Here is a 72,089-nt window from a genome sequence, read left to right on the forward strand (position 1 = left end):
GTGGGGGGTGGAGGAAGGAATGACTTATGTTTTAGGTTAATTCAGGGAAGCTCTTAGTGGGCCCCTTAAACACAATACCCACTAGCAGACTAGTACGCATTTGCTGCTGCAGTGGCTTTCATAGTGTGAAAGGAGACAGTCCGAGCGACAAGCTTATAGAGAATTTACTCTTTACAAAAGAGTGTAAAATATTGCTTTTTAAGAGGTGCTATTTCTGTGCCCCCCCAAAATACTAAAATCTAAAAAGAAGATATTCTATAGACATGTTTTTGTAAATTCTTTCCCCCGCCCTTTTCTTTTGACTGTTACAATAGAAAACATTGCTTTGAGTGATTAGAAATGTGGATGTCAAATTTAGAAGACAGTATGATCCTTTATATATTTTTTCTTGGCAAAGCAATTTAATTAGAAAATAATCTTCCTCTTTAACATCCGATACTATAAAATACCCCGTTTTGTTGGCAGTTCATAGCAAAATTTTGAGCTATCACGTTACCATGAAAGATTTTATATGAGAAAGATGACTTTTTTAAAAATCAAAAATGCAAAGCACTTTTTTAAAAAGCAATCTTCAATTTTAAAAAGTACTTTTTCAGTGGGCAGGGAATGGAGAACATGCTAAATCGTTCAGGGAAGAAGGAATTACACGGGAAGTGTGTTGGGCTGATCACACCAGTCTCAGCTCTTGCGAGAGTGCCCAGGGTGTATGCATACGTGTGTGCCCCTGTGTGCCAGAGTGTGCGCGCGCAGCCACAGGGCCCCTGGGCCCGGCCTCGGGGCAGCCGGGCTTCCCTGCGGGCGGGGGGCACGCATACCGGTGGGACCCACCCGGGGCCGTGCGCAAACGCGTGTGGCCCCGGCTCTGTGTGTCTGTGTGTCCCCATGGGCACCATTTTCTGCTTCGCTCGGGACAGGCTCATAAAGGGAAGGCGGCTGCCGCCCGTCGCCGTCCCCTTTCCCTCAGATGCCCTCTGCCGCAGGTTTATTATTACAGTACCGGCCGCGCCGCCTCCCCGCGGCCCTGGCAGCTCGCCGGGCTGTGCAGCGCCCTGGCCGCCTTCTCGCTTGGCGCGCCCCCAAACCGCCTCCTCCACCTCCTTATTTGTCTGAAAAGCCACCGCACGTCGAGGCGGAGAAGCCCGCCGGGGGCGGGGGAGGCCCGGCCGGGTGTGTGCGCCCGTGCTCGGGGGCGGGGCGGGGCGGCGCGCCCAACGGCGGGCCCCTTTGTCCCCAGGGCGGGGCGGGCGCAGTGGGGGCGGCCGGGCGCGCGGGGGCCGGGGTGCGGGGGCCCGGGGTGCGCGCACGTTGGCCGCCCGCCGACGGGGCCCCGAGCTGCCGATTCCTGCCGAGTAAGCAGTCTGGCTCCGCCGCGGCAGCACAGTGGCTGCAAGGCTGGGGCGCTGGCGCCGCGCCAGCCCCATCAGAATTAGCTCATTGTTCACTAGCACACTAGCAGCGGAGACCGGGAGAGAAAGAGAGAGACTCTTAGAGAGAGACACACACTCTTGAAGACAGAGCACGAGGCAGGGAGACCTTCCCCTCCTTCTTTTTCCAGGGCTGCACTTCTTGGAAGTGAAGCCGGTTTGGGTTTTGTTTCCCCTTCCCCCTCCTCCCTCCTTTTCCTTCATCCCTTCCCCTCCCCTCCCCCTCTCTCCCCCTCCCCTTCCCTCCCCTCCCCTTCCCTCCCCTCCCCTCCCCCCCAGCTGTCTTTCTAGCATGATGCCCTTTTTCATCCACATTTGTGTTTCAGGTGTAGAGAGGACAGAGTGCACAGGGAGCGGGGCTTTTGTCTGTAAGTATATGCCATTCCCATCGCCAGCCGGGAGCGCTGCTTTCTCTTTTGTGTCGATTTCTTGCCTTTACTCTTAGCCGGACCCTTCAACCCTGCAGAGTTCATGCTTCTTCCCTCTAAATTTTAGAGCTGAAGCATGTACCTTGGAGAAATTCTGGTATTTTGGACCTGCTGCATTAAGGCTGGAATTTAAATTGGGCTTAAAAAAAAAAACACAAAAGGGAGAATTCTTTGGGGAAGCGGCGGGCTTTATTTGTTTTAATTTTTTTAATCTTTTGCTTGTTGGTGTGGTTAATTTTTGTTCTTGCTCATAAAGCATTGTTGGGAACTGTTTTGTTTCTTTGCATTGAATGCACTTTGCGGCATGCACCCCCGCCCCCTTTTATTACATGAATTTGTTTCCTTCCACCTTTACACTTTATTACTCTTTCAACGCTGCTGTTGCCGCCAAGGGTCTTTGGAGGCATTCAATCTTCCAACACCTTTTTCCTGCATTTTCTTTTAAAGCAGTTGAACTTTGGGGGAAGAAGGGGTGGCTTAAGAATAGATGACCGCTTTTTGATTGATAATGATAATAATCTGATTTGCATTTATATGTAGGTATGATAACATAGGAAAACTCTAAGAGCTTATGATACCCTTTTGTAGAACTTTTAGTTTCTCCATTCATCTTAATTTTTGTCCTAACTTATGTTAACAAAAGAATTGTATTGTGATGACCTAAAGGTTGAGAGGAAAATCACTGCAGTATGTGCATTAATGTTGATTTGTTTAGGGAGAAGGGCATGAGGTGTATGTTCCTGACTTTTTTCCCCAATGTAGTTTTTTCCCCCCCTAAACACGGAAGGTTATGTAATGCAGTGCCATTTCCAAAAATATCCACTCTGAGGCATTACACTACACGGTGGAAAGCTAATTCCTATTCTGCTGTCTTGATTGCAAATATACTGCCAGTAGTATGTCTGGGAACAAAGAGCAGCCAGAAAACAATCTATTTTTATCACTTGGTTCTACTTTTAAGTTGCTAAACCTTTTGAACTGCAATTTAAAAATGAACCAAACACTAAGAATAGCCCAGGGTTCTGCAAAGCCAGGTACCAAGGATTCCTTTGTCCCCTATTTCAGCCTAGAGACAGCTTGGAAAGCTTTTTCAGAAGCCCCAGCAGTAACAGTAATTTGCATGTAACTTATCTTAACCACAGAAAGTGGTTATTTGTCTGTAACCTCTAAACAGGCATTCTTCATTTGCTGACCTGTGGTGAGGCGATTTGTCTACTGTGTTTAAACATATTTTGCAGGTTGGTCTCCCTGGACTGAAGAGAGGGAGGGTGCAAGTCCAAGGCTGCTATGATTTTCAAAATGGTAAGAACTGGTCATCCAAGGAGATTCTCAGTCTCATTCCATCTTTATTCCATATAAATGTCAGCCACCCACGGTCACCCCGCCTCAACCCTTCATTGTTCCTACCCCATCTGACCTTTACAAGGTTCTATCTCCAGCATGTGGGAGCTTTGCAGTGCAGTAATTTATATGAATTGGATGTGGTGAATTAGATCTTTTGATTTTCAGTCATAGAAAACTGAAATTCCTTTTTCAGAAGTGAAGACTTATTTAAATTGAACAACAGAAACCGTTCTGCTCTTTAAGAAGAGTGATGTGTTGTGACACGCAGGAAAGGCTGACAGCAGGGCTCAAACAAAGCAATGGGTCATATGGTAGAGACAGCCAGAACATACCCAAAAAGTAGGAGTCTGTGTCCAGCTAATCAAATTGCTATAGTATCTGCTGTTCTTACGAGCAATATATATGAAGAACATGGACTTTTATATTAATGCAGTCTGTCTACTGTATCTCAAATATAATTAGCATTGTTTTTTTGTTGATTTATGAGAGACACATGCTCAGTTTTAGAAGTCAAGCATGTTCTCCCCTAAATGAAAGGGAAACTACTTTTAACAAGCATTATGATTTTCAGGGAAGGCAGTTGAGTGTTTGATGGCTGGTTAAAGAATTAGATGAAATACACATTAAATAAGTATATTTATCTTCTATGAAAAATTTCCTCTTTGGAAAAAAGTTGAATTGAAAAAAAAAAAAGAAGAAGAAATGTCATGAAACTTTTCAGATAAGTACAGCATGTCCTCCTGCAGATGTTTTACTCTTTAAAACGCCCCTTTGCCACTTAGAATGTGTGTTTTCCAAATTTAGTTTTAGTTTTTCCTTTTAAACGAGGGCGGAATTTAATGAATCAAAATTGAATCTGATATACTTGATGTTTTCTTTGAGCACAACCCAAGTATAAGCCTCCAAGGAGAAAAATGAATCAGAAGCAATTAAATGAGTTCAGTTTCAATCCTATTATCAAGTAGGCTCTTTATTTTTTGTGTATACCTCACCTGTCATTTCAACAGGTGGATTTCAAAAGCACCAAATAAAATAGTTCTTGCTCGGACTTAGTAATGATCAAATCAAGGGACTTGAGGTAGAGGAACAAAAGGGGTGAGCAGATAATTAAACGTTTAAGGTTTTTTGTGCCGATAGTTCCTAACTTCATATTATATTCCTAATTAGCCATTGTCCCAGAGTACCAGGATGGTAATAAAATAAACTGCTGCAAAGTTTTTTTGTTTATTTAATTATCTTTTACTGGGAGTTGCCACATCACCTTATCCCAGAACCTTACTCTCTGTGTCACCATAGATGGTTATACTATGTCAGGTGACCCGTTTGGTTAAACATAAATTCGACCGCTGACCCTGCCAAAACAACCCTATAGATCAAGCTCAAAACATATCATGTTTCTGTAACAGTGAGTGGAGTGAGCTTTGTGGGAAGCAAGCATGTCAGCCAAAGCTGAGAATGAAAGTTTGAATGATTTGAATGCAGAAGAGCAAATTCGAGTTATTGTTGCATGTTGTTAATTTCTTACAGTTGTCATTTATGTATGATGGCCGAATGAGAAATCACAGTTTGTTGCTCTTGCAAGGATTGTCACTCATGGAAAAATTCTTACAACTTTTTGGTGATTCTTTCATCAAGATGTCAGTTCCTTTTGGCACAAGCCATTGCCTGAAATGAAACCACCGACAGTTATTGTCTGTGGGTGATTCCAAGTAACTTTCTAGCAATTCTCTCATCCCGGAAGGTCAGAGCTCTTAAAAATCTCTACACATATGAATGCAAAAAAAATTTTCAATTTTGTTTCTAAAAAACTGATATTAGATGTGTTTTGTACCCCTACTTTTTCAGTTTTTGGCAAAATGAAGTTATTCTTTCCTTGATTAAAACTGAAATTACTTTGCTGATCTGTAACAAACTTACTTAAAGACTTAGCCCACATGCAATAGAAACTACTGCTAGGGAAGCAGATTTAACACCTGGCTACCTCTAGAAAATATAAAACGTCCATTCTGTTAAACGTGTTATTCCATTTGCATAATTTAAAACACTATAGAGGATCTAAAGCCAGTGTATTTACCCCATTTAGTAAAGGGCTTATTCCAAATACAGATTTTTAATCGGCTCATTTCCATAAAAGAACTCCAGAATTCAAGGTAGCTAGACATTTTACATACCTTAAAATGATGTTTCACAATAATTTGAAGATTCACTCATGAATCCTAGAGTGAGTGCCTTTTGCATTATCAAAAAAATACAACCACTTTGTTAGCTGTAAGAAGCACCAATCACATTGTATGCTGTGCATGGGACCCTATAAGCACAACTCCAGGGGGTGCCACTTACATAGATTACATTGGACCTGGGATTGTGCAACTCAGGAGTACTGTTTTGTATGGGTCCGTGGTATTTACTTAGGTGTTTTATTTTAAAGTTACCTGCTTTTGATCTATCAGTGAGAAGAAAATACTTCAGAATGCATAGATGGTTTTATTGAATAGTTTGAAAAATGTCAAGGTTAAGTTCTGATTTTCAACATGCCTACCCTCTGTGCAGGAAACTGAGTATGTGTGTGCTATGGACTTATAGTGGCATAAAGCGTGGGCTCATCATGTTTTAACAGAGACCTAGGAATTGGAACAATTTAAGCTCTCTTTAAGGCTGTTGCTGAGCTTTTAGAAAAGATGAGTTGACTCCATTGTATGGTTCATAGAGCTCTGCTTTCTTTAGTCTGTGAAGTAGCATTCATGGGTTTATAAGGAGACTCTTTGAATAATCTCTCCACTAACATAAGGTTTTCCTGTTTAAAGAAAAAGACAAAGATTGAGGAGGGATGTGGTTCTATTAGTAGCTTTGCCAGTGGGTTTTAGAATGTAAATTTGCAAGTTGCTCACAGTGATTCTTGATTGTGGGGATGCTGAAGAGTTCCTAGGAGGGTAATTTTATATGGTACTATCTTCTCTTTTACCAGGCCGTTCAGCACACTGTAAGGGGGAGGGAGAATTGGGAATTGTTTGGGGAATTAGGACAGCAGGGATGGTCTATCTGGATTTAACTTCAGTCCAGCTTCCTTTTGAGCTACATAGATAATTCAGGCAGGAGAGGGTGTACATTAGCAGAAATCTTTGAATAAACAGCTATTCAAAGTATCATTCTATTTTAACCCAATACAATTCTTAAAAACTTGTATGTAAATCAGATCATCATAAATACACTGAAGGAATTCACTTTATTTTAAATCCTAAGATGAATACTTTTAAAATAGGGAAAATAGACTTCTAAAATATGAATATGAGTAACCTCCAGATTTCTAGTTTAATACATTAAATATTCATCTACATTGGACTGGCTAAAGATTAGTCTTAGAGTGAAATATTGTAACTTCCTTGGTCTTGCACATATTTTACTTAGTGCTGTTTCTGGCTGGAAAGTCTTTTAAGGCCTTATCCTCACAGGGAAAGTGAAATGGAGGTTTGAGATAATTATCTGAATAATTATGCTTTTTTTAAAAAGCCCCACTTGATTTTGTCTGATTCATTTTGGTTACTTAAAATGTTGCAGGAGTGATATAGAAGTGGGAATGATTTGCCTGAATTATTTGAATAATTCCTTTGTTATATAGGAAGAGACTAGAAGAAAGAAATTTTATCAGCAAATCCAATTAGAATATACCAGAGGAAAATGTATTGAATGCACTTGGACTTGTCATCTTGGTTGATCAAGATATATTAAAAGATTCCAATTTTAAACTTCTCCTTTGAACTGGAAGGCAGGTTAACCATAAATCTCAGCCCATGTCTGTAAAATTATGGCTGTGGAAAATATGATTTATTGGGTCTAAATTTATGTGAAATGGGTAGTTCTAGACATATTTTGCACTTAGGGGTAGCTTCAAGAATATCTCATCTCAGTGGTTTAAAAAATAGCAGTGATTTTGAAATTGATCTTCTAATGCATGGCAAGTGTTAGCAGCTCTGATGATTTAGGATTTAAGCATTAACAAGGATTTAGACTTGCAACCAAATTCTAAATATCAACTCAGTTATTGGTAGCAGTGACTTGGTATTAACCTGGGTATAACATTAGATTATACCTCCCTGCATTATTTGTTGGTTGGATCATATGCAGTTCTTTCATTGACTACCTAAATTATAGGCATCAAGAGGGGTTATAAGGTTCATGTACAATGCTTAATAAAGTATTAAATATATGTTAGAAGATCAATACCTATTTGGTCTATGCATGCTAATATATATTAAGTTGGATATATTTATCATTAATGACTTAATCATGTTTAGTTTGGGCGAGCTAGAAGTCCTGTGTATCTTTACCTTCTTCTAGGAATCTAGGAAGTTGATGTGAATTTATTTTAGTTTTCACAACAAGTTATTTTCCATAATTTATTAACAGGAGTGAAAAAAAAATTGTGGTTAAGCCATAAAAGCACTTGCCAAAAAAGAGTGGCTTGCAATTGCTCACCTTTACCAGCTTTTAATGCCACTCTGAGCAACCTGGTGAGATGCTAGCTCTCTAGGTTTGATCCAGCTGCAGTGCTCAAAGCTCACAGCAACTTTTCCTGCAGCCACAAGTATCCCCTCCGGGATCCAGAAGGACCCCAGTACTGGAAATGTAAAGTCCTCACGTACTAGTATTTCCAATATAATCTGATTCTGTGGTATTTTGAAGATGATACCAAGGACACAAAGATGCCATGTCTGAAAGCACTGAAGAGACAAGAAGAGTTGGCAGTAAGGTTATGCATGTGATCCCATGTCAAGTGAACAAGGTGTGTCTTTTGTTTTGTTTTTCTTTTGAGCATTTTATTTGTGCGTAGTTCTTTGTATTATAGAAAGTGCCCATTTGCTCTGGGCCCTCAGTGGGTTTTCACTTTAGATGTGGAAGGAAGACTAACAGGCATGACAAACTTAACAGTGTAATATAGTATAACCTAGAAGAGTGCTTGAGGATTGGGGAGTGGAGATTGTAGAGCACTTTTTTTTTTTAAGGACGTAGAAATTAAGCAAGACCCAGAGATGGCAAATATATGACTTACATGTCACCATTAACTCCTGCTACACCTGTGGCAGATGTTGCTAATCAATCCTGACAGTCATTATTATTATTATTCAGCCTGAATATGATTTCAAAATCTTCAGTATAGTGTATCACTAGCAACCAGTTGGAGTTGGCACAAAATTTGAAACCTAGAAGTGCGCTATTTGCTCCTTGAGAACATGTGCTATGCCTTCTTAAGTGCCAGTCCTTAATAAATATTGAGTGAATGAAGAACTGAGGATATGTGGGTAGATTTAGATAAGAGAGAAGCATATTCAAGAAAAATGGAACCCATTAGAAAGTACGCTTGCGAGAGTGAGCATAACGCATTTTTACTGCAGTAGGGAATGTCCTTGTCCACTTAGGGCCTATTTGCGATCAGGAACAGAGCTCACATACTAGACTTAGAAGTCAAGGACTTGATGAGGTGAGCCATAGGAAACTGCTGAGCAGGCGTCTTAGACATGGCCAGAGGCTCTCACTCAAGGTTCCAACCTGGGTCAGGTTCTTTGCCTTTTGATTGTGCCCAACAGAAAGGAGAGCACACACACACATATATTTTCAGTTAAATGTAAACTTTATTACTTTGTTGCCTTTGGGCTTGGGTGGAGTGGTGGAGAGAAGGAAGGTCCCCAGGAAGAAGGACTTGTGGGGGAAGAAAGGAGCGCACTTAACCTTTTCCTTTTGTGAAAGTGGCAGCACTTCCATTGGCAAATCCCAGCAATGCAGAGGTGTCTGCTGGGCCAGCACCGTGTTTCCCTTCTGGGAGGCTAGCTGGGTGTAGCCACATGTACCCAGCTGGTTCTCTCTCCCTCCACTTCTTCCTGAGTAGCCAGACATACTTATTCAAGATTCAAACCAACACTTACACCATCATAATAAAATTGTTTACAATTTGAGGCCTACAGGCTGTTAGTAATTTAATCAGTAGTCTGGTGACCATCTAAAGGGAATCCCATCCCATGATATGAAAAATTTGGGGAAAGCCAAGAACAAGAAGGGTTGTGTTTTTTTGTTTTTTTTTTTTTCTGAAATTTCTGGATAGAGTGCAGACTCCTACCTTAGAATGCATCAGCTACAAGATTTTCAACATGAAATGATTTTGCTCGCTCTTTTAGCCCCATCAGATGAGGTTGACTTATCACCGAGTCTCTCAATAAAAGTGACATAGATAAGCATTGCTCCTTGAATTCTTTCTGCCTACTCCCACTTCATACTTTAAAACAATTTTTTTCCCCAACTGCTGTGTTTAGACCTCCAGATATTTAATTTTTTTGGGGGGGGGGGCGGGGGGGGGGGCTGGGCAGCCATGCCAGGAACTATGTGAACTAATACTGTGTTTCTAGCCAGGATGGAATATATTTTCTTAGAGGAAGCAAGCCACTTGTTGTTCTAATATGCCCCAGGAGTCCCTCCTCTGTGCCTCTGCTTACTCAGTCCTAGAAAGAATGCTCCTCTTGACAAAATAAAGCTATTCTTCCAGACCGAATTTAAATGACAACTCCTTTATGAGACTCACCCCAGTACATCCAACGGGAATCATCTCATGCTCCTTCGTATACTCATTACACTTCCAACATTCTACCTATAGCTGCAGGTTTTTTCCACCTTCCAAGATTGGAAACTTTAAATCAGAAAATTGACCCCTAGTAATTGAGCATTCTCTCTTTGGTAGCAATTGAGGCTGTGATGCCTCATTCTCTTCCTTTGCCTCTATCAGCAGGATGGTGAATTTAGGTGTGGAAAAGTGTCATCATTGAGAGGGAAAGCTAGTGAAGTTGATTGGCCTTTTCTTTCTACAAAGTGGTAGGAAACCCTAGCTTTCATTGGCATGGTCTAATAGGACCCTGGAACAGATTCCGTATGGGTGAACCAGTCTGATAGCTGGCTCCAGTACCTATCCAGGATCCCACACATCCTTAGTGGTCAGTAAATGTCTGTGGAGTAACTGTATGAGTTCCTGGTCATGGATACACGGAGATCTGCGTGAAGCAGAACCAGGTGGCTCACCTTGAGATTTATAACTGGTAACTGTCCAACACATTGCAGAGTTGAGACCATTCAGATTATGAAATATATAGATAAACACAGATTTTGCATTTGCTACTAAAAAGTCCCTCTCACTGAACACTTCAGAAGGCTCAATGTTAGGGCGGTAATGGTGGGGGTGGGTGGGAGGGGGACTAAGTGAAATCTAAATACACTACAAAAACAACTTCTAAATTCAGTGCTCCCTTCTTTAACACTTGCTTAGATAGAAGATGTCCTGAGAGAGTCCACACACTTAGCTTCGTCTGGTCTGCTGAAAGAGGAATCTCGTTTTAGAGTAGATTCACACATCCAAAACCTTGGCTGTAGAGCACCATTATGCACGAGGTTATTAATGGTGTTTACCCAGCAGTTCCGCAGTTTGTCTCTCAGTAATCTGATTGAGGTATTCATGACAGTAGAGCAAAATCTACTCCAGTTTCACAAGGTAATGAAATCTTCATAAATAAAATTATTGCCTGTTATTACCTGAGAATGGTTTTCAATCTAAGCTTTTTGCCTTAAAAGCAGAATGATTATCTAGCTGGAGATGGTTTTAAATCCTTGATGTTAGACTGCTTTTTCAGAGTTCATCCTTACTTTCATAGACTAAAATACAAATATAACTCATGGTTAGAAAGGAGAAGGAGATACATAAGAGAATGTCGCCAATGAAAGGAAGGTCTGTTTGCCCCTTTTAAACTGAAATGGGGAACCAGAGCCATTGGTTGGAAAGAAAAGAGAACAGCTGAATAGCCATTGCCAGTCAAACAAACAAACAAAACAACAACAACAACAACAAAAGCCAGAGACTCATACCATTTAATAAGTAATTAAAACAAGGGGGAGATTCATAATGTGCGCGGAAGCTTTGGCATGGTTGCCCAGTTCTAGCTCTTCTCCCTTCTGCACTTTAGCCCTTACTCAGATCACCATCACACACCACTGTCCTTTGATGACTGGGGCAGGTAACAACCTTCCTGTCTGAATTGGGTTTGATACCATTCCAGCAGGGAAAAGTACTGCAGTCCAGTGGCTGAACAAGGAGAAATTGACACAGTTGTGCTTAAAATGGGTCTAGACATTTTGAGGACATATTCATTGGATGAAGTCAGTATTAGACACAGAACCTATTCTTGGACCGGAAAGAGTAGAAATTAGGAGAAGATATTGCATCTTTGGCAGTCAACATTCAGAACTGTCAAGGAAGGTCTATAGTCAGTAGTTAGACGGATAAAAATATATGGAGTAAGATGCTTATAAGCATGAGCCCAAGTAAGGGATTATTACTAAGTATCATATTTTTTGATGTATAAGGTGCTATTTTTTTTCTAAAATAGTTAGACTGAAAATTGAGGGGCTTCTTATACACGGAAGTCAGCTGAGGAGATAGCCATGCCAGTGCATAGCTGCCCATACCTTGTCAAGCAGGCTTCCTCCAATCACGAGCCTTACTGTTACTGATGTCAGCTGATGCCTTAATTGGAGGTGGAGGTAGAGCGTGCACAGACGCAACAGGGATAGGAGTATTCTGAACCCATAAATATGTCAAAAAATAAAAAGATAAATACCAGTAAGCAATTGTCTTACTCTGCAAAATTCAAATTGAATGTAATCAGCTATGCAAAAGAGCATGGAAACAGAGCTGCAGAGAGACAATTTGGACTTCCTCCCACTGAGTGTAGGATCAGACCAGTGGAGAAAACAGGAAGAACAAGTCCTTAAGATGCCAAAAAAGAAGAAGGCCTTAAGAGAAAAACCAGCAAAATGTTTAAAATATTGATTTCTTAATTTGGGGTTGGAAAAGTGAGGGCGTCTTATACATGGAAAAATATGGCACTTTCCCAAGACATACTGTTTCTTTCCCTTCACAGTGTCATGGTAGAGAAAGTTACCCTAAACGCTATTGGGGCCATGACCTCAAAGTCTGTTCTTTGCACATTTGCCAGGCAGTTGCTGAATTTCAGTGTATCTGTGTGTGTGTGTGCATGTGCATGTGGTAGCACATGGTTGAACACTTAGTCTAGTACCTGCTGCATTTTAGGGATATAATACCGGCTGGAAGAATGAATACTGTGCAGGAAATGGACCCACTATTTGAAACGGGCAATATCAGGGACTACAGTTGTATGGGTAAGAGATTTAGAATTTGAAAAGATGCATTAACTAGCCCACTACTTTCCCGAATAGATGTCCCTGGATTTGGTGGCTTAGTTCTAAAAAGTTTTTTTTAAAATGTGTTTTCTTTGCTACTTTAGTACTTCTAGCTCAAACTAATGGGACATATTCTTTAATAAGATGTTCATTCTATAGAATTGAAAACTACCTACCAAATATTCAATATGTTGCAGAAAGTAAGTACTTAGTAAATATTTATTGCTTCATTTATTGGACAAATGAGATTTTATACCCAACCAATTCAGTTAACACAGCATCAGAAATTCTGCCCACATCTTCTCTGATCCCTCCTCCATAATTTTGATCTTTAATTACCAAGATTTGACTGTTTCCGAAGCCTGTGTGCTCTGACCCATAACTGAGTCTCCATTTCATGCTGCCCTGTGGAGCCTTGGGTCTAATGATATATCATGAAATGACCCTGGCCTTGGATATTTTGCTCACTTCTCAATAATAGAATCTTAAATTGTTCTGATCTTGTTACCAAGGTCTGGGAGCCAAGTCTCCACATCTTTTCATTTCATCTTCATTAAGCCTATCCCATTTTTAATGAGGACTGCCTTTTAAACTTTAATTTTATTATATGAAGCTCAACTGTCTATACTGTCATAATCAATTCATTCAGAAATTCAATTAAATTTGTTAATTGGCATCAGAGAAATAATTCACCTGATCATGTGAATTTTTACTAAATTGATCAGGTGTTCTGATGTTGTTTGTACCAAGCCAGAGGAACACCACAATTTAGAACTATCTGTGTTTCTACCGCATTGATTAAAAGTTTCCAAATGGAGTCAGGTTAAATTTGTTTTTCATTCCAAGTCACCATTCTTAGTAGTTTACACGCAGCCTCTCTGGTCTAATAAGTTCTTCCTCTTCAACTTGGAGCACTTTATATTTTTATGTAATGTATAGTTTGTATATCTGCAATCATTGATAAAGATAAGATTTTAATGTCCTCTAAGCAGTTTGTTTTTTAATTGGCTAAAAATTTGAAAAGCAAACTTACAGCCAACATGATTTCAGATGCGTCTGATGAAAGAAAGATATTCTGAATTAGATTGTCCATTGCTAGGCCATCTGAGAGGTTGTTTGAGAGTTCATTTGGGGGTCATATTAAAACAATTTGGTTTCTTAGCAAATGCCCTTTATAATTAGCTGCAGTGATTATCAGATATAAATATTGTGCTACAAACCCTCTGTGTCCTCAAACAGTGCTACATTTTTAAGGTAAGTTATTTTTGAAGGGCAGCTATTTATCAGAAACACGAGTAGTAGAGCAACATACGTTCTTGAAAAAATTACTCTTGACAGTAGGTGTCAGAAATCCACCTAAATTTCATCACAAGGGCACTAAGCGGAGATGCTCAACACCTAAATGGGGGATTGGAAACAGGCCCCAGCACGAGGGGGCCTGTGGCATCACTCCAGGTGGCTTTTGGGGAAATGGCAGAGAAGACGGGTGTTGAGGGACTGCATTCTGTGAGAGGAGAGGCTGTGTTCGCAGCCTGTCTTCCCATTTTCTTGGTTTTGTGACCTTGGGCAGGCTCATCTGCAGAATTGTGAGGATAATAATAGTGATCGCTTACCCAGATCCAGTTGCTCGTGTTGCTAGCATTTTTTATATATTGATGCATTTCATTCTTGAAACAGCACTGTGAGGATTAAATGAGGACACCTGGAAAACATGCCTAAAATTTAGAAATAAACAAAAAAAACATTATGATGAACTCTATATTCATTTCCATAGAAAACTGTGGCTTCCAAATTTACATACTCTGCCTATGTGGGTTTGAACAAGTTCCATGTGTTGCTCATAGTTCTCTTCCTTTGGAGAAATATAGTTTTGATGATTGGTTTACGATGGAAGAGAGATAAAAACATGAGGTAGAATTATTCTGTTGGAGAATGCAGTCAGGACTTGGAATGAAGGTCTGAGTTTCCATTTCTCTTTTTTTCATGTCAATTAGAGGATATGAGTCCCTTTCCAGGGAACTTAGCCCCACAATTTGGCATGCCTTTTGTAGTAATCTTCAAAACTCTTGAGATATTTGTTTCTTCCATGACTTCCAGCCCTGAAACATCTTACTGATTTGGGTTGGTAGCCACCATTTAGGTCTTCTCTGCTTCCCATGGTACTGGCTGGCTGAGCCCTTATTGGAGCGAAAGAAGCCTTCCACTGAATTGGACCATGCTCCACCCAGTGGGGTTGAAAATCCAGATGGTGTACAGGGGTACATCCATCCTAATCTTACTCTGTTCCTCTTGTATTTTTAGTTTTTGCCAGTTTTCTTGGAGAATAGGTTATTGGAAGCCTTCTAGTGGCCACTTTATGACCTGAGTACTTGGAGCATGGGGGTACAGATCTGGAAATATTTCCCTTCTTTTAAAGGCAAACTTCTCAGGAAATAACCAAGACTCTGATTTAAACCCATTTCGAATACACCCTTCCACAATGACCACTTTTCGTCGGAATTCAGTTATCTGTTGGGATTCTGCTTGTTGCTGCAGAGATGAGTCTCTAGGTGACCAGGACAGTGCGAGAGAAGCACTGGACTGTGGAACAACACCTGATGAATGCGGAGGGGTCGCCGCTGCCAGCAGAGAGAGAGAGTGCTGATGGAAGGAATGAATCGTTTCCTTTGGAACAAGCACTTTGGGAGAAAGTGCACACTCTCTGGAAAGCTCAGTCTTGCACATGTCTGCAAGAGGAATGTTTTGAAATGTCCACAAACTTATCAAAAGCAACTGTCTGTCTCATCATTCACTCAGATCAAGAAAAATCCCAAATCTGTATGTCTATACATATCTCACTAGCATTTGATTGAGGACTGTAACAAAAGAAATCTGATTTTTGAAGACATATTTATCCATGTTGTTAGGAAAATTTTTCAAATATTTTAATGGTTAGCACAGTCATTTTAGTACAAGAGGAAAGAAAACGTAGTATTCTTGGTGAGTAGAAATTAGACTTCTTATAACTATTTATTTGTAGGTGAAACCCAGCATACCTAAAATTATTCAAACCAGCTAATAAAAGCAAGTCTAGATGTTTCGTATAAACCTTGGAATGTGCTTGGAAAAAGTCCTGCTATCTCCAGATATCTAGTATTGGAAAGCATATCAACAGCATTATTCTCATTTGTGGCAAAGAATATACAGTTCAGAAATTAAAAGTGCAGTTTGTTGTATGAGGGCACAATATAGAGTTTTTCTTCCTTTCCTTTCCCTCTTTTATCTTAAAGGTAGGAAAAACATTACAAAATGTAGTGTTTTTAAATTCTTGATTACAAATGAAAACCAATTTAAATAAGGGAGTAAGGTGGTCCAGACTTAGAACTCAGATGTGTTAAGTAAATATTTACTCTGGTTTCACTCCAGGGAGGTAGAAGATTTTATTAACATATTTGGTGAGGTCATGAAGGCAGGAAAAGCTTATGCTCTGCTTAAATGTTTGAGGGGCCTTTTTTTCTTTATTTCCCTGCCTTAACAAAGGCCAGTATTTTTTTTTCCGCTGTAAAGAGCAAATATCTTGTTTCGTGGCCTTTACTTTTTATTGTTCATTCACAAACTGCTTAATCTCAAACCAGGGCTTTAAAAAATTGCTGTATTTTTTTCCTCTTTGTTTAAAAAATCTCTTCTTAGGTATCCCTTATGAGATTGGCTTCCACGCCTTACTCTTCTTGTACTTTTGCTTCTGGTTTGCTTTGGGCTGTTATCAGCTCTTTGTGCTTTGTTTTGTCTTCAGCACTGAAAAGAAAAAGTTGCCCAGTTAAAAGTCCAGATTTGAAGTGTGAACTTGATTCCTGGAGTCCAGTCCACAGTTTGGCTCTGTTACTGTACCCGGCTGACCTCCAGCCCAGGGGAGGGAGTCTTGGCAGAAATCTGAGAATTCCTCGATCAGTAACTCCCTTTTTTGGATTTATGGAGTCTTTAGGTGGATTGCTTTGTGCTAAGCATATTCCTCTTGGAAAGGAATGAGGCTGGGATGAGAGGAGAAGTTTGCTCAACACAGATGCTTGCTGCTAACCTGTTCACCATGCTCGGATTACCCGGTAGCTGCTGCACCCTGCCCTGACCCACACACCACCAAAGCCCCCAAAACTCACCCAACGAGCTGTTTTAAATAGTGGTGAAAAAGCAAAGTTAGGCAATGTTGTTAACCTTCTGTGGCTTGCTCCCGACTTGATTCATTGCTTTTCTTGAAAGTCTTTGCTATTATTCTTAGAAATCAAATTTTAAAAGACTCAGCAGCCAAACAAGCCGAGTATTACATTGTGGAACAGAGTGACTCTGAAAGCGCTTTGTGCTGACAATTAATTTCACATGTAAACACTTTCGTTTTGTTGCCAGGAGATTTCCTTTTCCTTTCTCTGCCTTGTTGAAATTTAGAAATAAAATCCTACAGCTGTCTGGTTCCCACAAATTCATCAGTAGCCTCTCCATGTGGCCTCACACGAGCAGCGTGAATTTAGAGGATTCCAGTATTTACGTTTACACAGCTTGTTTCAGACACCCACATCTGACATGTAATGTTGGACAGTAACATAACCTGCTGTGCAATATCTTTAAAAATGGGGATGTTTTCTATGCCCATAGTGGACATCTGCACCCAGAACCAAGCTCATGCCAACGGGCTTAACCAATCTGTGAGTGATCACCATCTTCCTCCTTGAGCTGCGTTGTCTCCCTCCCCCCATTTCTACTGGTTGAGAGCTTGTCAGGCCCTGGAAAAGCGGAGAATGTCAGCGCATGTTGTAATACAGCGCTGCCCTAAATGGCCTTCCTGTCCCTTCTGGCAAGAGGACATTTATGGCTGAGAATGTTTTGTAATGCTTTCTCTGTAATTACCCATTGTCACCACAGCCAGCTCCTGTGTGGGAGTGGGAGTGCGTGTGTGTGTGCGTGTGTGTGTGTGTGTGTGTGTGCGCGCGCGCGCGCGCGCGCGCGCGCGCGCGCGCCTGTGTGTCTCTGCATGTTTCACTTAGTTCCCATACCAGAATGTTTGCCAACATGAGCACCAAGTAACACTTTGACTTTGCTTTCCAGAACGTCCATAATGGCTCAGTGTTCTGCCCGTTTATCCTTTGTCTTCTGGTTACAATGCATTTCCTCCACTGTGTGCTTCTTCTTCAAGCAGCGCGCACAGGGTTAGGCAGGTCTCTAAGTCTGGTCTCCAGAGAGACAGTGCATCATCTTTTGGCCCCTCTCACCATTGATGCAATGCTGTTCAGAGAAAATGATCCCTGTAACTCATTTATGGTTTCAGTTTACATCCTGCCCTCTCACATGACCAGTAACACCTGGGCGCAGAGTGGCTTTTGAGGGAGATTCCTAAGAGCGCCACTTCAAAGGATATTTGTAGAAATGAAGTGTGCGTGGGTGCACGTAATTTCCCTTGTACTTCAGTACTAGGTTCCACAACCTCTGAGCCAATTAGGCAGAATAGAGCATGTACACATGCAGATACACACACACACTGTTTAATTGGCAGAGAGATTATGAAATATACTTCTTTGCTGCTCAAAGAATTAATTATGCAGGTTGGACACCTGCTGCCCTAGTCCGCTTTCCTAATTACCCGGGTGGGCACCTATCTTTGTTAAGACATACAGGGGCCATGTGTGTGCATTCTTTTGAGCACATAGACCTTCTTCAAGGAGAGAAAATATAATTATGGTCATTAACAATCAAGCCATGCAGCATCTTCTTAGGCTTCTGAGACAGCATGTTAACCAACTAAGTAAGCAACATATATGTGTGTGGTGTATTTAAGCTCTGAATAAAGCTATGAACCTACCCTTGAGGATCCATCTCCTGTAACAGTCTCCCCGAAGGAATAGTGATGAAGACAGTAAGTAGAGGAAAATACAAATTTAGAAATAGGTAATAGGTATCATTCAAATTTTACTTGCAATAGAGAAGTGATAAGACATGTCAATTAGATTGATTCTGTATGTGGACCATGCTATTGGAAAATAAAGTTTTGAAATGAAAAGCTTGAAAGAGATTAAGAAATAATTTAAAGGATACCATATTTTTTAGGACCTTGTAGGAGTACTCTCTGATTCTCTCCACGTTTTATTTTTCTAATTGGGCTACCAAGTCATGATCATTGCCACCCAATTACCTTATAGTCTTAAAAAATGAAATTATTTTTTATGTTGCATCATCCAGAGAGGAAAACAAGCCTTGAAAGACTTAAAAAGGCAAAAACTGTGGGCATTGTGTTCTCAACTTGTATGCTGTGACCCACAGTGGAAACTTAAACACCCAACCATCACATACATTTAAGAGAATCAGTAAGAAATAGTACATTTTCACTATTAAACTATATCTAAATATATTGTGGGTTTAATATGTTCAAGATACTTGAAAGCAAAAAATTGCTTTTACCTAAGAATTGCTCATGGATATTTAAAAACATATCTATCATGATTAGTGTATTTAAAATCATGTGGGGTTTTTTTCATGTCATTTTTGTTGTTTTTAAACGTAGTCATTAGTGACATAAATGTAGCATTGTAGAAAAAGGTGCATTAACTAATATATTTAGTGACAAGCATAAACACTCAGCCTTTCCCAGAATTTAAGCAAAACCTTTGCATGTTCTCCAATTTAAAACAACAAAATTTTCCTTCCCTTCTATGTTTTCACAATGTTTTCTTAATTGTGAGTGTATAGTTTGCTTCTCTGATTTCTTCCATAAGAATAGTTTTCTAGGAGCAACAATTTTCAACGCTTTTCATCTCATGGCACACAGAATCTGATCACTAAATTCTGCAGCATGCACAAAAAATACATTTTTTGCAGATCTGACAAAAAATAGGTATAATTTTGATTCATTCACACCGGATAGCTATGGTTGTGTTGGCTGTTTTTCTATTTGACAGTCTAAAGGAAGGGAGGTCAGTGCCCCTGACTAAACAGTCAGGCATTGCATGTTTTAAAAATTCTTGCAACACACTGCTTGATAATTGCTGTCCTAGAGGTGTTTTGAAGATTTTACTTGAGCAAGAACAAACAGTTGCTTATCTATATATGGGAGACACTTTGAAAAGGATACTTCTCTTGGGAAAATCAAGGCACACTTTGGCTTATTTAATAAAACAACAGTTTTGAGGTATTCCCGTGTGGATTCCCCAGATGACTTACATTTCTGAGACGCACGCCACCACCATAAAGAGAGAGTTCAGTGAAGTTAAAAAAAGAAAAAAAGTTAGTTTAATTGCTCTTCATGAAAAAATACAAACTTGAATCCAGAAAACTGAATGAATGGAATATAGTTTAAGCCATATGTCTGCCTTCAGAGCATCAGTTGACTAGTACCAAGAAGAACCAACAGCTTTAGGGTCCAGCAAGAACAGAAGGACTCCAGAAAGATAGATCAACTTATCTCTGTGTTTCTGACCCACATGTTATCAGTACTCAGCAGCCTCTATCACAGGGTCTGTCAGCTCCTAATATTCTGAACTAGGTAAAAACACAGGACACAGCAGCCAGTGGAGTCACAGCCTAAGGAGTCGCTTCCAGATCTGCTCACTGCCACCCACATTTCCTCTGTTGACACTGTGTTTTGCTAAACATTGATTGTGTTTGTTTGTTTTTAGTCTGTTGATACATGTTCCAACAGCTGGCACATTTGACATGACCTATACTTTTTTAAAAATTGCACTTAAAGCACTGTATGAGTTTGCTAGGGCTGTCAAAACAAAGCACCACAGACTAGATGGCTAAGCAGAAGTTTATTTTCTCACAATTCTGGAGTCTAGAAGTCTGAGATGAAGGTGTTGGCAGGGTTCATTTCTTCTGAGACTTGTCCTATAGATAGATGGTCCTTTTCTCCCTGTGTCTTCACATCACCTTCCCTCTGTGTGTGTCTGTGTGTCATTCTCTCCTTTATGAGGACAGTCATTGGATTAGGCCCCCCATAATGACCTCTTTAAAAACTCTATCTCCAAATATAGTCACATTCTGAAGTACCTGGGGTTAGGACTTCCACATTTGAATTTGGGGTTTGGGAGGACGCAATTCAGCCCATAGTACACGCTTTTCAAATGATCTTTTAGAAGGTCTGTCACCTCTGCTAGCTATTTGAACTAAAAAGCAAAAACTATATTCTCTTATTGCAATCCCCAGAATCCAGCAGTGCCCAACCATTGAAGGTGATTCACAAACTCATGGTGAATGCATGCATGACAGAGGTATTTTGAATTATTTGAGAGCAAGGGTAGTAATCGTCATAGATCTTCCCTCTGAAGTCCTTCATTTTAAAGTTTCAAAACGCCACTGGTATAAGAAGGAACAAAGCTGTAATGTAAGGGGCATATATTTCTACCACCTTTTCCCTAAATCTAAAAAGGAAGTTTAGTGTCTCCTTTAGATACCATGTCCAGGGATATGCTCAGTTCTTAGAGACCAGGCAAGCAGGTTTTCAGAAGGTAACCGACCCCTCTCTCTCTTTGAGCTTAAGGTTCTGATTCTGAAGGAGACAAAGAATTTACCGCAATGCAAAAGTGACGCTTATTTTTTCCTAAAGGATGCAGATTATGATTCAAAGTCTAAAATATGCCTAATCAGAAATGCCCTTGGCAAATCTGTGGCTAAATTAATGTTTCAAAAGAACAAATTTGAGGTAGGTGGGGAAGTTTGCTCAGTCACAGGTTTTGCTATCAAATACTGGTGTTCCTGAATTCTTTGGCCAAACAAATCACTGACTTTTTCTTTTAAAAAAGGCAAGTTCTTGGGGGAAATAAATTGTAAGAATAAGTATAATAATTTCTGAGAGGCCAACTATTTTTTCCCTACAAATCAGACTTGGGTGGCTTTAGTATTGAGGCTTTGAACCTAGACGTTAAATGCTAAAGCAGTGTGATTGTGCTAAAGTAGAATATTACAGAAAATCACAAGAACACAGATATAACATTTACTTGATTCTGCTTTTCATTGCATCCATGTGCCTACTGAATTTTGACATGTATTTTTATCAACATGTTTGGTTTGCAATGAAACTTCATTACTCATTAATATCTGTAATATTTTCAGTGGCACTTAAAGCATGCTTTTAAAAGTAGTAACGTAGAAATGTAATAATTTTTTACCAATTTATAATAAGTGAACTGATGGTTGATCCTAACTTAGGTCTTCTAAAATTCAACCCAAACTGGGATTTTGTGTGCTGTGACCTTGTTTTAAGCCTTTAAAAAGCATGTTTTCTTCCCCCATTCCTGGTTAAAGGTTCTTATGAGGGTGGCTCTCTGTCCCAAACAAGGCAGATGGTAGAATTCTCCCAGAAGGAGCTGGTCAAAGCCTCGAAAGCTGAGCAAGAGGAAGGAGGTTGGGTGTGGGGGCAAGCACATGGCCCGGAACGCAGACCCAGTGCAAAGTCAGAAAGTAGGTCCAGTTCTTACAGGATGAGCGCTCAGATATTTAAGACCGAAATGTATGTTTTGGCTGTGGACTGTGTGATTTTTGAAAGAGAGGTGGTAGCAATTTGCATTCTGAGATCATTCAAGAGCATCGGGATAGTGCAGTGGTCGGCAAACTCATTAGTCAACAGAGCGGCAAACCGTGGCGGCTCGCGAGCCGCAGTTTGCCGACCACTCGGCTACCACATTTGGTGCTTTCAAAAACAAAAACTGCATGTAAGTCTGTTTGTTAACTTATTAATGCGATGTGATTCTTAATATTATTTATTAAATGTGAGGTTTATTTGTAGCATTTAGAGAATCAGATCTGGAGGAAATCTTATCTAGTTTCTTCTCCTCCCTTCAAGAAGGGCTTATATCAAATGTGAATTAGCTCTGAATTAGGTTGTTAAATTCTGTTTCTAAATTTCTTAAAGTAGGTTTCACATTTTTTCCTCTGCTAAGTTCTTTCTTACAGCTGACCTAAATCTGTAGTTGTAATTTAAGTTCTAATCCCTGACTCTTGTCTTTACTAGAGATGGAGAACAGCTGGTCAGCAAACTTCTTATGATAATAACCCTTGTGTATGTATTTAAAGAAGAGTTACTCAGTACGACTCACTCTCTCCACCTCATCCCACCCCTGCCCCCACCCCCCAAATTCGTCAACTAGTATTCTCTGTATCATTCGTGGGGATGTTGCCCGTCTCCCTGCCCCTCTCGCTCAGACACTTTGCTATTTTCAGGCAGCTGGGCAGGGTGTTGTTAGTGGCTACGTGGACCTGGGAGAATGCAGGCTGCTTCTTCCTCTCCTCCTTCTAAAAAATGATCAGGATAACCCGTAACAGTGTGTGATGGGTGCATGGCACATTATCTCATAAACATGGGGCCTTGTAGGGATTCTTATCATAGGTTGTGTTGAAAGTTAGGCTGCCCCAGTGCCTTAGTTTGCTCAGCCAGTCGTGCCACGAAGCTGCCACTTGCTGTGTTAAAGATAACCGTGATGGCTATCTTTGCTCTATTGGACCTAGCCTTGCAAGACTCGGAGCTAAAACTCTCCTGAGTGCAGCAAACATGCAGAAGCACACTAACAGTCTGAAAGAGGTGAAGGGCTTCCCCAGCACTTTAAAGTTGCAATGGGGAAGTAAGTGATCCTTGAGAAGGATTGAGCTCATTAAACTGATCGCTGGTGGTTTCAAAGTGGATCCTGTCCTTAAATAAATGTGTGTGCTCTTATGTCTCTTATAGGTTTATTACCCAGAGCTTTCTGTCTGGGTCAGCCAAGAACCATTTCCAAAGAAGGAAATGGAGGGAAGGCTTCCTAAGGTAAGATCCTTAAGCTGCTATTTTGTTAATATTTTAAAATGTAGAAGCAATTAAAAAAATCAGATTTATTCATTTTTCATTTTAATATCCAATATAGTCAACTATGTTAATTCACTTATCTGATACTATTATGACCTTAGAAATAATGTATCCTAAAAAAAAAATCATATCCTAAATTCCTGTGACTCTTAAATTTCATATTATCTTCCTTTCTTGACAAGCCCAAAGCAAATTTTCATTTAATAATCATGGAATCAATGTACATTTTACAGATTTTTAATTTGTTCTATTCCTGGGTAAAGTCAAATATGATGCTCAAACTAAAAGATATCTTAAAAGGATAAGATGATGACAGTTTTGTCTGGTAATAATGCCTGGATGTTTGATAAGATTACCTGGGAAACAAAACAGGAAGCACATTAAAAAACTGTTATATTTATTTCTTTTAATTTTTAGGCCTAAAATATGTTCTGTAAAATGCTTTCATTGTGCTTACATCTTAGATGTGACAATTCTCTGCTTTAAAAAAAATTGTAAAATGTACATTTTAGATTTTAGCCCCATTTCTGAAAAAAAAAAAATCCAACACAAACATTTTTTTAAAATTTACCAGTTTTTACTATAGATACCTTTGGACTTTGCCTGGTAGGGTAAATATCACTTAAGCAAGAGGATTGTAACTTTTTACCACTGACCTGCTGAGTTTGCAACTAATAAAGAAAAGTAGAGTCCATTGAAAATAAACATTAACATTTAAAAGTTTCATATGTGTAACTGACCAATGATGAGGGCTACCCAGCTATTACTGATATTTCAATTTTGAAAAACTCTCTTATTTACACTAAATGGTTTCAGCAATTCTCTACCTTTTTCTGGCAGCCAGAATTTGAAGAGATTGTGTCAACTGGCAGTTTGCACTGAAAGAAAGCACTTCTAAATCACTTTTAATTTTTCAGAGAATTTCTGAAATCAAGGTTTAAATAATTGGCAGGAAAGTAGATGAGCAACATGATTTGGACCCTGTCTGAGCTAGGCGTGTGCTGATCTTGTAGAGTTGGAGTGGTAGTGAGATAAAATACTGGAGCTTCACTTACAACACACCTTTAGCCCGCCACCTCACCACCATATCACCACCATCAGCAGTGTAACTGTAGACATTCTTTTTTTTTTTTTTTTTATAAATCTTTATTGTTCAGATTATTACAGGTGTTCCTCTTTTTATTCCCCCCATAGCTCCCCTTCACCTGATTCCCCACCCCACCCCATGCCCTTACCCCCCGCCACTGTCTTCATCCATAGGTGTAAGGTTTTTGTTCAATCTCTTCCCGCACCCCTCATACCCCCTTCCCCCTGAGAATTGTCAGTCCACTCCCTTTCTGTGTCCCTGATTCTATTATATTCACTAGTCCATTCTGTTCTTCAGATTTTTTATTCACTTGATTTTTAGATTCACTTGTTGGTAGGTATGTATTTGATGTCATTTTGTTGTTCATAATTTTTATCTTTACCTTTTTCTTCTTCTTCCTCTTCTTAAAGAATACCCTTCAGAATTTCATGTAATCCTGGTTTGGTGGTGATGAACTCCTTTAGCTTTTTCTTGTCTGTGAAGCTCTTTATCTGACCTTCAACTCTGAATGATAGCTTTGCTGGGTAGAGTAATCTTGGTTGTAGGTTCTTGCTGTTCATCACTTTGAATATTTCTTGCCACTCCCTTCTGGCCTGCATAGTTTCTGTTGAGAAATCAGCTGACAGTCATATGGGTACTCCCTTGTAAGGTAACTAACCGTTTTTCTCTTGCTGCTTTCAAGATTCTCTCTTTGTCTTTTGCCCTTGGCATTTTAATTATGATGTGTCTTGGTGTGGTCCTCTTTGGATTCCTCTTGTCTGGGGTTCTCTGCACTTCCTGGACTTGTAAGTCTATTTCTTTCACCAGGTAGGGAAAGTTTTCTGTCATTATTTCTTCTAATAGGTTTTCAATGTTTTGCTCTCTCTCTTCTTCTGGCACCCCAAAAATTCGGATGTTGGTATGCTTAAAGTTGTCCCAGAGGCTCCTTACATTATCTTCATATCTTTGGATTCTTTTTTCTTTTTGTTTTTCTGGTTGGGTGTTTTTTGTTTCTTCTTATTTCAGATCTTTGGTTTGATTCTTGGGGTACGTTGATCTACAGTTGAGTTTCTGTATATTCTTTATTTCAGACAGTGTATGCTTAATTTCTGACTGGTCCTTTTCCTTTTTTTGGCATTCTCATTAAGATCCTTAAAGGTCTCACTAAGTTCCTCAGCGGTTTCTAGAAGATTCGTGAGTAACCTTATAAATGTGGTTCTGAACTCTGTCGTCCAGTAGTTTGCTTTCCTCCATTTCTTTCATTTGTGACATGTTTCTTTGTCTCCTCATTTTGGTTGATTCCCTGTGTTGATGGAGTGGCTTTGTGTGGTAGGTGACCTATAAGGGCCAGTAGCTCAGCCTCCCCAATCACCTGAGGTGGACGCTCTTGGTACACCCTTTTGTGGGCTGAGTGCAAAGTCTTGGTGTAGTTAAGCCTTGATTGCTGTTGGTACACTGGGAGGAACTGACCTCCAGGCCAATTGGCTGTGAGGACCCGCTGTGTCTATAATGGAAGAACTGCTGCGCTGGAGACACGCTTATGGTACAGGACTTGTTTCAGTGGGGCTTTGGTGCTCACTGAGTCTGCCTCTTGAGTGTGTAACTTATGGATGTGAGGAGTTGAAATCTGGTGTCTCACACTGACCACTAGGTACACTGGCTTCTGGATCTCCAATGGGGTGTAGGTCAGCTACTGTCTGAGGCCACCCAGCAGTAGCTACAGTGATTACCACAGTTTTCTCCTCTTTGCTTGGGGTTTGGAGTTTTTGGAGCTGTCTGACCCGGGCTGCAAGTTTGCTAGGTTAAGCTGCGATAGGGCAGGCCATTCATATGCTAAAGCTGCTGCTTGGAGCTTGGGTGGGTTTGTAGGTTGTGCGGGGCGGGGTCTCAGGGCGTCACTAGGCTAGGGCGTGGCAAACAGCAATGGCTGCCAGTAATCCGGCTCTGCGTCTCCGACCGCGTCCCCGCGTCCCGCGCCCCAGCGCAGTAAACAATTATTCCTGTGCGCAGCCCTGCAAGCAAGCCACCCTCACTTTCCGACCCGATGGCAGACAGTCCAGCTTCTCCCTGTAGGAGTTTGGGTCCCCTGAGTCTCCCCAGAAACTGGAGTTCGGAGTAATCGGGAGCTTGTCTCCCTTCGGGTTGAAAAAGCAATGCTCCCAGTCGCCCGCCGCCAGCCCAATTCGCGCGCCTCTGTACCTCAGCTTTTCAGCCCTTGTGCACATCTCAATGCTCTTTTCTCTTTCCTTCTAGTTGTAGAACTTCCACTCAGCCAGCTTTCCCGTGGTTCTGGGTGATAGACGTTTTGTCTTTCAGTTGTAGTTTTGAAATTGTTGTGCGAGGCAGCAGTTTAGGTGTTTACCTACGCCGCCATCTTGGATCCGGTCCTGTAGACATTCTTGATTAGGATGGCTCAGAGCAAAATTCCCCTGAGCAGCTGAGGATGAGACATGATAATGGAAAGAGCGAGAGAGTGTAGTCTTTTCATTCGTTTCTGACCCATGCAGGCATCCAGAGACCCTCTCTTTGATACTGGTGACAGCAACCAGGAGACAAGACTAGGCAAGTTTCTCAATGAGGCCAATAGTGCCTCCCTTTCCTCTTAGGCCAGTGCAGGCCCCAGGCTTTGCCTACAATGAGGCATGCTTCAGGGGTTGGCACAGTGAATCCTGCAACTGAAGTCTTCTGTTAATTTTAACTTCTTTCCTCTCTAAATATATGAATAGTATCTTAAGCATAATATATTTATCCTATTTTCAGCAGTTTCCTTCTGGAAAAGCATATCTTTGCGTAATCATAAAAAAATAATCTTGACTCACTTGATCCACATCACATTATTGAGTAACTGGGAGATTCATGTACTGACAGTCATCATCAGAGAAGGCATCCAACCTGAGGTAGGTCAGCGGTAGGGGCATCCAGGATAGCTGGTCTGTGGGAGCCAGTGGACATGTCATTCCCCTCCTCCAGCCTTCTAGATTATTCCAGTTCCCAATCCTCTAGGGACCACTGTGCTGGACAATGGAAGAAGATATGCTTATTTTCCCCTGACTTTTTATAAGGCCTGACATATGGAGAAATAAGACATCATTGTGTCCTCCCTTCAAAGTGCCTCCTTCCCTTTCCATAGAAGCCTGCAATTCCTTCAGTGGGGCCAGGAAGACTGGACTCTTTCTCTTTTTTAATGAAGGAGAGGAAGTAACGATTGAAATCTAATAAATTCCGGCCTCCAAAGAGAAGATGGGTAGAACTTTATCTCCCCAGAAGCTCCTCTCCCCACAGATATATTGGGTCATGGCCCCTCAGGCTGCTTCAGTAACATATGCCCTGCATGGGCTACACCATTGCCTTGCCATTGTCCCGTGGTATTTGGCCATCTCCCATACAGCAATTCAGTTAAGGGCAGGATGGGCAGGGACTGTTTTTGTCTCTCTTTTAATCTTTGTAGGCTTAACATCTAATAGAGTACTCAAGCCATAATGGGCTCTCAAAACATGAATAATAAATGAAGACATGAATGTTTGGGAACCTCACAAGAGAGAAAAATAGTAAAAATTTAGATTCCCATCTGAAATAATCTTCTGTGTTTTTTTTTTTCCTGAAAATAACCTCTTCCCAAATTGTCAAGATCGCACTCAGCTCTTCATTTCATTTTGTTAAGTATTTTTCATGGAGGTAACAGTTTAGTAAGACTGAGACTTATATAGAGACAGAATAATGTTTTATATATTCACTTTGAACAGAGTAACTCTGAACTGAAGTTAGCAATTTGAAGCCCAGCCATGTACAAAGGATAGTTGAGTGAAATAATACTTATGAACTTTTGATCTTCCGTCCTGGCCTCTGACAATAAGGAACCATTGAATTCTTCACTTGTCTAAAACCTAAGTTTGTCATATCTCAAACCATGAATGCTAACTGGTTGATGGGGGAGGAGGAACAAATATTATTTTAAAGGCACCAGGCCCTAGTCAGTCTAGCTGAGTGGATAGAGGTCCACCTGCAGACTGAAGGATCCCAGGTTCGATTTCAGACAAGGGCACATGCCCGAGTTGCAGGCTTGATCCATGGTAGGGGGTGTGCAGATGGCAGCCAATCAATGATTCTTGTCATTGATGTTTCTATTTCTCCTTCTCCCTTCTTCTCTGAAAGCAATAAAAATATATTTTTAAAAAATAGGCACCAGGATTACAGTGGATTTCTTTTCTTATTGTTTTTTTTTTTAAATCTTGGGACTGCATGCCAAAATCTCAAGATTAAAATTATTTTCACAACTCATAGAAACATTAAAATACATACTGAGTGGATTTGATATACATCTTAAAAATGTTGTATGCTCTCAATGTCTGAGATTTTTAAACACAAAAAATGGGCATACCAGATGTTTAGTATGAAAAATCTATAAGTGAATAAGACTTCTTGAAGTTGAATTATTTGTGACATTTGGTTCACCCAGGGGCTGATGAAAACATTGATTCAGTTTCAAGTTATTAAGGAAGTTCCTGATGTCTGAATTCTTCTTACTAAGAAATTGAAAAGGGATTATTTATAGTCACAAAGCAAGATTATCACTTTAATCCAAGTTCTTATATCCAGTCAAATCAGCTTATTATAAATGTCTTGTTAGAACATGTGACCTGAGCAAAAAAGTGGGGGATGAAAGATCTTTTAAACCACAATGGGTAATTTTTTCCAAAGAAATCTCCAGTAATCAATGGTTTGTCTAAAGGAGAAATGTGTCAGATCACTACTTTCATATCTGATCGGGGCATACAGTGTACTTGTGGTAGACAGGACCTCTATTTTATATCATCCAATGGCAAATGGGGTTCACTGTCCTGTCCTGTGCTGTTTGGTTGCTATGGAGAGCTCCTTCCCATTGGTGCTCATTGTGGTTTGATTATCTTAGAAACACAAAAATCTCACTCATTGGAATTGTGATGAGAGACTTAGAATAGCCCCAGTCAGTCCCAACTAACTGACTCTCTCTCTCTCTCTCTCTCTCTCTCTCTCTCTCTCTCTCTCTCTCTCTCGCCTGCTCTTGGTTTCATGCTATCCTCCTCTTTCCTGCAACACCTTCCCCCTGAACCCCATACTGTTTCCTCCCAAACACGCCCACCTCTGGTCCTCATTCTGATTCTGATTCTGACCAGAAGGCCCACATGGATTGTGCCAGTGCTTATAGAATAGACCTTACATAAATTACATTTGCGCATGCTGTGATATGCTTTTAAATATTTTTATTATATATTAGAAAATAGACGATTGCCCTACTCCACCACAGCCATTGAACTTGTTTTTTCAATACCACTGTGAGCACCTCTCACCCAGCTTCATGTCAGGCCCTACTTGACACTAGAAACTGTCCCTGGAAACCTGACTCTTGGGGAATACTGCCTCCCACGTGGCTCGGCAAAGCCGTCAGAGAAGCACTTGTTTGAAGCCAAGGCGGCTGGTGTTTAATTACTTCATACCCCCACAGACCTAATATTTACATTCAGGTGAGCTGTGTTTAATGTGTAAACTCTGCAAAACATTGGGAGTTCAAGGATAAAAGGCAAAAATTTCCAAATGGTTTCAGAAGTATGACTAAGTGTGTCTCTCTTTGTGTGTGTTCCTGTGTGTCTGGGCCCACCTGCTTTTCAGGGAAGACTTCCCGTCCCAAAGGAAGTGAACCACAAGAAGAACGAAGAGATGGAGGCTGCCTCGCTGACTCCACTTGGCAGCAATGAACTCCACTCCCCAAGCATCAGTTACCTCCACTCTTTTTAATCGTAACACCTCCATTTGTATTACGTATGGTGTATGGGTATTGATGAGGTTATGGTATCATATATGGGATTTTTTTCTGTGTAAATCATCAAGTATAAGAAGAAACTATGGGACTCTGAGCCTTGCTTTAGAGAATTTACAGTGGACAAATAGATATCATCAAACCAGTTTTTAATCTTTCTGACTCAAGTGAAAACGCTCAGAATTTCACACTGTGAATCCACGTTTACAACCCTTACAGGTGGGCCTTCAGGCCTGGTTCGCTACGATGACGTCTTCCACAACTCAAACTCCCACTGCTCTCACACAACCGGTCCACTCCTGCCTGGTCACTCATACAGCTCCCGACTGCTTCTTGCAGAGGCTGAGAGTCCCCATTTTTTTTTTTTTTTTCATTTAGATGTAACAAGCCTAGTAGTTTATGTTCATCAATTGTCTGTATATCTCTATATTTTATCCATGTACTCTTTTGATGTATAGAAGTAGTTTGAAACTCATTGTTTCCTTGTGGTAAGTGACCGAGATGCTGCCACAGGACCTGAGACACTGATGAATGGTGCTATTTTGGACTTTCAACATGCTCCTTGGCGAGGTAGCTCTGATGGAGTTATTTTTTATTTCCATGTTCTAAGAAGGTGTTGGTACTCTGTTTCCCTGAATGTTGTTCTCTAGACTGGATTGACCTGTTTTCCTTGTGTCTTCAGTGTGGCTTTCTTCTTCAGCATTGTAGGTTGAGTGAATGCTACCAGAGAGAGTGTAAGAGACCACGTCTCGCTGGCTGGCACTCACGGACCCGAAGTCCCTGTAGCGGGAGCAATCACAAAACTGTAATTTACTTACCAAATCTCTTCCTTTTGGTAGCCTCGCCTGCCTAACTTAGAGAAAGAAAAGCAATAATTGGACAGGCGTTTTTAGGTGTCTCTCTTGGTTCTTTTTGTTTGAAAGAATATTTGGGGGGAAAGGGAAAACTCTTTTTTTTAATAAATGACCTCTAAAAAAATCCAAAAAAACCTGGCATTTGAGTGGAAATAGGGAAATTACACCTTTCCCAAATATTAGGTCGGAAAAAGTATCTTTGCAAAATGTGATAAAAAAAAAAAAAATACAACACTCTTTTTGATAAGCAAGGTATAGATGTTACATTTTTGTCCTTGCTCCCAATGGAATGGATAAACAAACAAAAAATCAGAAATACCATCTACTCACGGAATGTTGTTGCGTTAGCCAGTCTGAAAGCCCACCTTAATTTTTATATAACTGTCTTTTAGCGCTTCCTTTGACAGGGTAGGCTCTGTTCTGAACTGTTCTGCTTCTGACTGTTAAACATCGATGATGCATGCGCTGCACTTCGTTCTCCTCTTGCTCCCCCATTGGCCTGAGTTCTCGTGCATTTCCCTTCTCCCTCCTTTGTTAGAATAGGGTTATCAGCTGTGTAAATAGAGCGAGAACAGTATTCTGCATCTGTGGCATTTATGTAGTTGCAGTTGTGTACTGAAAATGCAGGCTTTTGTAACAATGTGATCTTTACTGATGCACTCATAACAAGTACCCAATGTATTTTAGTAGTATTTGTTCAATAAATATACAGGCTGTAAGGTAACTGGCTTGGCTCGTCATTGGAAAGGCCTACTTTGGAATGCTTTCACTGGTTCATGTTAATTCGTGTGTTCACAGAGCCCCCAAAGTAGGCCCAGGGGCAAATATCAAAAGGGATGGAATCAGCTCTGCCTTCCACACATTTTCCCTTTGGAGGGTTTTATGAGATTAGGGGCCAGGCACTAGCTCATTAGGGTGGAATTTGCAGAGCTGTCTCTGGATACAAAGAAGAATTAAACCAAAACTCTTTTATTTCTACACTGTTTTGTGGGTTTTTTTTCCCTTTTTTCAGGGCACTCCCACACACCTCAAAACTTAATTCTTTCTTACTCCTTCCTTACCATTAGAAACTACTCTGTGGTATTCTTTTTATTTATTTTTTTAAATTGATTTTAGAGAGAAAGGGGGAGGGAGAGAGAGAGAGAAACATCAATGATGAGAGAGAATCATTGATCGGTTGCCTCCTGCATGTCCCCTACGGGGGATTGAGCCTGCAACCCGGGCATGTGCCCCTGACTAGAATCGAACCTGGGGACCCTTCAGTCTGCAGGCCCACGCTCTATCCACTGAGCAAAACCAGCCAGGGCTCTCTGGTATTCTTTATCCATGCCAAAAGATACCTGATCTCACTTATAAACAGACAAAAGGCTTATGTTTATAAGAAGATTAAAATTTGAGATATAATTTTAAGTCATTAATTCATATGGACCTAGCTACCTGGAATCTAGCAGTTGGTAGATAAGATGGCATCAGCAGAACCTTCTGGAGGTCTCGTGTGAGCCTGAAATCCTGTAATTCAGGAGATTCATTCTCTCCTGGTGCATGAGAAGTGCCCACTACTCCCTTCTCATCCTTATGAGAGTGAAACTTCAACTGGAATTACACAAAAGTTGCTAATTTGGCTGGTTGGGTTCAGATATTTGAGTTTCACCTGAATGAAGGCTAAGGAACAGGCCCTGAGTTAAGAGGCAGTGAGAAAGGGAGAGGAACAAAAGGTTGCTCTGCCCCAAATGGGGAGCTCAGCCTCTGGGGTGTGAGGATCAGATGCTCTGAGAAAGCTTGGGTCTTGACCCCTCTGCCTGTCAGGAGGGACATCTAAATTGGGGAGTTACTTTTGAAATTAAGGCACATTTCAGATCTGGGTTAAGTTTTCTATTTACCCTGAACTTTAACCTAATTGAGAGAAAGGAGCCTTAGGGCAGAACTAAATCCCAACTGCCTACCAGATAATCAGATTTGTTCAATCTGAAAAGAAATTCTTAAAATGGAGCGACCACTACCTTTTTTGGTAAACCCATCCAGAGATTATTACTGGTGAATGTAAGAGAAGTCCTCCTTAAACTGAATTCCCTTTCATCTTATAAACAATCACCATTTTCTTCACCCAACAGGCTCCCATCATCTGCATGTTATCACAGCTGTGAGGGGATACATCTTGCTTTCTTGCCCTTGCTACTTGCTAAATGGAACAACAAAGGCCAGGCCGTGGGGGTGGTATGGCCTAGGTGGCTTTATGCCCATCTCTATTAGTTATCTATTGCCACATGACACCTTACATCTCGAAACACAAACTTTACGGATCTCACAGATTCTGGTCAGGAATTCAGCTGCAGTTTAGCTGTTGGTTCTGACTCAAAATCTCTCATGAGTTTGTAATCAAGATGTCAGGTCTGCAGTCATCTGAGGGCTGGGCCAGGGCTGGAGGGTCTGCTCACTCACATGGGCGGGAGAACTCAGTCCCTCCACTTATGGGCCTCTCCATAGGGCTACTTAAGTGTCCTCATGGCCTCTGGCTTCCCTCAGAGCAAGTACTTCAAGAGAAAGCTTGGAGCAAGCCATACTGCCTGTGACCTCACAAGACACCCTCATCATCATATTCTATTCATTAGAGGCAAGTCACTACACTCACAGGGAGGAAATTAAGTTCTACTTCCTGCAAGGGGGATTATCAAAGAATTTCTGGATGCATTTTAATGGCAGCACACCATCTGACGTTAAAGTGCTCAGGGCAATTGTAGGCCATAGATGGACAGTTGGTGAGGAGAGCAGGCAGACACTATAATATTGGGGCTGCATAGCCTTCATTTACAAATACAAATGCTATTGGCCCCAAAAGGGATATTTAGAGAATGTTATTGGAAGCCATAAAATCAGGAAAGCCAGAATAAATGATGTCTAAAGTTCTATCCAACTCACTGGACTTGAGTTTGCTGATCACAGCTCCCTTGGCCTCCATGAAGCTTGACCCTACACTTCACTTTAAAGTAGCAGGACCCATGTGAGAAGGTCAGCTGAAGTTAATATTAAAGTTAATAACTGCTGAGACAGAGCTCAGAAACTGGAGCTCTAGATGGAGTCAAAGTGTGAGACCCAAACTTTGTTTAAACACTGTTTTATTCTCTCTCTGAAGGCAAAAATATCACAATGTTGCCTTTGGGCAGAGATTGGTAACCCATTGCCATGTCCAGATATGACCTGTAGATTAGTTTTGTTTTGCCTGCTGTGTATTTTATAAAAATGTTGATTTAATTGCCAACACTTACAAATGGAAAGATTTCACATGAAAATGCAGGTCCCCACTTCCTTTGAAAAGTGGAGATCTAGCAATAGTGGAGTTGTAGCTGAGTAGCAGCCTCCACTTTTGGTAAGGCATGCCCCCTTCATGATCCAATCCTTACACCTTTTAATTTCTTATAAACAGTCTGCTTCACTTACATCACCTGCCTTCTTCTGTTGGCATGTGCATTTGCAACCCTGGTCCTCTGGTTTCAGGGGATGGTTATGGGCTTATTCACCAACAAAGGGCCAGGGGACCTTCAAGATCTTTATGTTTGACTAGAGGCCCAGTGCGTGAAAATTCATGCACTGGAGGGGCTGTTGCTCAGCCCAGCCTGCCCCCTCTCACAGTTCGGGAGCCCTCAGGGGTGGGAGGCGACCCGGTGATCAGGGGAAGGTGATGCCCCATCACACCTCTGCTGCTGCCACTGCCAGCAGCACAAGCCTCAGCCGGCCCTGGTTACCTGAGCCTTGGGCCGGCCCTTGGTGGCTGGGCAGCCGCCATCCGAGGCTTGCCTACGCCTCAGGTGTTGGCTGGGCTGAGGGTACTGGGTGCCACCATCTTGTGGCCTTGGGCGCTGCCATCTTTGAGGGCAGGGCAGTCAATTAGCATATTCCCTCCTTATTGGCTCTGGGCGCTGCCATCTTTGCGATGGTGTGAGGGTCAATTAGCATATTCCCTTTTTATTACATAGGATAGCATGGAGCACTTGCAGGTCTATGAACACAAGATTGGGAATAGGATCCTCATTACTGTTCCCCAAACAGGGGCTGCTGCAGGTCATCTCTACTTCTGGGCCTTTTGAAACTCTTCAGTTATACCACCTCCCCTCAGATGGAGATCCCCATGGTAAATAATATTGGACTGGGTGAGATTAGCCTACAAAGGAGTCTGATAAATTCATCATTTTCCAACAGGTAGGTGTACCTCAGGATTACATGAAGTCTTTCAAGATCCTCTATACATACTGTATTCTTTCCTAAAATTGACCTGCTGAGAATGAACCTGTGTTCATAATAGTCCTTTTCCCCACATTATAAAAATATACAGATAAGTTTCACCTACCCCAAATCTTAAGGATACATCGCCCTTAATCTATACTAATAAAAGCCTAGGTGGTGTCTCACCCTCGCATCATCACAAGATGGCTGCCCCCATGTCATCACAAGATGGCCACCCCCATGTTGTCACAAGATCAGGGGAGGGAAGTTGGGGGCGAGATCAGGCCAGCAAGAGAGGGCAGTTGGGGCAATCAGGCTGGCAGGCAGGCAGGTGAGCAGTTAGGAGCCAGCAGTCCTGGATTGTGAAAGGGATTTCTGACTGCCGGTTTAGGCAGTCGGACATCCCCCGAGGGGTCCCAGATTGGAAAGGGTGCAGACTGGGCTGAGGGACACCCCCCTCCCCCCCCCCAGTACACAAATTTTGTGCACTGGGCCTTTAGTATGACATAAAAACCCCAGATGTGGGAAACAAAGAGAAAGGTTCCTTTAATGATTAATCACAAATCCATAGAACTTTGGACTTTTCCTTCTTATATATACATTAAAAGAGATATGCTAGAATACACAGAAATGAAGTGTTTGGACTCATATTGAATTTTTAGACTTCAGATATATGGTAAAGTGGAGAGATGGAAATAATTGAAATTTTTATTTAAGGTCTTTTCCTCTTCCACCTCCTGACCCCTGCTCTTGAGGGAGAGTCCTAAGAGAGTGATGCAAAGGGAAAATCAGTAGGAGACATTAAATACCAAAACTGTATTCAGGTCATTGTAAGCAATTATTTTCCACTATACTCCCTACTCTAGGATATACCTTAACTGGGAAGAAAGGTAACTTAGAAAAACTAAAACAATATTGGTTTGCAAAGCTGATTGCTTTAAATGTAAATAAAATACCTTTGGGCAATATCAAATTTTTATAAGGTAAAATGGATAAAACCAAAGGATAAACTTTCATGTGGTTTCTTCCAGATTTGACATTCATTAGTCAACAAAGTTGTCAAAATTTGTTGTATCAAATCATAGCATGAACTATTTATTTCAAATATAGTAAATGATCATCATATTCTATCTTTTAAAACTAACTAGAGGCCTGGTGCATCACTTTGTGCATGGTTGGGGTCCCTTGGTGTGGCCTGCGGGGATTGGGCTGAAAATGGTAGTCCAACACTGCCTGCTGCTCCTGCCTGCTGCTCCCACTCATCCCGGCCCTGCTGTGCCTGCCGCGGGCTCACACCCAGTCAGTCCTGGCCGGGAGAGGCTTGCACCGCCACAGCAGCACTCGCTAACCATGAGCCCTGCATCTGGCACCTGTCCCAAGGGGGGGGGAGGGCAGGACATGATAGACCCTGTGGGGATGGGGGGGCAGTGGGACGCCCTTGCTGGCCTGGGATTCGGATCCTTCCCACTGACATTTGCGCTGGTTGTTGGGAGCCACCTGGCGGCTGCTTTTACATCTTTTCTTTCTTGTGGAACATCTAGGGAGGGGAAATGGCCCCGGTGCCCGAGATCAGCTTCCAGGCAGTGCTGGTCTGTTGGTGTCTGGCCCATTCTCCGGAGATTGGACCTGCAGGACTCCTGAGGGAGTGAGTGGCTGCTGCTGGGCTGGTGGGCCGCTGGGACTACTTGGTCAGCTAAGCAGCACTCCTACTGTGGAAGCACATTGACCACCAGGGGGAAGCTCCTGCATTGAGCATCTGCCCCTGGTGGTCAGTGTGTGTCATAGCAACTGGTCATTTGGTCACTTAGGCTTTTATATATATAGATATTCTTTTCATAATGACAACAAAAATATTATGTGCTAGACCCTTTGTATTATTAGTGGCATTTCTTATTTTTACACTAGTTCTACTTATTCTCCAAAGCAGTCAGCAGCATCCAAAGTCCTCACTCAGTTTTACCAGATATTTACCATGCTCTTTATTATCATTCTTGTTACTTTTTATGAGAAAAAGTGTATTGATCATCTTGGTTTTAGAACTTATTTAAGCATGGAATAATTAATTATGTTGGATCTATATCATTTTGATTATTTTAGTGATCAATTTCAAAAAATGTGCTTTTAATTCTCATATTTTTAGCAATCAATTTCATAAGACATGCTTTTAATTCTTATTAATTTTATAATAATACTTAAAATAGCTTTTTGAATTGAAAAATGAAGTCAAAGACTTTTTTTCTGACAGAAAGTGTATCTGATTTGGCTAACTGCTTTGATAGTGATGATTAGCCAACCTGAAATAAGATTCATGGTAGGCATTGTCCATAAATGAGTTAAATATGCATCTTGAGAGTCATAGTTATATATTTAAAACAAGAAATAAGTTCAAAGTATTTTATCAAAAAACATTATTTTTGCAAAATGTAATGAAATTAATTACAAAATGTATCATTTTTTAAGATCTGAGATTTAAAAAGGTTGGTCTAAGTGAAATCATTACAGCATAATTAACAATAATTTGATAGGTTTTAGTAGAGCTTTTTTGGTATACTTCCCAGAAAATGAGAAAGTGACTTATTCTAATGATGAGAACAAATCTCTTTATAAGTCAGGCGCTTTCCAATTCACTGTTTATAATAAAAATGAAGAAGGACCTAATCAAGTTGTCAAGTGACAGAAGATTAAAAATATTTTTGATAAGAGATCATTATTTGAAATTTGGCATACAACATTGAAGGAGTTCAAAGAATTGCATTATAAAACTCAATTCTTAGGGCTTACATCTATAAAAAAAATTACAAGTAGAATTGATGCTGAACCCTGTCTCATTCTAGCAATAAGTAATATTCATCTGCAGATACATGAACCAAGTGAAAAAAGTTTGTCATCTCATTAAGAGATGCATTTGCAATATAATGTCACTTTTTGCATTTAATAATTAGCATAGTATATTCATGTTGTTTTAATCAGTAGTGTATTGCCAATAATGATCCAGTCACACAGATTTTTTTAAATGTTTAGAGACTTGTGGTAATAGAAAATAGAAGTTTAAAATTTTAATTTAGATACCTTTTTGTTGAAGATAGATGTGATAGCGTAATCAATGAAATCCTTTCAAGCAAATATATACATTAAGGTGAACTTATTTGGGGGAAGTAGAATAAAAATTTAAGTGCAATGAGACAAAGAAAAGTCAGATTTCTGCAAGTTAGAGAAGTGTTTGCTTTTAAAAATAAAATGGATAGATTATCAATTGTTATAGTGTTTAGATTTGATTGTATACATTGACAAAAGAAACAACTTTCATTTTAAAATAGAAATATTTACAGTATGATCCAAATTACATTCCTTGAAAATATTTAAAGTTATGATGAAAAACTGTTATTAACTTAAAAATTATGTGATGGCACATACTTTATCAAGATTCCCTTAGAGGATATAATACCCCAAAAGTTTGAAGACCTCTGAGTTAGACAACCAGCTACGGGCTGATTGCAGCCTTGGCGTTTGCTGGTCATGAACTTATGGCACTGCAGGGAACAAGACCCTGAGAGCACACAGCGCCAGTGCATTTTACTGGGGAAGTGAAAGAAAGATGCAGACTGCCTGTCAGGGGCTGGCCCACAGGTATGCAGACCACATGGGGAAAAGGCCTGAGGAGGATCCCAGAGCTCTGTCATCCTGGGCTGCAAATTCAAAGAGTCTATAAAAGATTGGCAACTCTTCTTAGAGCCTTTACTTCATTCCCTTACAGCGAACATCAACTCCCTTGAACGCTAATATTCTTTTCCTCCAGAGCAGTGGTTCTCAACCTTTCTAATGCCGCGACCCTTTAATACAGTTCCTCATGTTGTGGTGAGCCCCAACTATAAAATTATTTTCGTTGCTACTTCATAACTGTAATTGTGCTACTGTTATGAATCGTAATGTAAATATCTGTGTTTTCCGATGGTCTTAGGCAACCCTGCTAGCAGTTCTCAACCTGTGGGTCGCGACCCACACGTTGAGAACCACTGCTGTAGAGCCGTTGCTATGAAGTAGCAACGAAAATAATTTTATGGTTGGGGGTCACCACAACATGAGGAACTGTATTAAAGGGTGGCGGCATTAGGAAGGTTGAGAACCACTGCTCTAGATTCTTCCAAACACTTCATTATCTTTCTACCCAGCAAATCCAAAAGAGCTGGTCAATAGCCAAGGAGAAGGGGGTTCAGGCCCTGAGAGAAGTGGGGTTATACAGCAGGCTCCCAATCTTTTAGTCCTTGAGACCCCAGGACCCCTGAGAAAAAGCCCTTAGAGTGGCAAGCAGCTGGTGAATCAGAGCAGAAAAAGGGGGTCATCTTTCCTTTTATTCATGTGTCCATTAGGCTTACCTCTGAGCATAACTACATGGGAGCAATATGAAATTAATCTGTTCCCTCACACAATACACTGCCATTAATGTCCAGCTTAGCTCTTTCACCCAGAGACCCAGGTGGCTGCGGGAAAGCCGCATGGAGTAGAGAATTGTAAGAATGCATTAATTTGCTGATTCCTTCCAGTTGGCAGCTTTAATGATTAGTTGGAACCTTTCTGCACCCAACGCCTCTATTGCTTTCCACCCACCCTCTGGTCCTAGCTGAGTTCTCAGAGCTGCCGACTAAGTGGGCTTTTACTTCTGCAGGACAGCCTTTCCCGCCTGCTCCGGCCTCCTCTCCTCCAGGCCCTGCCTCAGTTCCTTTAGGCACTTTTCCTGTGACCCGTTTTCTGGAACTTTCACCACCCTCATTGCCCTCTTACAGGAATCCTTGTTTGTGGCTGACTCACAGCCAATGCAAGGTACAAATGATGCATCATAGAAGTGTGCACTTGAAACCTACATAATTTTATTAACTCATGCCACCCTAATAAATTTAATTTAAAAGATGAAATAAAAATGATAGCCACGGTCTGGGAAGGATCAATGTCAGAGGCTTCCACGAAGGACACGCTGGATGGTGTGGTGGCCGTCAGGGTGAGACCTCAAACAGCTCAGCCCAGAGAGTGAGGGTCCTGGTTATCGTGTAAACAGCTGCTGAGAGCTGCATGCACTCTGCTCCCCCAAAACTTTGGGCGCCCCAGTGCTGAGTGAAGTCTCCTCTATGCTCTGCACTATGGTGCTGCTCCACGGCCCCCCAAGGAGGAGGGAGACTGTCACTTCTAGTCTCAGAGGCCCTAGCCCACCTCCTGTTCTCTCCTTTCCCTGGGCTGTTTGCGCTGAAGGTTGGATATTTGGCAGAGGGGAGCAGGCAAGATGCCTTCCCAGGCGTCTTCGGGGGCGATCTCCCTGCTGACTTCTTCCTTAAAACCTTACAACCGGAGGCTAGTTTCTGAAAAGCAAATGTTCCCCACACAGCTGCGGGGCACTGCTAGGATCTGCTTTGTCAGATGCGATAAGGAGGGAGTATTTGATACGAGTTCTCCTGGAGGAGGAGGATTAGCTCAGGGGGACGTTTAAAAAGTGTGGTAACAGCCCCCAGAAGAGTGTGAAAGATAGCCGCTTGCTCAGTGCCTGTGTTGGACACTTGAGGGCTGTCATTTACCTCACTTCACATATGGTCCCTCTGCAACACTGTGAGGTCAGAATCATTAGCTCAGTTGAGACGTAATTCACTGCCCCGAGTAAAACATCTTGTCTAAGAGCCTTTTCCTTATGTCTTTACTTTTCTCTCACACTCCGGCATCCCTGGTGGGAGTGTAAAGTGGGCAGTTCCTTCAAAACTTAAACATAGAGTTAGCACATGACTCAGCAATGCCACTCCTAGGTATATACCCAAAGAATTGAAAATAGGTGCACACAAAAAACTTGTGTACAAATGTACATAGCAACGTTTTTCATATTAGCCCAACAGTGGAAACAACTTAAATGCCCATCAACTGATAAATAGCTAAACAAACTGTGGTCCCTCCACCCAATGGAATATTATGCAGCCATTAAAAACATGAAGCTCTGATACATGCTACAACATGGATGAACCTTGAAAACATCCCAAGCAAAAGAAGCCAGTCACAAAAGGTCACAGATTGTATGATTTCTTTTATATTAAACTAGAGGCCCAGTGCACAAATTTGTGCATGCGTGAGGTCTGACTGGCCCACCCTGATGGGGGCCATTCGGGGCCAGGCCAGCAGGGGGGAGGGGCCGTGGGTGGTTGGCTGGCTAGCCCCACCCCTGATCAGGCCGGTTGGCTGGCCACTGTGGGAATCATAGCCACTGGTTGTTCCGGTCATTCCAGCATTCTGGTCACTGGCTTTTTATATATATAGATGTCCAGAATAGGCAAATGTATAGAAATGGAGAGTAGATTAGAAGTTGCCCAGGGTTGAGGAGAGTGTGGGGAGTGATTGCTAATGGATATGGGATTTCTTTTGGGAGTGATTAATATGTTCTGCCATTATATAAAATGTGATGGTCACACAATCTCCTGAGCATACTGAAAACTACTGAATTCACCTCAAGAGGATGAGTTTTATGATGTTGATTACATCTCAATTTTTAAAAATACAACAGTAAAAAAAAAAAAAAATAAAACACTTCAATAAGAAAATGACAAAGGACCTGAAGAGACAAGTCAACGTAGGGAAGATACAGGTGGCATATAAGTACATGAAGATAGTCAACATCATTAGCCATTAGAGAAAGGCAAGTAAAGCCACAATAAGATATTCTACAAACCTATCAGAGTAACTAAAATAAAAAATAGTGACAATATCAATTACTGATAAAGGTGAAGAAAAACTGATCACTCCTACATTACTGGTGGGAATGTAAAAACCATAGCCCCCTGCAAGACAGTTTGTCGGTTTGTTAAAGAAACAAATATCCTGCTGACATATGACCCATCAATTGCATTTGTGGATGTTTATCCCAGAGAAAAAGGACATTATCTTCACAGAAAGCCTGTGTGTGAATGTTCATAGCAGCTTGATTCATAATAGCCCCAAGCTGGAAACAACTCAGATGTCTTTCAGTGGGTTGGTTACATCCACATCATGGAATGCTACTCAGCAATAAAAAAGATACATGCAACAGCCTGGATGAATCTCCAGAGGATTATGCTGAGTGAAAAAAGGCCAATCCCAAAGGATTACATACTGTATTATTCTATTTATATAACTTTTTTGAAGTGACAAAAGTACGCAAATAGAGAACACTTGAGTGGTTGCTGGGGCTATAGAGAGGGTGCTGGCAGGAAGGAGCAGATTAAAGCCAACACGAAGGACCCTTGTAGTGAGGGGACTGTTCTGCCTCTTGTCCACATCAATGTCAATGTCACAATTGAGATGCTGTATGACAAGACGTTACCACTGGGAAAACTGGGTAAAGAGTAAAAGGAATCCCTCTATATCATTTCTTACAATGGTATGTGACTCTATAATCATTTCAAAGTATAAAGTTTAATTTTTTTTAAAAAAGGAAGAAAGATAGGAACAGAAGATGGCTGCCGATGGGAAGGCAGACTGCAAGATAGTGTGTGTGTGAGAAAACAAAGAAGAGTGTGGGGTTGCATAGGGAGTGTTTGTTGGTGAGTTGAGGGACAGCTATACTCCAAGAGACTGTGGGGAACTGCTGGAAGGGGCTCCCCTGACCGGGCAGCCCCCACTGCTGCTGGGTTCTCTCCCGGAGTGACCAGCTCGGACGCGGAGACCGTGCCATCTTGAAGGGGAAAGTGGATGTTATCGGATGCCTGAAAAGCCCGGGGAATCTACAAATACGGCACCCACTGAACAGCTGTGAACCTGAGAACACCAGTTCCCAAGTGGCACAAGCACGTGGATTCAGAGGAGCTCTACACTCCACCCTGGAAAGGTCAGATTTTGCCTGGGATAAGGTGAGGTCTTTGGTTCTGGCAGGAAAGAGAAATGCACACACTGGAGCTGGAGAATCTGGGGAAGTCTGCCCCTAGAAAAATCCAAGGCTGTTGGGGCTGGTGCGATCTGTGAATGTGGAAGGGGGTCCGCAGAGCTGCTAACACAAGGGAACTCTAAAAAGCAACCCATTTTGATCTGACGCAAAAGGACAGCCTAAAAATTTTAAAAGTGTGCCAACTGCTTAGACCAGCCGTGGGCAAACTATGGCCCGCGGGCTGGATCCGGCCCGTTCGGCTGTTCTATCCGGCCCACGGAGCCGAAAGAGCAGAGAGTTCTCTTGCTCTCCCCTCCGCTCCTTTACTTTGAATTTATATTAGTTCACACAAACACTCCATCCATGCTTTTGTTCCGGCCCTCCGGTCCAGTTTAAGAACCCATTGTGGCCCTCGAGTCAAAAAGTTTGCCCACCCCTGGCTTAGACCCAAGGGGAAGAAAAAGACTGCACAGACTTGCGCGCAGCCACGGAGTTCGCACGTGCTGGCTCTGTTTTTTGTTTTTGTTTTTTTCTTTTTCCTCTTTAAATCCTTGCTTCTGATAACTAAGCCCATTACATAGGATCACCCAATTGGGGACACCCAAAGAGACTGCAGGGGAAAGTTGTTTTTCTGGAACCTGGGGATTAGAGCGGGGAATAACCATCAGGGAACTAGCTCTGGGGCAACCCACTCCCACAAACCGGTATCAAGTGCCACAGGGAAAGCAGGATCTAAGCACAGGCTAGAAAGGACCTATAGACCCAGATGCCACCCAGTGGTTGAATCACAAATTGACTCTTGTGAAAACACAAATAAAGGAATACAAGAAATTAAGACGCACTGCCTTCTTAAAAATCAGGACTGGCTTACAATACTGAGGAGCAGTGGAACTCAAGGAACTTCAATACTGTCCTGACTAGGAAACAGGTGTGCCAAACAGAACAGTAGAGGAAATGAATGATCTTCACTACTACACATTTTTATTTTTATTTTTTTATCTTTTACTTAAGAAATTAATTTTTTTCTTTTTTCCTCACTTGATTTTACCTTTTTAATTATTACATTTTTATTTTCAATCAGTATTATTACTACTACTATTTTACCTTTTTTTTTTAAAGTGTCATTTTATTTTCTCTTTATTTTACTTTGGGATTAGTGTTCTACATTCTATTTTCATTTTTCCTTTAGCATCATTTTACTCTGTCTCAACTTTACCTTTATGCCATCACTCTTTCCTAACTTTTCCCCTTTTGTTGTCCTGTTTTTCTTACCCTATTCCTGCTTTAGATTTTCCCTATTCCTTCTTTTTACCCCGTTAAAATTTCATCCTACTTTTATATCTAATTTCCAGTCCCCTGCTCCAAGTCCATACACACCTCTCTCTGCTCTTTCTTCACTACCCAAAATTTTTTTCTCTCTCTGTCCTTTTGTTGTTGTTTGCTTGATTATTGATTATATCAATTTTTTATGCTTGTTTGTGAGATTGTTTTGCTTATTCTTTTTTCTTTGTTTGTTTTGTTTTTGTTTGTTTTTTGCTTCTGTTTTCCCTTGCCTCGCTTGATATTAGTTGTTGTTTGTAGTTTGTATTCATCTCCAGGTACTTGTTGCTGGCATTTGTTGGGATTAGTGGCTGTTCTATTGGAGTTTTCTCCCAATATATATAGTTTGTTTCCCTCTTCTTTCTTATTCTCTTTCTTTTCTCTCTTACTTTTTTTTTTCCCTTTTCCCAATTTCATTTTTTGCACTCCTTTCTTTTTTTTTTTTTCTCTTCTTCTTTCTCTCCTATCCTCTTAGGCTCTACAGCAGCCGATCTCAACCTGTGGGGCCCAACCCACAGGTTGAGAACTGCTAGCAGGGTCACCTAAGACCATCGGAAAACACAGATATTTACATTATGATTCATAACAGTAGAAAAATTACAGTTATGACGTAGCAACGAAAATAATTTTATGGTTGGGGGTCAACACAACTTGAGGAACTGTATTAAAGGGTCACGGCATTAAAAAGGTTGAGAACCACTGTGCTAAAGGGTCTGCTGTAAAAAAAAAAAGAAATAGGAAGCAAAGAAAGAACATGGGTAAAGAATAAGAATGGTGACAAATAAGTACCTATCAATAATAACTTTAAATGTAAATGGATTAAATGCCCCCATCAAAGGACATAGGATACCGGATTGGATAAGAAAACATGACCCATATATCTGCTGTCTACAAGAAACCCACCTCAGAAAAAAAGACGCACACAGGCTGAGGGTGAAGGGATGGAGAAAGGTTTTTCAGGAGAATAGAAATGAAAAAAAAGCTGGGGTAGCAATACTTATATCTGACAAATTAGATCTCAAACTGAAGGACATAACAAGAGATAAGGAAGGCCACTTCATAATACTAAAGGGAGCAATCCAACAAGAAGAAATAACTCTGTAAACATATACACACCCAATACAGGAGCACCCAAATACATAAAAAAAAATCCTGGAGGATATCAAGGGAGAGATTGACAGCAATACAATCATAGTAGGGGACTTTAATACCCCACTATTACCATCGGACAAATCCTCTAAACAAAAAAATCAGCAAAGAAACATCAATCCTAAATGACTCACTAGACCAGATGGAATCAATTGACATCTTCAGAACATTTCACCCCAAAGCCACAGAATATACATTCTTCTCAAGTGCACATGGGTCATTTTCAAAGACAGACCATATATTGGGTCACAGGCAAAGTCTCTTCAAATTCAAGAAGATAGAAATCATATCAAGCATCTTCTCAGATCACAGTGGCATAAAACTGGAAATCAACTACAATAAAAAAAAATCCAAAAAGATCAAACACATGGAGACTAAACAGCATGCTATTAAACAATGACTGGGTTACCAGAGAGATCAAAGAAGAAATAAAAAACATCATAACAACAAATGACCTTAAAACACGACAACCCAAATCTATGGGACACAGCATAAGCAGTCTTTTGAGGGAAGTTCATAGCTCTACAAGCCTACTGAAAAAAAACAAGAAACAATGGTAATAAATTACCTAACCCTACAATTCACAGAGTTAGAAAGAGAGCAACAAGAAAAGCCCAGTGTAAGCAGAAGGAAGGAAATAATAAAGATCAGAGTGGAGATAAACCACATAGAGACAAAAAACAAAAACAAAAACAAAAACAATAAAAAAGGTCAACAAAACCAAGAGCTGGTTCTTTGAAAGGCTAAACAAGATTGATGAACCTCTAGCCAGGCTCACCAAGAAGCAAAGAGAGAGGACCCAAATAAACAAAATCAGAAATGAAAGAGGAGAAATAACAACAGACCCCACAAAAATACAAAGGATTGTTAAAAAATACTATGAACAAGTCTATTCCAACAAACTCGACAACCTAGAGGAAATGGACATATTCCTAGAAAAATACAACCTTCCAAAATTTAATCAGGAAGAATCTAAACACCTCAATAGGCCAATAACTATGGAAGAAATTGAAGCAGTCATCAAAAAGCTTCCAGCAAACAAAAGCCCAGGGCCAGACAGTTTCACAGGGGAGTTTTACCAAACATTCAAGGAATAACTAAAACCTATCTTCCTCAGACTATTCCAAAAAATTCAAGAGGAAGGAACACTTCCAAGCTCATTCTATGAAGCTAGCATCACCCTAATGCCAAAACCAGATAAAGACAACACAATGAAAGAGAATTACAGGCCAATATCCCTCATGAACATAGATGCCAAAATCCTCAACAAAATTCTAGCAAATCGGATCCAGCACTACATCAGAAAGATCATACACCATGACCAAGGAGGATTTATCCCAGGGATGCAAGGATGGTACAATATCTGCAAATCAATAAACGTGATACATCACATAAACAAATTGAGAGATAAAAATCACATAGTCATATCAACTGATGCAAAAAAGCATTTGGCAAAATCCAACACCCTTTCTTGATAAAAACTCTCAACAAAGTGGGAATAGAGGGATCATACCTCAATATAATAAAAGCCATATATGATAAACCCACAGCTAACATCATACTCAATGGGCAAAAACTAAAACGAACAGGAACAAGACAGGGATGCCCACTCTCACCACTCCTGTTCGACATAGTACTGGAAATATTAGCCATTGCTGTAAGACAAGAAGAAAAAATAAAAGGCATCCAAATTGGAAAAGAAGAAGTAAAGCTGTCCTTATTTGCAGATGACATGATACTGTACATAAAAAACCCAAAAGACTCCATCAAAAAACTATTAGACTTAATAAATGAATTCGGCAAGGTAGCAGGATACAAAATTAATGCCAAGAAATCTATGGCATTTCTATACACCAATAGTGAACATACAGAAAGAGAGACTAAAAAAGCAATCCCATTTACCATCACACCAAAAAAATTAAAATACCTAAGAATAAACTTAACTAAGGAGGTAAAAGACCTATACGCGGAAAACTACATGACACTGAAAAAAGAGATAGAGGAAGATGTAAATAGATGGAAGAACATACCATGTTCATGGATTGGTAGAATCAACATCATTAAAATGTCCATACTACCCAAAGCAATCTATAGATTCAATGCACTCCCCATTAAAATACCAACGGCATATTTCACAGACCTAGAAAGAACTCTCCAAAAATTCATCTGGAATAAAAAAAGACCCCAAATAGCCACAGCATTCCTGAGAAAGAAGAACAAAGTAGGTGAGATCTCAATACCAGATTTCAAGCTGTATTACAAAGCCACTGTTCTCAAAATATCCTGGTACTGGCACAAGAACAGACATATAGATCAATGGAATAGAATAGAGAATCCAGATATCGACCCAAACCACTATGCTCAATTAATATTTGACAAAGGAGGCATGAACATACAATGGAGTCAAGACAGTCTCTTCAATAAATGGTGTTGGGAAAATTGGACAGATACATGCAAAAAAAAAAAAAAAATGAAACTAGACCACCAACTTATACCATACACAAAAATAAACTCAAAATGGATAAAGGACTTAAACATAAGACAGGAAACCATAAAAATACTAGAGGAATCCACAGGCAGAGAAATCTTAGACATATCCTGAAGCAATTTCTTCACCGATACTGCTCATAGGGCAATGGAAACTAAAGAGAAAATAAACAAATGGGACTACATCAAAATAAAAAGCTTTTGTACAGCAAAAGAAACCATCAACAAAACAACAAGAAAGCCCACTGTATGGGAGAACATATTTGCAAATGTTATCACTGATAAAGGTTTAATCTCCAATATCTACAGGCAACTTATACAACTTAATAAAAGGAAGATAAATGATCCAATAAAAAAATGGGCAACGGACCTAAATAGAATCTTTTTGAAAGAAGACAAAAGGAAGGCCAAGAGACATATGAAAACCTGCTCAAAGTTACTAATTATCCGAGAGATACAAATCAAAACGACAATGTGGTACCATCTCTCACCTGTCAGAATGGCAATCATCAACAAATCAACAAAGGACAAGTGCTGGCGAGGATGCGGAGAAAAAGGAACCCTCGTGCACTGCTGGTGGGAATGCAGACTGGTGCAGCCACTGTGGAGAACAGTATGGAGTTTCCTCAAAAAACTGAAAATGGAACTCCCATTTGACCCAGTAATCCCACTTCTAGGAATATATCCCAAGAAACTAGAAACACCAATCAGAAAGGATATATGCACCCCTATGTTCACAGCAGCACAATTCACCATAGCTAAGATTAGGAAACGGCCTAAGTGCCCATCAGCAGATGTGTGGATTAGAAAACTATGGTACATCTACACAATGGAATACTATGCTGCTATAAAAAAGAAGGAATTCTTACCATTTGCAGCAGCATGGATGGACCTGGAGAGCATTATGTTAAGTGAAATAAGCCAGGCAATGAAAGAAAAATACCACATGATCTCACTCATTTATGGAAAATAAAGAACATTATAACCTTATGAACAAAAAGATAGATACAGAGGCAGTAAAGCACCGAAAAGACTGTCAATTTACAGCGGGAAGGCTGGGGAGTGTTGGGGAGGGGGGAGGGAGATCAACCAAAGGACTTGTACACATGCATATAAGCACACCAATAGACACAAGACACTGGGGGTGTGGGGATGAGGGCATGCGACGGGATAGGGGAGGCTGGGGGAAGGTCAATGGGGAAAAAAAAGGAGATATATGTACTACTACATGTAATACTTTAAACAATAAAAAAAATAAAAGGAAGAAAAAATATTGAATGTCTACAAAATATTCAATTATAGCAAACTTTCTTGTCTATTACTTACATTGGACCTTTAAATTGTTCCTTATATTTCACTGCAGATAATGCCGTGATTGATCTCTATGCCCAAAAGCTTTCTATGTATCTGTTATGCCTGCTTTGATATTTTGCTGGACTGCTTTCCGAAAAGCTTGCACCGAGCTCTGCTCTTATCAGTATGCTAGGCACGGATGCCTGTCCCAGCACACCCTCACCAGGCTTGCAAGGCACACCTGGTTTCCAATCTGCTAATTTTGTAGGTGAAAATCACACCTCATTGCCTCCATTTACTTTTTTGGAGTAGTGAGGGTTAACATTTTTAAGTGTTTCTAAAACATTTCTATCATTGTATGATTAGTCTACTCATCAAGGACCAGGGCATGCCTCTGACTCTTCATGCATGAAGTAGTGGGCACGGGAAACATTAAAAGCTGGTTAAAAATTGATTGTAATTTGTTAAAAGTTACCAAATTGAACAAAAGTTACTTGTTAAGAGAAACAGACAGGTATGGATGTTAGGGGAATCCTGAGGTGAAAAATAACCAAGAAGCGGGGAAAATGAGCAGACAAAACCAGAGCGAGGTCAGAGGTGGGGTCCTGACAAGACATGAGTTAAGTCTGGGAAAGTCGAGAAATGATTTCTGTAGAGGTAGCAATATCATAGCAGGGACCTATGAATACAGCTGGGTATAGTCTTTCCTGGTGGAAAAAGGAATAGGGAGGCAGGTAAATATGCAAAAATTGTACAAGAAACATGGCATAAAAATACAAATGGAAGACAACTGGAAAGGTAGCCCAGGGCACAATTTTAATTCCAGGAACAAGGCCTATTGTTTCAGTAGAGACCAGTCCTTTAAAGCTAATATGGGGCATATGGGGCAAGGTCTGTCTGAACATGTGTGTGACTGTGGACATAAGTCGATGAATGAGGAATGTCAGATTGGTGAAAGTGTATGCACCTGGAAGAAGTGTGAAAGCAGAGAATTATTTACACCATGTATAACACGAATAAAGAGGCAGTGGAAGAGCTTGAGGCTGTTTTCAGGGGGAGGGCATAGAGTTAGAAATAAAGGAAATGTGATCTCTATAGATCAACCTTCTCCATGGGTAAAACTAGCAGACTAGAGAGCGCTGTTGTGACTGCACATGGATAATCACATCAACATGGTAGCTCACAGGAAAGAAAACTGGCCAATATTACAGAATCTTTGTGCTGAAGAGAAGTAAAGAGACCTTCCTACATCTAATTTTCTACCCTCTGTAGGAATGTCCTCTGAAACTACAGATAAACCTATGATAAGACCTTAGACCATTTATTTCAGCAAAAGATAGCTTGATCTATTTTAATAATACTGTAATTGCCAGAAAATACTTTCTTTTAATCGACTCACTATTTTCCTATTTCTGATTCTCACCCATAAAATCAAGTTCTGCCTCACAATCCAGTAACAATAATATATTTAACGAGTGCTGACTATTGTACACTATGTACATTCTGTGCATTATATTCTTTAGTTCCCACAACCATAAAAATAGGCAATTTTTTTTATTATCCCTGCCTTGCAGATGAAGAAATGAAAGGCGAAAGAGACTCTGTAATATAGTTAGTATATGGGGACAGCCAACATATAACCCAGGTCTGTCTGTGGCTCGGGCTCTTTTCTCTGAAGTATTTTGCTAGGTTCTGCGAAGCTGCCTCACAAATCTGTGCCTGTGCCCTGTGAGAGTCCTGTCAGTTTTTGAAGGCAGCGTTTCCCTGAGTTAACAGGTTTCTGCCAACTGAAATATTGTCACATCTGCTTCTAGAGACTTCTCCATGAAAAGTGTGGTCCGATTACACAAAAGGACAGAGAGATGGCATTGCAGGCTGTACAAACTGTTTTGTGTCTACTTATTAATAGATGTTTGTTTAGTAAATGCCTGGTAGACAAGAGGCAGAATTCAGTTGAAGACCTGCTTGCATTATAACTTGCTGGTGACTTTGTGGGAAGGTAACTAATCTCACCCACTTCTGTTATCTACCAAAATATCCACCAAAACAAATTAAGAAAAACCTCAGAGTCTGTGAATGATCAAATGGCTCAGGACAGCTGGCAACAATTGGGCTTAATGACAGGTTTCCAGGAGTGATTAGTGTGGAATGGAGGGAGGTGATCAGCTTCCTCTCTCTGACACTCTCCTCTCTGCTCAACCTAAGATTGCAGCACCTCTTAGCAGGCTTTTCATTCTGAGACCTCCGGGGGGCTTTTAAGGACTCAACATCTGGCCCTAGTCACTTTCACATTTGTTGCTGGTCCATCCTGACCTGTACAAGCTGATGTGAGATTTTTGGTTCACTCAAGGATAGCTTTTCTATGTCGAAAAGACTGTTCAGGTTTTTACGTTGTTTTCAAAAATTGATATTCACTTTCTTAAAGTCGCCGATTTTTAATAACATCATTCTTCCCTGGCTTTCAGTTTACTTTACAAATCCTGTTATTCTAGTTCAGCCTTGCAATTTTAGCAATCACTCTAATGGCCTTTGAACAATACTTGATCCCATTTACAGCTAGTTAATTAAATCCTTTCACATATTTTACCCTGTCTTTATAAGTTTAATGTACTTTATTTCCTTTTAGAGTAATTTAATTGCCTGACTGGCCAACTTCACCAAGTAATTCATATAAATCTAATAAATTAAGTTTATAAATATCATGAACCCTGAGTTCTCTTAAGTGTTACAATATTGTATTATATAGTTAGTAAGAATTCCAGTGTGAACTACAAGTCTGAATCAATTTCTTAATTAGATATTTTAAATTGAAGTTACAAAGCTATTACTCAAATGCAATTCCCAAACATTACAAGTACATAAAATATTGAATTTTAGGTGTCTTTAATACAAGAATATTAATATTATTGGGTATTCATTTTCTAAGATATTTCTCTACTTAAGTTCTCAATTCTGGGTTTGAAAAAGTGCCTACCTTTAAAGTAGGGCAAGTACCATCCTAGTTAACTAAGGTACTAATGACCAGAGTTTTTTGCCTGGACCCTGATGCGACACAATAAACCTTATTTTTCCTTCATTCTACAGCTTCAGGAAGGGTGTGCCATGTGACCTATGTCTTTGGATTTAAACTATACCCATTAGCTATTTCTTCCTGAGCCTATTCATAGAAATCTGCAACTCCACACTCCTGCCACCCAAGTGATCACATGATTATTTGCCTCTTATTTACATATATAAAAGTCCAGTAACTGGAACAGCAGAACAACCAGAATGACCAGACGATTGGTTGCTATGACCCGCACAGCAGCAGCCAACCAGCTCGATCTGGGCCCATTGGGCCGGGCAGTTTGGGGGAGGGGCCATGGGTGGTTGGCCGGCCGGACCCCATCCATGCAAAAATTCATGCACCAGGCCTCTAGTGATATATAATTGTCTTTCCACTCAGGCCTAAAGACCTTTCACCATGGCCAGATACCTGCATTCTTTTTCAATGACTTTCTAATATTAAAAAAATAAATAGTTTTAGATGTCTCCCATTGACTTAAAGTCATAGTTGATATGAAAATCCTAACCTAATCTTTGGTCTTTGTCTGGTTAGATTTAATATGCTGAGATCATGTCAGATGCTCATTCTGCCACCTTGTCCATCTTCCCGTCCTCCTTGAATTTGATGAACTTCTCATCTGTATCTGAGGCAAATATGTTGGCTGGACCAGACCTGGCATGGCACTTTGGGAAGTCTCTCTTCAGTTTGTCTGTGGTCTCTAAGTCAGTTCCCTGGGATGTCACACCTGCCTGCTCATGGGAGTCATTTGAGAAGCTTATGACATGACTTGTGAAGTCCAAGGGCTGTGGCACAGGCATTGGACCATTGCACAAACTCCCTAAGAAACTCTTAAGCAATGGTTTTAGCTCTTGTCCAAGGACCAGTGTTTAAAACTGCTGCCTAGAAAAAACCAAGATGGCAGCCTAAGATATACACCTGTACGTGCTGCCTCTCACAAACACACCAAAACTACAACTAAAAGACAAAACGTCTATCACCCAGAACCATGGGAAAGCTGGCTGAGTAGAAGTTCTACAACTAGAAGGAAAGAGAAAAGAGCATTGAGACTGGGTAGGACGTGCACAGGCGTGGAAAAGCAGAGGTACGGAGGTGCGCAAATCGGGCTGGTGACTGGGTGCACTGTTTTTTTTCAATCCGAAGGGAGGCACAAGCTCCCGACTGCTCTGAACTCCAGTTTCCGGTGAGACTCTGGGGACCCAGACTCTTACGGGGAGAAGCAGGACTGTCTGCTATCGGGTCAGAAAGTGAGGGTGGCTCTCTTGCAGAGGTGCACCCAGGAATCATTGTTTACTGTGCTGGGGCGTGGGACGCAGGGACGCAGAGATGCAGAGACGGCTGACTGGCAGCCATGGCTGTTTGCCACACCCTAGTGATTCCCTGAGACCCTGCCCCGCCCAATTTACAAACCCACCCAAACTGTGCACAGTGGCTTTTGCATATGAATGGCCTGCCTATCATAGCTTAACCTAACAAACTGCAGCTGGGTCAGCTCCAAAACTTCCAAACCCCAAGCAAAGAGGAGAAATCTGCAGATCTTGCTGTAGCTCCTGCTAGGTGGCCTCAGACAGTAGCTGACCTGCATCTCCTTGGAGATCCAGAAGCCAGTGTACCTAGTGGTCAGTGTGAGACGACACCAGATTTCAACTCCTCACATCCATAAGTGACACACTCAAGAGGCAGACTCAGTGAGCACCAAAGCCCCACTGAAGCAAGTCCTGCCCCATAAGGGTGTCTCCAGCACAGCAGTTCTTCCATTATAGACACAGCCAGTCCTCACAGCCAATTGGCCTGGAGGTCAATTCCTCCCAGTGTACCAACAGCAATCAAGGCTTAACTACAACAAGACTGTGCACTCAGCCCACAAAGGGGTGCACCAAGAGTGTCCACCTCAAGTGATTGGGGAGGCTGAACCACTGGGCCCTATAGGTCACCTACCACACAAAGCCACTCCATCCACACAGGGAAGCAGCCAAAATGTGGAGACAAAGAAATATGTCACGAATGAAAGAAATGGAGGAAAGCAAACTACTGGATATAGAGTTCAAAAACACAGTTATAAGGTTACTCAAAAATCTTCTAGAAACCTCTGAGGAACTTAGTGAGACCTTTAAGGATCTTAATGAGAATGCCAAAAAAATGGAAAAGGACCAGTCAGAAATTAAGCACACACTGTCTGAAATAAAGAATAATATACAGAAATTCAACAGTAATCAAAAAGTCCCCAAGAATCAAACCAAAGATTTGAAATATGAGGAAGCAAAAAACACCCAACCAGAAAAACAAAAAGAAAAAAGAATCCAAAAATATGAAGATAGTGTAAGGAGCCTCTGGGACAACTTCAAGCATACCAACATCCGAATTATGGGGGTGCCAGAAGAACAGAGGGAGCAAAACATTGAAAACCTATTAGAAGAAATAATGACAGAAAATTTTCCCTACCTGGTGAAAGAAATAGACTTACAAGTCCAGGAAGTGCAGAGAACCCCAAACAAGAGGAATCCAAAGAGGACCACACCAAGACACATCATAATTAAAATGCCAAGGGCAAAAGACAAAGAGAGAATATTAAAAGCAGCAAGAGAAAAACAGTTAGTTACCTACAAGGGAGTACCCTTACGACTGTCAGCTGATTTCTCAACAGAAACTCTGCAGGCCAGAAGGGAGTGGCAAGAAATATTCAAAGTGATGAACAGCAAGAACCTACAACTAAGATTACTCTACCTGGAAAAGCTATCATTTAGAATTGAAGGTCAGATAAAGAGCTTCACATACAAGAAAAAGCTAAAGGAGTTCATCACCACCAAACCAGGATTATATGAAATGCTGCAGGGTATTCTTTAAGAAGAGGAAGAAGAAAAAGGTAAAGATAAAAATTATGAACAACAGGAGAAACCAAGATGGCGGCATAGGTAAGCACCTAGACTGCTGCCTCGCACAACAATTTCAAAACTACAACTAAAAGACAGAACGGACACCATCCAGAACCACAGGAAAGCTGGCTGAGTGAAAATTCTACAACTAGAAGGAAAGAGAAAAGCTCACAGAGAATTGGAGGTACGGCAAAGGGTCTTTGTGCGTGCAGAGAGGAAGGGCGGCTGAGAGCCTGGCTGACTTTCTCTGGCGGAAGGGGGAAGGAAGCTCCCGACCGCACTGAACCCCAGTTCTGACTGCACTGAACCCCAGTTCCGGGCGAGCCCCTGGGGACCCACGCTCTTACGGGGAGAGTCTGGACTCTCGGGCAGAGACTCGAGCTGGGAAAGGCAGAAGTCTGAAGGCCCGCGCAGGCCAGTGCACACAAAGGCTGCGGAGGTTGCCACAGGCTTTCCCTAGTGGAAGGGAGTCAGAGGCTCGTGACTGCACTGAGCCCCAGTTCTGACTGCAGTGAACCCCAGTTCCAGGCGAGCCCCTGGGGACCCACGCTCTTGTGGGGGGAGTCTGGACACTCAGGCGGAGACTCGAGCTGGGAAAGGCAGAGGTCTGAAGGCGCGCACATGTGCGCAAGGGCAAGGCTGAGGGGAAGCCAAGACTGAGACTCCACCCCATCCAAGCTGAGCACAGAGGCTATTGCAATTTGGCAAGTCTAATCCTATAAGGCTGTCTCCAGCACCGAACTTCTCCCAGCATAGACACAGCTGATCCTTACAGCCAACTGGCCTGGAGGTCAATTCTTCCCAGTGATACCAACAACAATAAAGACTTAATTACAACAAGGCTGTACACACAGTCCACAAAGGGGTGCACCAAGAGTGTCCACCTCAGGTTAACTGGGGGGGCAGACCCACTGGGCCATATTGGAAACCTAGCACACAAATCTACCTTACCAACTCAGGGAATCAATGAAAATGCAGGGTCAAAGAATGAGATCACAAACGAAAGAAATGGAGGAAAACAAACGACTTGATATAGAATTCAAAACCACGGTTATAAGGCTTTTTAAGAATATCCTAGAAAAGGCCGATAAATATAACGAGACCCTCGAAGATATGAAAAAGGACCAACTAGAAATTAAACATACACTGACTGAAATAAAAAATATTATACAGAGACCCAAAAACAGACAAGAGGAACACAAAAATCAAGTCAAAGAATTGAAATACAAAGAAGCAAAAAACACTCAACCGAAAAAGCAAAAAGAAAAAAAAAAATTATGAACAACAAAGTGACATAAATACATATCTATCAACAAGTGAATCTAAAAATCAAGTGAATAAAAAATCTGATAAATAGAATAAACTGGTGAATATAATAGAATCAGGGACATAGAAAGGGAGTGGACTGACAATTCTCAGGGGAGAAGGGGGTGTGAGGGGTGCTGGAAGAGATTGGACAAAAATCTTATACCTATGGATGAGGGCAGTGGCAGGGGGTAAGGGCATGGGGTGGGGGGGGAATCGGGTGGAGGGGAGCTATGGGGGGAAAAAGAGGAACAACTGTAGTAATCTGAACAATAAAGATTTATTTAAAACAAAACAAAACTGCTGCCTGTTTTTCCTGTCTTGACTATAAGGATAGAACTCTGGTTTTGTCAAGCGCCTTACTTAGGTCCAGGTTCACTAGGTCTAAAGCACCCATGTCCACCTGTAGAGCAACATAACCATAAAGGAAACAATACTCTCTAGAGTCTAGAGTGATTTCTTTGTGACACAGATTGATTAGAAAGGGTTGTCTTCTACCTCATCATGTACTCCGGAAAATCCCGGAGACAGATGTTAAATTTACTAGTGTTCAGTTTCACTATTTACCTTATTTTCTCTTTTAAGAAGTTGTCATTTTCTTCTTTGGTATCACCTCCCTTGCCCACCAAGTTCTCTAACACCTTCCCAGGTCTCCGTGATTTGTTTCTCAACAATTATCTGTGGTGAATCAGTGATCTTATGGTCAGCTTTCTTTTACCCACAACTGTAAGCTTGCCAGACCTAAGAAAACAATATTTACAAATTAGCTATATATATTTTTTAAAGCAAAAAGAATTCCAGCATAAAGACATACAAAATCGGCTCCAAGTCAACAACTGTATTTGTCTTAGATAGTTAAAAAATAACTTGTCTGGTTTTTATCTGAATAGCACTTTGGCAAAATGATTATTCTACACTTATGATTGATAATAACTTCATTGCTTCTACTGCTCTCTTTGTGTTTTTATTTTGTCTATTATTCTCACAAGCCTGGCCCCCTTTATTCCCCACTGCCTACATGCATTGCCTTATTTAACTAATTATTCTAAACATTCACAATAGAAACACATTTTATCTTATGAAAAACATGGTCACCAGAACATCACCTATTGTGTGAATATCCTTTCCAAAGCCCCACTTCATAAGACTCCTGGCTGAATGGCCACTTCTTGGACTCAGAAGGGGACTGAGGACTTGCTTTTGGAGGCTGACAGGATACCGAAGAGCTGGTGAGGCCTGTGCGCAAAGCTACTGGGGATCATGGAAGTTTCACTTCTAGGCAGACCATGTTGAAGACCAGGAGAGGACGCAAGATAGTTTCTGGAGCTATCCCTACGTCGAGGTCCAGGAACCTCTGTGCCCTGGCCTCACATTTGTCTAATGCACCAGGTAGTTGACAAATAGGAACTCTGCTTGGACTTCATTCCTGGGCTCTTTAGCAGTTTCCTCTCTTTTAAGAACTCACTTAAGCCAATTGGCTGGCCTTTCCCAACTGTCACATTTCTTTGGTGAATATTAGTAGCCTTCTACTAGTAGAGTAGATGGGAGCCACATGCCTTCTTTGATCAACCTCTCTGCCAAGTGGTTTATTAAGAGAAACAAAATCACATGCATTATAATGAATAAAAATCTCAGACTCAGTGCTGCCACTTATAAACCTTTAAAACAAGGAGGCACCAAAACAGTCACACAACTTATTTATTAAACTTGCTGAGATCCTCACTCTCCAATGTTATCGGCACCTTCACATATACTTCATGGGAAAAGCTTGTGCTGAAGCAAAAGGAACAAATACTGACTGTAGTATTCACTGACCTGTGGGTAGAATCAGGCAAAAGGATCATTTCCTAAGTGGTCCTAAGGGAACATAAGACCAATTGGCATTCTAGATCAAGAGCACTCCCCCTCAAAGAAGTTAGACTGCTAGGCTTGCTATAACCTTACACCTCATTCACGCAGGACAAAAATAGGTCTAAACCTTCCTGGCCAACCACCTTCTTAAAAATCTCTCATTCCAATTGGGAAAGGTATTTGCAACATGCCTCACTGTAATTAAAAACCCTGGTGTATATTTAGAGAGCAATACTTGGAGCTATTGCCCATATGTAGGTTCTATTAGGGTGCTTCATATGCTAATTAACAGCCCTAGAGTTTATATTACAGTTCGCTTGCATAAAGACATACAAAGTTGTATAGACAAACATATTTTATAAAACAATAGAAATGATAGCCTCCCCAGAGAGGGTCTCTCTCCATCCCTTTCCTGGTGCCCCGTGGCCATGGTGGAGCATCCTCCTGGTTTGGAGCTCCACTTTCTCCTTCTAGCACTTTCTTACTTCCCAGCTTCCCCAACTTCTACTTTATCCAAAAGCTCAAATTCCTTCATTTCTTCTCACAAAAGATCTTAATAGCTCAGTCAGTAAGAGACTTGAATATTCTTTAAACATGAGCCCAAATCTTCAACTTCAAAAAAAAAAAGGCTTCTCTTCTCCTGTGTAAGTGCTGAGAAACACCATCACTTGATCCCCTGCCTGGGATGAACAGGCATATTTCTGTTCAATCCTGAGGGATGCCATTTTATTTTTTAGAATGGACCAAGAAATAAAGGATGAGTTGAGATTTTATCCCCAAAATACGTTTATTCATATCCTGAACCACATGTAATCAACTCACCTACCTATAGGTGAGTATCCAAACCAGAGGTAAGAGGGTGAGTGGGCAATGGTGGGAAGGTGCCTGGGTCCGAGCAGGAGGTGCCTGGGTAGGAAGTTTGAGGTTGCGGGAGTAGGAGGTGGGAGCTTGGCTGGTGGCACTCTGCAAGGCTGGGCCTGCCTAGAACTGGGAAGATATTTGCAGTACTCCAAGCCTCTTAGAATTCTTTGGGCCATGATATCATATAACACAAGCACTTGAATTCCTTTCTTCTTTTTTCCTTCCTCGAGCTTGGAGTTTTTGCTTAGTACACTGATTCCTGATAAGGGTTCTGGGATTCTGGAGCAAAGGAGGCCATTCTAAGTAGAAATAAACAGCACCAAGTTTTTGTAAATTCTTATTATGATTTTATTAAGTAGAGCCTTTTCTCAAGGTTTTGAAATTCTAGCCTCATTACAGTAAAAGACATTGTCTACAGAGAAGACTGCCAATGATGGAAATGAGACTCAGAGAAAAAATTAGCATTGCTTCTGAATACTGTATTAAATTGAAATTCTGAATAAACAGATAATCGGGTTTATTATTCTGGAATAGAGGAATCATGTTACTAGACAGGGTATAAAGGTGTAACCTTGTGGTTCTCATCCTAGGGATAACAGTGGGAATATTGTTGACTAAAGTAAATGGAATGATGTTTGTTAAAAAAAAGTATCTACAAAAAACTGTCAGTTAGAAAATCATTATTGGGCACCCTCTTGGGTCTGCTGAAGGATTTGATTGTTAAGAAAGAAAGTGAGGTTGGTGCCCGCCATCCATCAACTACATACACATACAAGCCACCTCATTTCAGAACACCTAGAACTACCGATAAGGCCTTGTTTAACGTTAAGTGAGAATTTTTTCTCATTTAAAAAATTCTAGAATATTTGCACATATTTCCATGTTGACTTTTAAACAAACATATGGACTCTCATATAAAAACATAAGTTTGGTAGCATCCTGCTATTTTGGTGGCCAAACTCAATTCAAATAATCATCATGTGTAAATAATTCTAAATTGATTAAATTCAAGAGTATAGGAGGAAAAAAACATATAGAGACACAGGGACTTAAGGGCAAAAGAGAACTCATTTAAAAACTCTAAAATTCACAAAGGAATCATTCAAAACCATAAACAGTCTAATTAAATGCACTTTCAAAATACTCTTTTGTTAGTATTACCTGTAATCCTATATCAATTCAATAACAAAAGGTATTTTTTCTCCCTCCTCACCCTGGGAATTCTGGAAGATTTCCTTGAGCTTTTGTCAAGCTGCAGGAGCACCAAGAAGAATCAGATGTAGTGAGCAGTGCAATCTTGACATCCTAATGTCACTGAGAAGTACTTTGCTGTGACTGCTGTCACTTTGTGGAACAGAAAGTAAATATGAAGCAGTTGGTTTCACTGGGATTAACGATGGGGTGCTACCTTCTTCTTGGTGTTCAGTCTCCTCTGAAAGAAAAATGTCCTGCGTTTTGGTCTCTTACCAAATGCCCATTATTGCCCTCTCTTGTTTCCTAGCATCTGTTGCTATATTTTTCAGAAATAGGTTTCTTTTCATTTCTCCAACTAGAAAACCAAAACATAACGTAAAATCAAATTCAAATGTTCAAGGAAAGTGAAGATGTTTCGAAATCACATACTCCCCAAATAATCTCTTTATCTTTCAGATCTTTCTGTTTGCATATATAACTTAACATACATATATTATCCTATCTAATAAAGAGGGAATATGCTAATTGACCCTCACACCATTGCAAAGATGGCTGCGCCCACAGCCAATAAGGAGGGAATATGCTAATTGACTGCCATGCCCTCAAAGATGGAAGCGCCCACAGCCACAAGATGTCAGTGCCCAGTCCCCTCAGCCCCGCGGGGGTGCAGGTGCATGGCAAGGCCGGGCCCGCCCCCATGCTCAGGTATCCAGGGCCGGCCGAGGCTTGCGCTGCCGGCAGTGGCAGCAGCAGAGGTGTGATGGGGCGTCCACTTCCCCTGATCACTGGGTCGCCTCCTGCCCATGAGGGCTCCCAGACTGTGAGAGGGGGCAGGCCAGGCTGAGGGGTCTCCCCTCCAGTGCATGAATTTTCATGCACCGGGCCTCTAGTAGTATATAATATATTATGATTTGTCTTCAAAAGCCAAATTGCTTTAGGTGCACTGCCTGCCACATACTTTTGTTTTTAACTTTACAACATATTGTGAATATTTTCTATGCCAGTTTATGCAGCTCTCTCATTTTGAATATCTACTTAGTATTTTGGGATTTTGTTTTTTACTATACCATAATTTAATAGCTTGTACCATATTGGTAAGTTGTTTCCAATTATTTATTACTATAGATATTTCTGAAATGAACATATTTGCATAAGTAAATTATCTTTGTACCCATGCGGGGCATTGTAGTAAGGGAGAAAGGTTAGGATGTTCCTAGAAATATAATTGTAAGAAAAAAGGATATGCACAATTAATATATTTTAGTCTTTTCCTAATCTACCCCCTAGAAAAATTGCACTAATTTATACAACTACTTATAGAAAATACGAGGGTTCAAGAACATTTCATTAGGTTTCCTGTGTGCAAGTGCATTGTGCTAAGCCATTGTATATGTAAGACACTATGTCAGGGGTACACCATGCCGCATGGAGCTGCACCCTTGCCCCATAGAGTTCACAGGGCTGCATGTGCAGCCAGACTGTGCTGGAGAATGAGTCAGGAGGCTGCAAAGAGGGCCAATATTGCTGTGGTCTGGCTTTCAAGCCAATGAGGTGCTTCTCAGTAGTGGAGCATTGACTGAGAGCCGCTGAAGCCATTTAGAAGTGGCTGTGAAATATCAAGCCTAAAATCTCAGGAGGCTATTGTTTCTAAGCAGGAAAGGAGCCAGAATAGAGGGGGATGTTTACTAGCTAAAACAGGAGCTTATGTTCTAGTCCTGTTCTCTTCATTGTTGAGACTACTAAGGAGAAACAAAACAGCAGTATAGATTCATTAGCTTTCAAACTTCCAATATTTTGACCTACCCCTCCTCCCACCCACACAGTGTCTATAGAGCATATTTATTCATTTACGGATTCCAAGTTGTCCAACAAACACTCTCTAACTAAGCTGCTATATGGCAGGCACTGGGCTAGATGAAGTGGGAGGGATGGAGTGGTGAAAATGGCTTGTGCCTAAACCTGCTATATTCAAGGCATTGAGCTTAATATTGTAGAAACATAAGATCAAGTAAGACATGGCGCTTGCTCTCAGAGAATTTATCCTGCTCTAGGGATACAGACAGGCTCATGAGAGTCTCTGTTAAGCCCTGAATTATAGATACACAAACACAGTGCTATGAGGTATTAGAAATGAGAAAGATTCTTTATTAGGAGAATCTCCCAAACCTGTGAATATGTTATTTTACCTGGTAAAAAGGCCTTTGCAAATGTCATAAAATTAAGGATCTTGAGGTGGGAAATTTCTTGGAATATCCAGGTGGGACCAGTGCAATCACCAGGGTCCTTATACAAGGGAAGCAAGAGGACAGAGACAGAGGCAGAGTTGTTGTAAGCTACTGGTTTGTGGTAATTTGTGACAGTGCCCATAGAAAACAGGGGATTAGAGTGAGTTGAAGGAGGATAGCATTTCAGGTGAACTTTGATAAATAGGTAGGGTTCTAATAGGCAGAAACAAGAAATGGAATTCCAAGGAGAGAACAGCATGGCCAAAGGTGCAGAGGTGAGAAGGTACAGCTGTGTTCAGTGGATATTAAAAAACATTGATAATGGAATAAATGACAAATGTTGGCGAGGATGCGGAGAAAAAGGAACCCTCGTACACTGCTGGTGGGAATGCAGATTGGTGCAGCCACTGTGGAGAACAGTATGGAGTTTCCTCAAAAAACTAAAAATGAAACTCCCATTTGACCCAGTAATACCACTTCTGGGAATATATCCCAAGAAGCTAGAAACACCAATCAGAAATGATATATATGTACCCCTATGTTCATAGCAGCACAATTTACAATAGCTAAGATTTGGAAACAGCCTAAGTGCCCATCAGCAGATGAGTGAATTAAAAAACTGTGGTACATCTACAAAATGGAATACTACGCTGCACTAAAAAAGAAGGAATTCCTACCATTTGCAACAACATGGATGGAACTGGAGAGCATTATGCTAAGTGAAATAAGCCACTCAGAGAAAGATAAGTATCACATGATCTCACTCATTTGTGGAATATAATGAACAACATAAACTGATGAACAAAAACAGTTCCAGAGACAGAGAAACATCGATCAGACCATCAAACCTCGGGGGGAAGGAAGGGGAGGGTGGGGGCAAGGAGGAGAGATCAACCAAAGGACTTATATGCATGCATATAAGCCTAACCAATGGACACAGACCACAGGGGGGTAAGGGCATGAGTGGTGGGGATGGTGGGGTAATGGGGGAAGAAGGACACATATGTAACACCTTAATCAATAAAGAAATTTAAAAAAAAAAAACATTGATAATGGGTGCCTTTAGGAAAGGAGAAATCTGGGAGACACATACACAGAAAACAATGGCTGACCCTGTCTACTCAGTGTTGAGGGAGTGCTTAGATGACTTCAGTGAGAAGGTAGAGGGGACCCCTCTTGAACAAGGCCTAGGAAAAGGAATTTGGGCCTTGGAGGCTTAGCTAGAATTAGGTGAGGCTCACTTTGACCAAGGGGAAAGGGACAGCAAGGGGCAATAATACAATGATGCAAGAAGGGATACGGAAGGGGACAGCAGCAGAGAAAGGAAGCAGGAGGTTTAACATAAGCCAAGGAGTACCTCTAATATTGAGCCAAGGAGTTGGAACTTCTGTTAGGAAACCCAGAAGGAATTTGAGGATGCTAGAGATACTACTTACTTGTATTCCTTTGTTCTCTGTAGACTGTGCATCAAAGCCAACACAGTGCCTTTTAGCTGCCTCAGGGGCTGGGAAGGAAATGGACAATTCCTGAGGGAGGGAGTAAAGCATGCCCTCATCTTGGGTTTCTTGGCTGCACAGCTCATGTACTCCAACCTGGTTTTGGTTTGGCATGCAGAGCGTTGAGTTATATGGTTGTGAGGCTAAGGTAGCATTATGGGATGGGTGGGATGATGAAGAAGCCCTTGAGAGCCACCCAGTATGATGTCATGAACCCTGAGCTGTAAGCAGGGTACCTGAGTTATACATGCAACTTTCCAGTTACATGAACTTGAGCAAATGTATGTCTCTGGGACTCCGTTTCCCCACCTATGAAATAAGGGTCTTAGCTGCACTATATTGGGCAGTATTGGGGGATGAGTTAAACTATGTCGATAAGTCCGGAAACATTTCCACCTTGACTCTATGTCCAGAAACGCTTCTGGGCTGATGATGATGCATTTAACGTGCAACATTGTACAGCCCAAGCCCTACTCTAGCCACTTGTTACCAGGTGACCTCCCACGTGCCTGCGTTTCTCTGTTTGCAAGCAGCAGGTCACTGAGCAAATATCACTTCCTATTTGGCCAATAGCACAAGCTGGGAGTCCAGAGCCAGGACTGGATGATCTCATTGCTAAGTTGCCATGTGGGAGGCAGAGGGCACTGTTGGGTGGGTGGTGTTCCTAAAAACACAGAGCTTTGTTGAAGACTGGGAGAAAGAAAGAGTTGAGGGCAACAAAGTATGCTTCAATAATCCACGCAGAGGCACGGATAGCCTAAAATAAGCAACCAGCCACATTTCTAACATATTATAAGAAAAAAAAAGCACTTCAAAAAAAATTACAGAGAGTTCCCCCTGAAAATTCACATTTATGACCAGAACTAATCTCTAGATTTCAAAGGGATTGACCACATGAGTCATCCATTAAGTACGAATTTTTGAATCAGCCCTAGGCTGAATGCTCTTCTGGCTGTGTCTATGACTAATTCGAGAAATCAAGATTTCAAGGGTGACCCAGGTCACTGTTCAGGCTTCGGTTAGTGTATTTTCTTGAGAAATGGTGGAATACCAGGCCTCTCCCTGAGACTGGATATCATGAAGGGGATTTGGTAAGATTTAGAGTTAATTTGAGTTCAGACACTGGCAGGGAAGTGACTTTGACACAGGAAAACCTTTCCAACAGCTAAATATACAGGAAAGACTGTTTTTCTGCCCTGGAAAACTTTGATGGTCTTGTATTGAAGTTTCCCTGGCAGATTCAACTGAACAATTTCTGGGGTCCTGTCTAGCTTTATGATTTGATGAATCAAATAGGTCTCCTTATATGTCGTCTTCAGTTAAAGAAACAAAAGGAGAACCTGGGGCAATGACAAGTAATGCCACAGTGTTATAGAACTCCATAGAAACAGGTATATTTTTAAATTTTGTTGTTGTTGAATCATCAAAGTGGAGTAAATAATCTTGTGCCAACTAAACTTACTACTATATGGCCATTAGTTATTAATGGCTAGGAGACAGATTACTTCTGGACCTAAATATCCAGAACTTGCTTATCATTACCATGAAGAATAACTGCATGGGTCCTAGCTGGTTTGACTCAGTGGCTAGAGCCTGCAGACTGAAAGGTCCCAGGTTCAATTCCAGTCAGGGCACATGTCCAGGTTGCTGGCTCAATCCCCAGTGGGAGATGTGCAGGAGGTAGCCAACCAATGATTCTCTCTCATCATTGATGTTTCTGCCTCTCTCTCTCTCTCTCTTCCTTCCTCTCTGAAAAAAAAAAAAAAAAAAAAAAAGAATAACTGCCTGGGCATACTTGATGCTTTTGCCTGTAATATTTGTTCCAGAAAGTAAAATTCAGAAAACTCTGAGACTTTGAAGCAAACTGTGAGACAAGTAGCATATCAACATCCGGGATACTTTGTGTAATTTTCTCTGTCACATTAACAAGAGGAATGAAGTGCTGGAAACTTGACAGAGAAATGTTCAGCAAGCCTTTGAGTGCTTTGCCTTGAGTGTGTTTGAATGAAGTATTGGATGCCCCAGAGGTAGTTGGGAAGTCGAGTGCAGAAAGCAGATTTGCGTGTAGCATACTTGTCTCTGAGCCAGGCTCTTACCGCTGGGCCCAGAGACAAGAGACTCCCTTCATTTCACGATTTTAACCCTCAGGTCCTTTCCATTGCACCATTTCACTGATCCCTAATGGAGATGTCTCTATTAAAACGTTCTGGAAAGCTAGCATTAGGAGATAGCCTAGGGCAGTGGTCGGCAAACTCATTAGTCAACAGAGCCAAATATCAACAGTACGCTTGAAATTTCTTTTGAGAGCCAAATTTTTTAAACCTAAACTTCTTCTAACATCACTTCTTCAAAATAGACTCGCCCAGACCTTGGTATTTTGTGGAAGAGCCACACTCAAGGGGCCAAAGAGCCCCATGTGGCTCGTGAGCCGCAGTTTGCCGACCACTGGCCTAGGGTTTCCAGAAGCACAGCCAGTTAAAAATGATGTCATGCATTCCAGATAAGAGAGAAGATCAGAATAAAGAGGAGAAAGGTTGTGACCCTGACATTGATGTCATCTGCATCTACTTGTTTTATATATCCAGATTTAGGGGCTAGATGTTACTGCATTCTGACACCTGTATTATCACCTGAATTGTGTCCTTTCCCAATTCTCATTGAAGCCCTGACCCCCAATCTACCCCAGAATGTGAAAGTATTTGGATATAAGGACTTTAGAGAGGTGATTATGAGGTCACTAGGGTGGGCCCTCATCCAATAAAACTGATGTCCTTATAAGAAGAGGGAGAGTCCTAACTGGTTTGGCTCAGTGGATAGTGTCGGCCTGCAGATTCAAGGGTCCCAGGTTCGATTCCGGTCAAGGGCATGTACCTTGGTTGTGGGCACATCCCCAATAGGGAGTGTGCAGGAGGCAGCTGATTGATGTTTCTCTCTCATTGATGTTTCTAACTCTCTCTCCCTCTCCCTTTCTCTCTGTAAAATAATCAATAAAATATATTTTTTTAAAAAGAAGAAGAAGAGGGAGAGACACCAGAGATGTGGGTGCTCAGAGCAAAGGCCAGGAAAGGACACAGCAAAAGGTGCCATCTACAAGCCAAGGAGAGAGGCCTCAGGAGAAACCAATCCCACCAACACCTTGATCTGACTTCCAGCCTCCAGACTGAGAAAATAAATTTCTGCTGTTGAAGCCACCCAGTCCGTAGTACTTGGTATGGCATTCCCAGCAAGCTGACACAACCCAAATGTTGGCAAACTCTTCAGCTTAGGAGGTAATTCTTCCTTTTAATTCAAACAGCGATGACTGTAAACAAGCAAACACAACAATAGTCTGGAATTCCATTCTGAGCGATGTGGAGATATGATCTTGCCAGATTCTTCTCTACTTCCTCACCACACCTAGTGAAATTTTGAGAATTTGCTTAGGAATGCTTTTATGCTCCATTCAACAGAGTTGGTCATCCCTGCACGCCTCAGCTAGTTTTCTTGCTCCAATATTCCTTGTTTACTAGTCTTCCATCTTTTGCCATCTTATAACTGGCTTCCTCTCTAAGTACAGACATTGGACCCTTCCATATGGATGATGGCAATCCCTCCAAGTACCAGCTACTAGTAAAACTACGTGGCAATGTTTAACAAAGGAAAATTGAAGTATTGGGTATAAGGTAATGCTAATGAAAAAGGAGATGAAAAACTAGTTTCTAGATAGAATGTCTCCTACAGTCTTCTCCTAGGACCTTCCTCAGGGTTCTTCCACAGGTTATCTGGCTCCTTAGCTTCCTACACCTTTCCAGGAAGGGGCCACCTTACTCCTTGACAGGAGGACTGACCCTGTTCCCCTTTAGCTAGAACAGAGGCCTCCAACCCCATCTCAGTCCCAAGAAAAGGGAAGAGTCCTCCTTTAGGAGAATAGGATCAAAGTGTGACTTCCTTTCTGCGCCGGGTATATGATTAACAGGAGGAAATCCCACCCTTCAGAGGACAGCCCTCTTGGGGGATGCCAATCCTATGATTCTGTGTTTCATTTCTCAAAGTCTGGGACACAATGGTGTAACTAAAGGGAATGGTAATGTAGGAGACAGTTCATTGAATTCATTAATGTGAAGTTAATTTTTAAAATCACAAACTGTCTCTGGTGTGCAAGAGATTCCAATCCATGATTTAGTAGAGAACAACAGAGTCATACCTCAGGTTATTGCTTTCTCAAAAAGTTTATTCATGCTGGTTGAAAATTGTGAACTAACAAGAAAAAAATCTTGGAGTGGGTGAAATGGGTAAAAGGGGTTAAAAGGTACAGACTTTCGGTTATAATATAAATAAATCATGGAAACGTAATGTACATCGTGGTCCTCTAGTTAGTAGTACTGTGTGCATATTTGAAAGTGGCTAAGAAAGTAGATCTTAAAAGTCCTCATTACAAGAAAAGAACTTTTTAAAATTGTAACTATGTGTGGAGACAGATGGTAACTACAATTATTGTGGTAATCATTTTGCAATGTATACAAATACCAAATCATTATGTTGTACACCTGAAACTAATATAATGTTATATAAATTATACCTCAATAAACAAATTTTTAAAAGAGTGCTTGGTTTTCTCATATTCTTTTTTCCCAATTGTAGTCTTCTAAACCCCTACTATAGCAAGGACAACCATAAAATAGATTTTCTGATCTAGATTGGTAACTGCACTTCACTGTATAAATAGCAACAGCAGCAACAATAATAGTAATAATAACATCCGATGCCATCTACTGGAGTCTTAAACTGTGATAGCCACTGTGTTATTGTTTTACAAGCATTATTTTGATTAGTCTTCATCACAACTACTCAGAAGTAGGTAATGCTATCCCCATTTTCTAGATGAAGAAAGTGTTTAGAAAGTGAAGCAATTTACTCATTAATCTCACCTCTCAGAAAGCTAGCATTCTTTTTCTCTCTTTCCTCCCTCCCTCCCTAACTCCCTCCTTCACTTCTCTCTCCTCTCCCTCTAATCCCCACCCTTCTCTCTTTCTCTCTTTCTCTCTTTCTTTCTTTCTCTTTCCTTTCCCCTCTTTGCTTTTTTTCTTCCTAAGCTGATTCTAGGGATATCCCCTTGTCTGAGAGAGCATGGTGCTGACAATATTTTATTTAATTGCATACTGGCATGCCTCTTAGTCAGGGTCATAAATAATGATAGTCTGTTTTCCCCAGGAAAACCTAATATATTGAATTGGTGTTGGAAACATAAAATGGTTTGAAGGTCCGCTTCTTTTAGGTTGGTAATGTAATTCATTGGACCAAGATTCTGGGAGAGGATCGAAAGGCCACTGTGTACACGGTGCCATGGGAACACCCAGTTGAATAAGAGAACGCCTCTGTTTCAAGAATTATGCCCTTGTATTGTCAACCAAAACCTCCTTTTTAGGGATGGTTTCGTGGTACATGCTCTCTGTAAAATGTTTCCGGGTTCAGTGCTTTGAGGTGTCAAGCTTATCCCTTGTCCCCTGTGAATTCAACCACATGACCCACTTGAAATGTCATCTGGAAACAATTAGGGACCCACAACTCTTCCAAATGGCGCATAAATGACACTCCTGGCAGTTGGTGGCCAAATGTTGTGGAGAAGAAAAACCCATTCCTTCCCACCCACAAATGAAATAGAGCAATCGTTAGCCTGACTACCTCTTAAATGGGCTTTCAGGGAAGGGCCAAGGGGACAGGCAGTCAGGTAATTAGAAAGCACATAGCCCGTGACAGCCACTGATCTAAGGAATGCCCATCTGACTGGCAAAACATTGAGAAAGAGAACCAGCGGACTGAGCAATGGTAAACCATAAGCAGCCAAAGGTTGAGGCTACTAAGATATCTTGGGGTTGGAAAATAATATCAAGAAATTTAGCATTGCACAACAGTATCTTAGTTCAAAAAATTTTTGTCACATATACTATTCAGAAAAACTAAAAAAATTCTAGTGGATACTTCTAGTGGGTGATATCTATCCAATGGGCACAATGCTGTTATTTTTATTAATTATGTGTACCAGGTTTTTTAATGCCCACATTCTTATCAGGTTTACTTTCAAGCTAAGGAGCAAAGACAGCAAGTGCTCAGTTGACGTCATTCCACTTCAGAATCCAGTGGGATCATTTCAGGCATCCTAACTTTACAGTTCGTAGGTGCTTTTGTCTTTGTGGGCTGCTTCTCCATTTAAAAAATAAAATAAAATTTATTGTACAACTTTATTGGTCTAAAGAAAAATGCAATCTAGACTGAATTTGTAATTATACATTCATATTTATTATATTATTTTTTCTTCTGATTTTAAAAGAGAGTAAAATTAAGACATTTTTGTAGATTCCTAAAAGTGTGGTGGGCTCGCGTACTGTACCTAATGAATAAGTTGGCTCTGTGCCCCAATGACAATACTCGGTGAGACTCCTTTGCAGTTAAGGGAGCCTTGCAGCATCAGCTCACAGTTTCTTGGAAATTCTGGGAGAGGTGATGCTTTTCTCTTCCTTATGTGTTCTGCCTGGAAATAAGAACATGAAACCCATAGATGCCACAGCCACCTTGCAACCAGGACCTGATAATGTCCTCTAATTAAAGACAGGACCTGATAATGTCCTCTAATTAAAGACAGCAGGAAATGAAAGGACACTTGATTCTAATGGTATTTTGAGTTGGAACATTAGCCAAAAGTCTTGTTAGATGAGAAGGAGGAAAAAGATAAATTCAACTTATTTAAGCTAGTGGGTATTTGGATTTCTGTCATAAGCAGCTAACTTCTTCTAACTCACACACTGCTGCAGGCCTCAGCACTCTTTTTAGATTGTGGGTAATATCAGGACTTCACACAAATCCGTTCCGAACAGGAAATAGCCTGAGAACCTGGGAACTTACATAGTAGCTATGGGCACAGAGGGTGATTGTAACCCTTACTCCTTCTCTGAGAATAAATGCAGTGTGAGATCTTTTGCTTTCTCCAGGTGTGACCAGGAAGCCATTGGACTGTAAGAAACTATGCTCATTGTCCAAACCCACAGGCATGTTCGCTCCATGACAAGACTTAGGACCTCGAGATCTGGGCCTCGGCTGATTTTGCTACGTTTGTAGCTGCTGGGAGGTCTGGAAGGGAAGAATGTGACAGAAAGGAGGACTGACTCCAGAGATATTTGGCCCTTTGATAGAAGCCCTCAGCCATAGGGTACAAGGCCACTCCCTAATGCTCAAGACCCTATATAGATGGAGGACAGACAGAGTCCCCCTGTGGGAGAGGGTCAGTGCAAAAGCCTTGGATGGTCCCTGCTCCTGGTTTTTGGGAAGCCCAGGAGCTGGCAGGCATGTGTCCCTGGATCCTGGAGCAGAGCTGTATTCCTTAGTAAGCCTGTCATAGCAAGTAAAAAGTCAATTTTGTGAAACAAGTCTGTACCAGAAAGTTTCTTCATGGAATTCATAGGGCAAAAGGTTCAGAAACTTTATCATGTAAAGAGCAATAGTTCCTATAAGTCTATTAGGGAAAAAAAATTATTTTAGGTAAGTAGCTTTTAGGGAAACCCTACTCTCCTGGGTGCTGGTGAACTGGATAATATCTTTTACACCTTCATTTTTATTTTTGTCATTTATTTATTCAACAACACTTATTAAGCACTAGTGTGTGTAAAACATTGTGAGGGAAACAAAGACTCCTTTTCCACATTCAGGGGGTTCATGAGCTGGTAGGGCAGATGGGATGAAAGCAAAGACAAAATAAGCAAACAAAGCTACAATGGAAATATAATGGAGGCATAGGTGGTACCGTGAATGATTAGAGCAGTGGCTCCTGAATTTTTGCATTTTGAGTCACCTGGGGATCTTTTAAAACTCCCAGAGCCCAGGCCATTCCTGAGATCAACCACAGTCTGGGGATGGGACACAGGCAGCAGATTATAAAGCTCCCCAGGTGATTCCAATGTGGAGACAAGTTTGGGAATCACT

At 41.1% G+C, this 72,089-nt stretch overlaps 1 protein-coding gene across 1 annotated transcript; it reads left to right on the forward strand.

The window, feature by feature from the left end:
- Positions 1–1,412: 1,412 nt before the first annotated feature.
- On the forward strand, positions 1,413–31,660 carry NREP (neuronal regeneration related protein). The gene is made up of 5 exons (XM_080682172.1): positions 1,413–1,523; positions 1,751–1,792; positions 3,091–3,154; positions 23,106–23,183; positions 29,935–31,660. The coding sequence occupies exons 3-5, from the start codon at positions 3,140–3,142 to the stop codon at positions 30,058–30,060; spliced, it is 219 nt and encodes a 72-aa protein (XP_080538298.1). The 5' UTR covers positions 1,413–1,523; positions 1,751–1,792; positions 3,091–3,139; the 3' UTR covers positions 30,061–31,660.
- The last annotated feature ends 40,429 nt before the right edge of the window (positions 31,661–72,089 follow it).

This window comes from Plecotus auritus, assembly GCF_963455305.1.
Source record: "Plecotus auritus genome assembly, chromosome: 7".
Taxonomy (NCBI): domain Eukaryota; kingdom Metazoa; phylum Chordata; class Mammalia; order Chiroptera; family Vespertilionidae; genus Plecotus; species Plecotus auritus.

What these genes read in the sequence shown, in the direction of transcription:
- NREP (XM_080682172.1), top strand. An exon ending in TGGAGGGAAGGCTTCCTAAG is followed by an intron (nt 23,184 to 29,934) that starts GTAAGATCCTTA and finishes CCTGCTTTTCAG; the next exon opens with GGAAGACTTCCCGTCCCAAA.